The 71,365-nt window shown below is 40.6% G+C and overlaps 3 protein-coding genes, 1 long non-coding RNA gene and 1 other non-coding gene across 9 annotated transcripts; 1 reads left to right on the top strand and 4 right to left on the bottom strand.

Moving 5' to 3' along the window:
- Positions 1–13,504: 13,504 nt before the first annotated feature.
- On the bottom strand, positions 13,505–39,809 carry flvcr2b (FLVCR choline and putative heme transporter 2b). Of its 4 annotated transcripts, none has more exons than XM_085133161.1 (11): positions 38,300–39,809; positions 30,364–30,505; positions 25,289–25,429; positions 23,966–24,033; positions 23,475–23,578; positions 21,504–21,614; positions 19,923–20,028; positions 19,246–19,357; positions 18,005–18,060; positions 16,231–16,393; positions 13,505–14,077 (listed from the first exon to the last, which is right to left on the bottom strand). In XM_085133161.1, exons 1-10 carry the CDS (start codon positions 38,891–38,893, stop codon positions 16,316–16,318), a joined length of 1,512 nt encoding a protein of 503 aa, XP_084989287.1. In that variant the 5' UTR covers positions 38,894–39,809; the 3' UTR covers positions 13,505–14,077; positions 16,231–16,315. The 4 variants fall into 4 exon arrangements, with proteins under 4 accessions (XP_084989287.1, XP_084989284.1, XP_084989286.1 ...); XM_085133158.1 differs by lacking the exon at positions 38,300–39,809 and adding an exon at positions 31,264–32,492; XM_085133160.1 differs by lacking the exons at positions 16,231–16,393; positions 38,300–39,809 and adding an exon at positions 31,264–32,496.
- LOC146501567 (uncharacterized) lies at positions 32,519–36,525 on the top strand. The gene is made up of 4 exons (XR_014869393.1): positions 32,519–33,698; positions 33,916–35,384; positions 35,552–35,615; positions 36,013–36,525. It is a non-coding gene; the product is annotated as an uncharacterized LOC146501567 (long non-coding RNA).
- A 136-nt stretch (positions 39,810–39,945) lies between the features above and the next one.
- On the bottom strand, positions 39,946–45,149 carry batf (basic leucine zipper transcription factor, ATF-like). The gene is made up of 3 exons (XM_085133162.1): positions 44,919–45,149; positions 43,821–43,922; positions 39,946–40,870 (listed from the first exon to the last, which is right to left on the bottom strand). The coding sequence occupies exons 1-3, from the start codon at positions 44,979–44,981 to the stop codon at positions 40,664–40,666; spliced, it is 372 nt and encodes a 123-aa protein (XP_084989288.1). The 5' UTR covers positions 44,982–45,149; the 3' UTR covers positions 39,946–40,663.
- A 4,231-nt stretch (positions 45,150–49,380) lies between these two features.
- On the bottom strand, positions 49,381–49,679 carry LOC146501564 (signal recognition particle RNA). Its single transcript, XR_014869666.1, has one exon.
- A 3,288-nt stretch (positions 49,680–52,967) lies between these two features.
- On the bottom strand, positions 52,968–60,700 carry zc3h14 (zinc finger CCCH-type containing 14). 2 transcript variants are annotated; one of them, XM_085133513.1, is made up of 17 exons: positions 60,542–60,700; positions 60,163–60,205; positions 59,952–60,066; positions 59,765–59,805; positions 59,499–59,643; positions 58,728–59,031; positions 58,474–58,637; positions 58,131–58,231; positions 57,870–58,028; positions 57,443–57,511; positions 57,151–57,289; positions 55,075–55,277; positions 54,801–54,939; positions 54,555–54,697; positions 53,504–53,586; positions 53,293–53,399; positions 52,968–53,183 (listed from the first exon to the last, which is right to left on the bottom strand). In XM_085133513.1, exons 1-17 carry the CDS (start codon positions 60,575–60,577, stop codon positions 53,180–53,182), a joined length of 1,995 nt encoding a protein of 664 aa, XP_084989639.1. In that variant the 5' UTR covers positions 60,578–60,700; the 3' UTR covers positions 52,968–53,179. The 2 variants fall into 2 exon arrangements, with proteins under 2 accessions (XP_084989639.1, XP_084989640.1); XM_085133514.1 differs by having other exon boundaries at positions 53,504–53,583.
- Positions 60,701–71,365: the final 10,665 nt, after the last annotated feature.

Genomic DNA, 71,365 nt, shown 5'->3' with positions numbered 1-71,365 from the left:
TTTTTATAAACTAGCAACCTTGTCTTTATAATGGTTTTTCATTACAAAGACCTTAAAGTTGATCGGAGTCTCTGTCAGACTACCTTTCACTGGGACAGCTGGAATTGGAAGAGCCTATACCAAAAGGTCTCACAGGTTTCAAGCAAAATCCTAATTTCCTTGCAAATCTCTTCACCAATATTAGCTTTAAACTAGCAAGGCATTTTTTATTTATCTCGAGACTGATGGTGTCCAAAAGTGTAAAAAATAGTTACAGAGGGATTTAACTTCTTCTTGTGGCTGTTTCCTTCAACAGATCACCTGCTTCCTGTTCTGATTATCCAATGGGTATTCTGGGCATGTGCCCAGGAGCCCTTGTACAGTTGGTGGGCTATCCAATATGAGTGGAAATAATAATTATAATATAAAAACTGAACAACTTTTCTACTTTCAACTTAGTTCCTTTTTTGTTTTGTTTTGTTGTTGTTGTTTTTCTTTCTTTTTGTTTTAGTTTTTGGTGCACTTTGAAAAATCACCTCAGCTGTTGATTTGTTGATTGCAGGGTTGAAAGCTTGGCCACCACATGTCAAAGTCTCCCTGAGTAAGACATTCAGCATCTAATTCCTCACTGCATGGCTTACCACAGCTCGTGTGTGAAAGAGTGGCTCTGAGAGACCTTTGGCCTGCTAGAAAACCTATGTCGTGTAGCCCGTGCACATTATCTAAATGTTTTATCTACCATACTTCTTGCTTCTTGCTGATGAAGTAACCAAACTTCCCCTCGTGGACTAACAAAGTCTCACTTTTAGCTTGTTATTAAGTTTCGCTTGTAGCAAACTCAGCAACACAAGGGGGGGGGGGGGGGGGGGGGGGGGGGGGGGGCAGCCAACTGCATGCAATGCATTATCAGCTTGTATTGCCCCAAGAACAACATTTGTTGCATCACTTCACATTTTTGCATGATGACTGCTGTTTTGAAAGGAATACAAAAGGCTGAGACACAAGCAAAGACTATTTTCTGCGTGGGATGGGAATAAAAGCTTCACTGGCACTGAGGGAAAGTGTATGTCTATCCATAAAACCTGAGCTGCCAGGGGCCTGTTTGACCCTTTAAGCTCCTATGTTGTGTTTAGTGATAGATGAAGGCACACATGCATCCCCCACTTTCCAAAAATATGATGCAGCAAACCGAAATACACTTGGTCCCCTTGCATGCTAGCCAGACACAAGGTTGCTGGGAATATTTCTTTTGAGCAAATCTTTGAGTAAATCAGAAGCTTTAGAGGTGCTGGGTTCAGTAGTTGACTTAACTTTGCTGAAGCCAGCTCTTGCTGCTGCTGCTACATATTCACTAGGCTTTGTGGAAGTCTTTGAGTATGATTGATCATAATTCATAATTCACCCAGCTGGCTTTTTGTAGCAGTGATGTAACTTCCCTTTTCACGCTCAATGATCACATTTGCAGTTGACCTTTTCTTGCCAAGGAATTGTTTCCAGAGAAATGACTTTTTTTCTTCTTCAAACATATTAAAATTCAAACATGAGGGGTTTACATAATGTGCAGCCAGCAGGGCAATAAGGGAAACAGACAGACAGCTGATCCAGCAAATCAGGGATCTGCACGCTGATTCACACACCTGTTTCGTCCAGTAGTGAGCTGGACAAATGAGAAGCAGACAGAGGATCCAGGATTATATTTAGCCCGAGGGAGGCAGAGAATGACTGAACAGCAGGATTTTGACACGGAGTAAATCCAAGACTAGAAAGAGTGTGCACTGTGGAGCAGCAGAACAACAGGTGCCTTAAAGACATATGAATAAATCTGGATAAAATAATAAGAATAAATAATAAATTTGGAGCATATTCTCGCACTCTTACTACACTGTTCACAGACACATAGCTTAAAGACACATTTACGTCAGCTTTTAGCTACACGTTGCAGTTTCTCTGAGAATTGCATTTTTTTGACCTTTGGGGTGAATTTGCTGTGCTGTGTCCATTCATGTGAAGATCGGCAGCTGTCTTGAATGTTCTTACTCATTAAGGTCATTGCTGGTGTCTTTCCTGCTTGGCACTGGATTAACACACACCTGAACGCTCCAAACCAGCAAACTTCCAAAAGATCTGCTTGTATAGAGATGCAAGCACTTGCTGTTTCTTTCCTTATTCCCAATTCCTGTGGATACAGTAAGAGAGTACTTGGTTTTTCCCACAATTTTCCACATTTTGGCTTAATTTTTGTTGATAAATAATGACACAGTAAAATATCACATGTGTTGTTACTCATCTGAGGTTGCATTTACCCAATTTTAAGATCTAATTTTAAAGACCACATTCTTTTTTTATTATGTCCTGAGGATCTACTTTCTCTTTGCCATGAATGCATTTTCAAATCCAGCAGACTCAGAGTAACACTGCCAATTGATGCTCAGTGATATCTATGACAGTAAAACAGCAAAGCAAAGTGGCCTGAAAGATCCTAAAATGCTACCCTGAGCTTTTTCAGTTGTGTACTTATTGTACTGTGCAAGAGTGTAAAGGCTGGATTGGTGCCTGTATGCGATCAGCCAACAGCAGCTGTGTTTGTTTGGTGAATCACAAACAGGGTGTGTTGGGGATATAACTCTCTGTGCCTTAACTTTTGAACATCTTCACCCACGATGATGACTGTCAGTTTAATGACAATGAGTTTGCTTGGGATCTCACAATCTGTTTGATGGATTAAAGTTAACGTGGAGGTGATATAGTTCTATTTAATGGCAGGTGATATTTTCGTTAGATGTTCTCTTTGAACAATTGCCGATGGGCGGTGGTGGCCAGCAGTGCATTGGAACAGCGAAGCATGATGTAGTTGTATAAAAAGAGACCTACAATGTGTTTGGCTCTGTGTTTTCTCAGGCTAGTGTGGGAGTCAGAGGAAGAGAGCGAGAGCAAGATTTTTATGATTGCATTTTAAAGCAAAGGTCCTGGCAGGTGACCTCCCACTAAATTCACCAGTGTAGACCGGTTAAAACTGTTCTCCAAAGCTGAACTGTTAATTGAGGGTTTCATTCACTCATCAGAAACAAAAATGCCAAAGCACAATTGCTTATTTTTTGTTTATACCTATGAAAACATTCAGGTTTTTAAGGAACAGGGGAGATATAAGTGCATGCAGCAGATTAAATGTTAAATGCTTCAGCTCAATGGGTTGTGAGGCGAACGAGAGCTGTGAAGCAGGTCTTATAGATATAAAGACACTACGGAACCAAAGACTGTATGTAAAAAATGGGAGTGGGATTTGGCAAGTGGGGGAACCCTAAGTTTTGCTGCAGCAGTGTAGTGAGGAAAAATGACTCACTTAGAAATAAGTCGGATAATATTGTCTATTGTGAGCTCCAGTAGATTTGTTTTCCTTGTGGACAAGCTGTGGTCGGCTAACCTGTGCTGCTGCTGGTTCAGAGCCTTACCGCTCTTTGTGGATTTGGACAACTGCACACTACAATATATAAGCAGATGTTACATGAGCCATCATGACTTCATTCCAAACTGGTAACCAGTATAAGGCTAGCGTAAAGGTGGAATTTGGCACGTTTTACAAATTGAACTTCTTCTAGAAGCTTGTTTCCAGAAGCAGTATTGACACCTGATCTGGGCGTGTATTTGTGGAGTTATTTTGAAGCATTATAAAAAAACAAAAACAACCTTTAATTTCAATAGAGGGCAAAAAATAAAAACTGCATTCGGTACAAGCACTTTTTCACATCATGGAGGTAGTTAGTATATATTCCTATTGTGTATATTAATATGAATATTTATATAGAGATGTATATATTACTTAATGGTGTCTCCCTTATGTTTCTGCTGCTACTCAGGACCTTTCCTAATGGTGACTGAGTTTGCACCAGTGGAAAAATTCTTATTTCATTTTTTGTCAGAGATTTTAAAACAAGATAATATCAAGAGTACTTCATGTGCAGATCCAAATAGTAAACAGAGATTAGGACATTGCATTTTACCATATTTACATTCCATATCATAGCTTAAGATATTATCTTGTCTTCCTCTCCTGTCCTCTCTTTCTTATATCTGAGACTGAAGTTATTAGAGACTGAAAAATACAAAAAGTTTATCTGTGACTGCTTTGGTAGCAAGCAAATTAACATGATTGTCCATAGTGGAGACAGACCGTGCGGAGGTGTGTGTGGTGGACCCAGGTGCGAACACAAGTGAGGAGACGGGAGTGAACTTAAACAAAAAGCGAGTCTTTTATTGTGGCTGATGAACACAAATAAAACAAACGAGAACGAGAGCAGCACAAGAGCAATAACTAAACAGAAACCTAAACTGGGAACAAACTATGAAAGCTAACTATGACCGTGACTGTGGCGAGGAAAACAGACGACCTGACAATGACGCACTGAAAACAGAGGACTTAAGTACACAGGAGGTGATTAGGGGAAGAGGAAACACACGAGGGCAAACAGCTGACATACATGAACCTAATGACAGGACAGGGGAGAGTACAACTAAGCACATGAACACAGAACACAATACCTTTTACAAAATAAAACAGGAAACTAGACATGACACAAGGGGAACCTGATAAACCATGAACTAAGCTGCAAACTAGGCCTGACCGTATAACTAGATAACTGAAAAGAAACTGGAATACAGATGAAATAACAAAATAACATGAAACTCAGAAACACTGGGGCGCATGACCCAGGACCATGACAAGTTGTGCCTCACTTCTGCAGCTAACACATTTCAAAAACCGAAACTTTTCCTTTGAAGGTAAACATTCTCTGTTTTTGTTAGGTGTCGCTCTTTTCACAGTTTCACTACCGCTCACCAGCTACAGAAAGCAGTTGCAGAGTGTTTGCAGACAATTTGGCATCTTCTGAAGGACTTTTTTTTTTTTTTTTGGCACTGCAGCATTTATCTCTTTGCCAGTTTCACCCACCAATCCTCAACAATGATTCTGAGAATTAACACTTTCCCTAAATTTTTCTTAAATAAAAAAGTGACGAATTTTTACTTTCTTCTATTTTGTGAAGCTAGCTACATGCTGCAGTACTGCAAATGCTGCTTTACTGACTGCTGTGTGCATGAGTGCACGACAAGGATGAGATGGAAAAAAGGGACGTGTGCAGGCAGGACCAGGTGGAGATTTGACTATCACTGGAGCATCTGCTGGAATGACTGCCAGGCTGCAGCATATGACAAATTAACTCACTTGATATCATTTTGTGTTAAACTGCTTGTGTTGTATTAAACTGTCACTTAATTACACATTAACTAAAGATACCAGAACACCACGGTGGGTCACCCACTCTAACCCCCTGGGGATTCCACTTCCTCTTGAGCTTCATGGCCATCACTATCTTGTTGCTTTCTTGTACATGTCAGTGATTAAATCCAATGTGTTGCATACAACAGGCTGAAACAAGGACTGGACAATATGTCAAACTTTTCCAACAGTACATTCTCTCTAAAAATGTGATGTAATACAATCCACGTACCTTACAAATCAGAGCAAAGGTAAACTTGAATGAGTTTGTCACAGAATCTTCAACATTCACCTCGGACATATTCAGGCATTACTGGTGCAGTTCTGATAATTTCAGTTTTCATGCAGGCAAAGTGAAGTAATTATGGGTGTGTGGCACTGTTTGGTGAAGGGGAAGAAAACAGGCACCTGCTGGTCTTCATTAAAACTGAGGTCATTGCCGCTGGCTTATAGGAAGGAAAGCAAGCAAGCTTGTCCTTTCTGGGCAGAAAATGCAAGGTGGGTGATTCAAAGCAGATAGAACTTTGCCTGTAGGCAGGGTGTGTGAAAAAATATTTCCTTCAACAATCCTCACATTTGTCCTGATGGTTTTTCTGCTAAAAACACTAATAAATGGTGGTGTTATGAAGCAAGCACAGAAATCAGACGCAGTGCTTGACTGCTACCTTTGAAATGGCTTTAATGAGCTTTTATATATTATTTTTCCACACTTTTTCAGCTTTAAAATCGAACTACTTAGATGTGGAAAAAATTATAAAAACATAAATAAACCAAAGACTGTGTTTTTCTGATAACAGCTCCAAATTACCCGTGCAGAAGTTTCCATCGACAAGCAAGCCACAAGAGCTAAGACCTAAAGCCATTTGCCGGCCGTGTTATCAGTGTGTTTTATCGCTTTTATTGAGTTTTATGGCGTGAACTGTCCAGGATCTCTGCAGTGATGAGCACTTTGGCTCTGGAGCTCTGCACTATTGGATTTGCCCACAAGTAAACGGGAATAGTGACAGTGTCATTATGACAGAGCTTTTTGCCCATTTCCAGTATTGCACTACCTTGTGATTTACTGGATTCAAACCATAGACTGCATATTAAACGAAATGCCTTAAACCTGTATGGCTGGAAAGGAGGCTACTTGAATAGAAGTTTATGACTGAGTTTTCACTCAATTTATGACCTCGGAAAACACCTACCTAATGACGATATGGACTTATTTGCTTAATTGAATTTTTCTTCACTACAAACATTAATTTCATTTCATAAATCATGGTCCCATTTAGAATGAATAAAATGATAAGCAGGAGAGGATTTGTGGGTATGAGTGTGCACTATTTACAGTCAGATCTCACTCCCAGTGCAAAGACAGCAACAACCAGAATGTTTAGCTTGAGGCTTATCTGTTGAATTCAGACTTAACTAATAACTCTGTCTTTTGCAGTGCTGTTGTTTCTGGAAAGTATAATTACAGATGTCAGGAAAATAATATTATTTGCCACTTTAAAAAGTGCCTTATCAAGCTATATACCTTATCAACAAGCATGGAGTTGCAGAACACGTTACATTAAGTTATTTCAGCAGTTTATTTCCCTCTTTGGACCCCAAATTAAAACTACACATGGCAGAAAATGTCTTTTAAGAGAAAAGGTTGAGGGTCATATAGATGTAGACTGATTGTAACTTTTTTTTCCCTCCAGACTGAGGACAAATGCTGCATTGGGTGATTAAATCCAGGCCCTACGCTTAGACGCTTCTGGGGCGGATTTTCCGAGAGCAAGGGACTTGGCGCCGGGGATCCTGTGCATTTTCCACCCTGATCTCTGCTTGGCAGAGGCCTAAATAATAAAGCTCTTTTTACTGAGCTGCCCGGGGTTCCCTGTATACAAACACAAGTCCCCTGCCCCTCCGCCCCCCTTGTCTATGCTGTTTTAACATGACCTGCTGCCACAGGGGTTTACCTTACACCCCCAGTAAGCCCCTGTCCTGCAGTTGTCTGAAAGCCAACCCCCACTCTATCCCTGATTTTCTAACTCTCTCATACACACACACACACACACACACACACACACACACACACACACACACACACACACACACACACACACACACACACACAGACATGCTGGGGTCAAGCCATTTTGGTCTTGAGGTAATTTTACTTGGACCACGGTTCTCAATCCTGGACTTGATCAGAGGAAGCAGCAAACAACCTCACCATCTAAACCAAATCACACGGTTGAAAAAAGGTATGGAAACCCTCCAAAAGTGAAAAAGTGAAGGTACATTGCACCCATATACCTCTCTGCAGGTCAGTATTTCACATATGGTTTTGCACTTGACTGTTATTTTTAATTGCATCATGGAGTGCAGTCGAGTCCAGTACTATCACGGAAACGTAGCGAGCGGTGATGAAACGTCCATTCATGCGGCCATGCGTGGATGTGTGTTTATTTAACTACTGTGCAGGTTAATCTTGAGCCTCAAAGCCTGGTGCTGTGCGTTAGTGCCAATGCTCACAAACCTTGCACGCTCTAATCAGCCTGCCAGCTTTGAAACCTGAAGCGCCAGAGCAACCTCTTCTCAGAGTTATGACCCAGGCCCCTTAGAAGAAACGTTAAAGGTAAATCAAAGAGCGTTTGCTGCAAGCCTTTGCATGAATACCCCGCTTGTCACAAAATGTGTGCTTTACAGTAGAAAACGTTCCACGTGTCCAACAAGACTGTTTGTCAATGTGTCAGTGACAGGATTTGGTGGGACCGTCACCTCTACATGCCCACAAACATAAAGCGTTTAATGGCGACCAAGTCTGCGAACGACTGTGTAGGCGGAGGGGTGAGCTCTAAAAGCCAAAACAGTAGCTGAGTAGTGGAAGAAAATTAAGTGATTTTTCCATTTTTATATCCACTGAGCCATTTCTCCCATGTACGATAAAATTAAAACAACACATAAGCCTTGGGGAATACTGGAAGAAATTAGTCCCCAACTGCAGTAGCTAATCAACACAGCCACAACACACTGTGCAAACGCCCATTTTTTTTCTTTTTTGCATGACAGAAATTTTTAAGGCAAGTGTTTTTTGTGCTTTAGCAGACCACACAAAACTCACCATGATGTGATGTTATTGAAAAATTGCAAATAATTATAGAGTAGGGATGTTTAATAAGATTGTGTAAATGTTCTAGGTCTACTGGAAAAAATGACCGTGTTGATAAAGGCTGTATGCCTGAAATTTAAGTCGTCTTCATCTAAAATAATCATCTATACCAGTCTGAATACCTTAAGAGGCAACTTCTGAGCATAAACTACTTCACTAGATTTAGGTTCATTTATTGAAATGAATGGAAATATCGTACTTAAGGCAAAAACAGACTTTCGTATTTGATAGGACTGGCTTAATTCTTCTATGTGGCCTGAACTATCTTTGGCAGATTTCCTTGCCCTTTTTTTAAATAGACTTCAGGAATAGTTCTCCAGGCTTCTTGATGGGCATTTAAAGGTCTTCGTTGGATTTTGGCTGGGGTCTGGGGTCTGGGGAGGCCAATCCATGACTGATTGTGTTTCGCTTTGTCTTTTTCTGTTCAGGTGTGCTTTTACTGCATTGGCATCATTGTCACACTGAAAAATGAAGTTGTTGGCAATCAGACTCTTTCCACGTGGTACTGCATGTTTAATCAAAATCCAGTGATGCTTTTGTGTGTTCATAACTTCATCAGTTTTGACAAGATCTCTAAAATCACTAGCTGAAATGCAGCTCTAAACCACGACAGAGCCTCCACCGTGTCGCACTCATGGCTGGAGACCAGAAAGCCTATAGAACTATTGCTCAAGACCAAAAATTGTAAGAAAGTCTGAGTCACTCAAGACCTTTTGGATATTACTGTGAGCAACACTCATTAGCATTCAAACAGACAAAATCTCACTCGTGTTTTTAAACAACTAGAGGAGGCCACACACATACACTCTCACGTAGGGTAAAAAAAAAAAGACTGAACAAAGACAAACAAGACTGTTTTTTATCTTCTCTGTGGAGTGAAGAAGAAGAAAACAGTGGTACCAAGCGCTGCTTTGCTGGCGCCAGGCCAGTGTTAAATATCAGGACTCAGTTTACAGTTTGACTTCACAGCAGCACCTCCCTTCTCTGCAGTCCATCTGTGAGCGAGTTACATTTCTCCAGAATGTGCAGGGATGAAGTGCTCGCTGAGCAGCCTCTCCAAAACACGCAGAGTGGCCATCTGTGAATGACACAGTCTTTAGCACACTTGCTTGAATTTCACTTTCAGTACTGGTAATACTTTCATCTCCCAAGTTTCAAGATTCCTCGAGGTCTTTTTGTTGCCATTGTTTTGATATCCCTGTTGTCAGCTAGACCTTCTTGTGTTTTAGTGGCCTGTCTCTGTTTTTCTCATTTCTCTTTTTCTGACTTTTGTCTATCCTTCTTTTTTCCACCCGTGTGTCAGCGCTCGGCTCCACACCCTCTTTACTACTGTGTGTCAAATGTGGCCAGCAACATCAATCTCCGCTGCTGTTTGAAAAGGCAAGACAAATAGGAGGCACTGCGTCATGCCGCGATCGCCGCGGCCTCCTCTCTCCACATCTCTCTGTCCGATCCATGCTTTGTGAGTCTGATGATTATCTGCACTCTTACGCTAACTGGCCGTGTTACTGGCAAACTGGTGGCTTATTTCAAGTTTCTAACCGGCTGTGATCAGGCCTACAATCTAGTCCCTAAACCTCATTTGAAATAAACAACTGCTTACAGAATGCTTGCCTCCTGCTACCTCTCCGGCACAAACTAAATATAGTGTAGAATTTAAACTGTGTATTTTTGGTTTTGTGGGTGCAGGATGGATCATGGTGTGGATAGCGGATAATATCTGTGAGCTAGCACTCTCGGGGTAATGACGCACTTTACCATCATGCACTGCAAAACAAATCATTTTGCCACAGAGTGAGGTACACCATCACCCATCCTGTGGTAATGCTGGTAATACTGGCAGTTTTGTAGTTCCACAAGGCCATACTTCAGCATGTCTAGGAGTGGGCCATATGACGGTATGCACCATGAGGTGTGTTACAACAACGGCTCAAGGGGGAGAAAACAGGAAGGTGCCATTTATCTTGAGTTGGTTCTGTTTTAAATGAGTATTGCTGTTGGATGATATGATTTACTTCCTTGTTGAGACTTTGATAGCATGATCTAGCACTTGTGTGTGACGCCAGCGCTAACCTGGCCCTTGCTCTCTGTGTGTGTGTTTATGTGTGTGTGTGTTTTAAGTATAGGCCTAGCTAAAGTGGTAAGCTTAGTTTAGCATGAGTTCTATTGAAAATAGAAATGCCTGCTGGCATCTCTAAAAGCTATACGATTACAAGATATCTGTTGTTAGAAAAAAAGGAATGTTGATTGTGATTGTGACTTCTAAATTTGGTCGCTCGTTACCATGGTTGCCCCACGGCAAAGAAGGTCTTTGGGTTTGAAGCCAACGGCTGGCTGGGTCCTTTCTGTATGGAGTTATTGCAAATTCTCCGTATGCCTGCGTGGGTTCTCTCCGAGTACTTTGGCATCCCCTCACAGGTGTGTTTAGTTAATGTTTTTTTCTAAATTGGCCATAAGTTTGAATGGTTGTCTTTCTCTTTGTGTTAGCCCTGTCATAGATGGTGACCTGTCCAAGGTGCACCCTGTTCAGACCTTGTGACAGCTGGAATAGGCTCCAGCACTCTAGCCTCCAGTGGTCCTGAACTGGATAAGAGGCTGGATGGGTGCTGCACAAAAGTGTTGGTTAGTTGGGTTGTTTTGAGCAATTTCCCTTGAATGGCCTATCTACATTCTCATTCATCCAGGTCAAGGTATCTGAGACTCTCCACCATTTGTTTTTAGAATTGAAATAGCCTCGTGGATGAGAGGTGAAATGTCTTCACAAACTTAAAAAAGTCCAGTTGGTTTTTTTTTTCAGGCTTATTTTTAAATAACATTTAGAGAGATCCAGGAGAGCATTTACCACTATGCAATATACTGTTGTATAACAAAAATGCATTTACGCAAATACATATAAACTGCATCTATGCTGCTTGGTAGATGGGTGCCAATGGTGATCAGGGTGGTTTTAATCTCCCACTACAGACTCTTCAGTTATTTGTCTGTTGCACCTATTTACCAGTTAGAAAGGCCTGGAAATTCAGCCTTGTATAGATTCTTTCTGTGCCAGAGTGGAGATGTCTAACAACCGTCTCTGTGATACTGAGCCCCAGGAACCTAAAAAATGTTCACCTGGTTTATTTCAGCTCCGCAATGTCACACCTCTTATTTATAACCAAGTATAAAATTACATATCTTAGCTCACCCAATACAGTGTTGCGGTTTTCCAACTGTGACAGGCCCTGTTTTATGAACTGGCAAGAAGAAAAAATGTTTCTACCTCCATGCAACTTCAATCCACTGAGACACACACTTGTTGGTATTTAGAGCAGAAAACTGAAGCAACTAAAGAAGTGACAACAGACAAGTAGAAGCACAAGCAAGTGACCCAACCTTCCTCCTGCATGTACAGTAAGTTCTTCCAAGCAGCTCTGAAATGTCATCCTGGTACAAGGGGCCTTATTCAAACATCCATTTCTACACGTGGGTGGGCAGGAGTTTCCCTAGTGAGACAGAGGTCACACCCTGCCTGTCCTCATGCTTTTGTGACCTTTCTGCATGCGGTTCATGTATTCCACATTAATACAACTCCTAGTTGTGTGTATACTGTGTGGTACATGGCAAAAAATATGAGCCCCAGAAATTCTCTCAACAGCTTCTCTTCTTGACAAATTTGATAAAATCTTAAAAGCAGCCTTGCTGGGGAGTGAGTGACAGCAGAACTGATATACTACTGCTCAGTAGTATTTCCACATATTTATAAGCTGATGAACCTGTAGCACCACGAAAAACCCATGACTCAAAATCTAGAAACATATCTGCGCCAAAGGATCAGTCACAGGCTAACTAGAGAACAATGAGATCATCCAAGAACGGCTCTCTCAGTACTGGCCTTAAGTCAGGATGATCTCATAACAGAACTGCTCAGAGGCCAGTTATCTCTTCATGCCAATGAGAAGTTCACCATTGTCATCTTGCTTTATGCATAAGATAAATATTGTCAGGTTAATCTGCACCAGACACTTTTAAAGTTAATTACATTGCAATCAGTAAGCCCCCAAAATGTAAATTAATTCTCTTTTGCCCCCCCCCCCCCCCCCCCCCCCTTAGACAATCCTGTGCCTGTCTTTATGTAACACTGCTACCACCGTGTGGTCGAATGAGGTACACGAAGCCTTGCATGTATATTTGTAAAGTGGAATTTGGATAAACAATGGCAATCTAATGACTGTGATCCAGCTGAATCCTATATTCATCAGAGCAAACAGATGGGTATGATGTGCACACCGCTTCTCTGTTTCACTGAAGGACAGAAAAAACATCATGCTTTTGTATTTGGAATCATTTGTACCTGCCGCCTTTTATCATAGCAGCCTTTTACGTTTGAATTGCAACTTTCAAACAATGTCTCAGTTTAGATCAGATCGGGAAGAGTGCTGGGCTCTGCCATGTGCTGTTTGATTTATCCAAGATAAGTTAAAACCCACATATGACTTCATCTTCTCGTCAGCAACTTAGACTATAGTTCCTGGGGAACCATAGTCCCAGCATGTGCGTGTAGATTTGTGTACTGTAAGGCAGTAATGTGTTTATCTTTAAACACAACTCAGTACAGAGTTATCAGTTCACAGGATCCAGATAACAGAATGACACATTTCAATAGCAGATTCATTACTATGACGTACAACACTGTGGAAAAATCATGTAAATTAATCAGTTTTTACGTGGCAGTTAGTTTCACATGAATAGCACCAGCTCCTCTATCAACTTAGGCTATCTCAGCGTCTTATTCCTGTTATGTAATGCAAGACTGATGTCACAATGTGGAGATAAAGGCTACGACAAAAAGTCTTCTTGGGTCATTTAGACGAGTACTTTACTTCTGGCTCCGGCTGTATTTTGATGAGATCTTTTTGAAACTGCAGAACAAATTTGGGTCTAGTCAGATGCCTCCATTTAAAAATGATTTAAACACTAAAACTGTGTAACAGTAACAATACTGCATGTCTCTACTCTCAGGCCTGTGATGGGTGTGGTGCATTTGTGTTTGAGTTATGCTGTAACGGTGAGCACACTGTGTTTCTGCATGCAACAAGCATGAGGAAAAAACCAAATGAATCAAAATGTTTATGCAATGCTTTTATTTCATGTTAAAGTAAAACAAGATTGTTACAAAAATACTACAAAACCTTAATTCATCATATTTTTCCCGTTCTTCCCTCACAGTAGAAGCTATGGATTAGAGAACCTTTCTAAATCCCTGAATTCTAAATAAATAGTTCCCTAATTTCATAAAAAAAATATCTCCCTAAAATTTCTAGAAATCCTACACTGTGTTTACATATTGCATACAGTGAAAAAAAAGATTTTTCATTGTATACATAATCAGCAGTGCACAATACCAATAAAACTGTTGAGGCACAAAAGTTTCTTAGATTTGTCTCGCAGATTCATTCATAACATTTACATTTAAATATTACAAAAATATTTCTGATTAGTGACATTATTTTCATTCATGTAATTATACAGATCAAAGAGCTTTTCTTAGCCGTCACGTTGATCTAAAGGCTTCCTTTGCACTATAACAGGGATGAGATGACGGTCATTTTTCAGGCTTGTTAGTGTGTTTGTGTCTAAAGCTTGGCTTCGATGATAACAGAAGGTGCACTCAGGCTTCCATTGTGCCAGTCGGAAGTATCCTGGAAATCAAAAGAGATGGGTCAGATCAGTAGGTCTTTTTTTAATGCCTTCAACACAAAAAACACCGTTTGTCTCTGTAGACTTTAGTCTGTTTGGGCTAGCTTCCACCAAAAGAGTCTCCGGAGTCATGACAAACTTTAGCCTGACACATCTGTGTACATTCTCAGTCATCCAGGTCACGGTAGTGTCTTGAAGCTCAGCTAAACATAATGATAGCTTATGTGCATATTCATACACACTATGTAAAGAAACACCCTAAGCCAGATAAATTAGCCTATATATAGCTGAATTTGTTAAATGTGAAAGAAAAGGCTTGTGCTACGTGTCAGAGCATATCTAAGCACTGCAAAAATGTCAGTGAATATAAATAAATATAAATGTTTCACCTTTCTGTCCTTTGTTGTGTACAACAAAGGACAGAAAGGCAGAAAATGAGATGCTTCAAGTGTTAATTTTATTTTTGTTTACCCTTATATGTACTGTAGAAAAAAAATCTATGATTGGGCCAAGTGCAAAGGTTTTTATCACATTCCTTACTTGTAAAATGAACCTGCTTACAACCTTAATTAACAGATAAGATGGGTTCAAGAGCTGTAAACCATCTGACTCTTCAAAACCTTTATGACACTTGAGTCAAAGATGAAGCTGACTGAACACTATTAGCATAAATGAGAGCAAATTTCACCGGAAACCAACAGTAAAAAACCAGCTGTGGAGATCAAGAAATACTCTCAAAGATCAAGAAATAAAGGGAAAGAAAATCCTCATGGCACTGCACAAACAGCAGCAGAAAGTGTGCCTCAATCCAGTGTACATTTTACATGCAACTGAACTGCAAAAATCAATGTCTGAAAGTTTGCAGGGAACAGCCTGTTCTAACGTTTGAGTCTAAGGTTTATTTTTTAGCACCTGGCGGCTCTTTTTTACTTCTCATCCGTAAATAATCTGCTCTTTCACGTGATTCAGTTTATTTTGAAAAGTCTCAACAGGATCTTGAGCTTTATTGTGAAAGGTTTATGTGGAATATAAACAAGTGGACACGCGATGGTTTTACCGTTGCTGTTGCTAATGGCGCTTGTCCATCAGTAGTGTGGTTATATAAAATATAAGAGAAAGAGAGAATTTTAAGAAATTAATATAGCCACTACAGTGACCATCAAAACGATGAAAAAATATTGCCGCAAAGAGTTTATTTTGCGACACCACAAAACAAACTATAGCGTAAAATGAAACGATAGATGTTTTTATATCGTCATCCGATATATATCGTTATATGAACAGCCCTAACTGTGATCAGCTTAATGTTGGTTATTGCTAAAATGTCATTTTTAATTTCTTTTCACATAATCATTAACTAAAAAAAATTACATGTTCATGATTTTAAATAACTAAAGCAAAGATGGAGTGAAAAAGAGGATTAGAGTAAAGATCCAACTAGCAAGACTTTATTCCATTCATGTTGAGCGCCATACTTTTAACTAGATGAAATCTCTGGTGGTATTAGTAGGATATAGGTCAGCGCTGTAAGCAAGCAAAGGCAACAACAGGCAACAACAGGAAAATTAGCAGTACCGCGCTGATTTCATCTGAAAAATCACAAACACTATGCTGTGATTCAAATCCAATCAAAGCCATGCCGCGGGCAACAACTTCATACACCGGCCTCCTAAAACACAAGAACACTAAAGTGAATCATACAGCATGATGAGCTGTATGATCTTGTTCTTGATTTCCTACTGTGATAAGCCATCGGTTTTATTCCTATATGGATGTGCCATTCGCATTTATGAGGGAAGTTTAAGCCAGTCAGCTGTTCAAAAATAGGATAGTTAGAAGTAAATGTAATCCAATGTGAGGAAGTGTTTTGGAATCAACAGGTTCATGCAGGGGTTAATGATTACCCCCAGCTGACTTAATTGTCCTTAAGTGACTTTAGCTGATTTTAGTAGAACTGCTACTGAGAAAATCAGTAGCAGGGCTTCATGTGGAAGAATCAAAAATCACATGATTTTCATGATTGTGTAATTATAATTTTTTTTTGCACGATCCTCAGAAACACATAGAGACAGTAAAACAGGTGTAACAGTGAAAAGGGTGTACAGCAGGTGCTCTTGATCAGTGGCAGTGTGTGGTGATTGCTTTGTGCTCCTACCTTTGTGCACCTTTATGATGAACTAAGATTTGAGATTTTTTTTTTTTTTTTTTTTTTTTTTGTAGAAGCAGAAAAGTTTTATTGATCAGGCTTGAGAAGAAGTCTGCTGCTCGGAGATTAGCAATGTGGCTCCGTAGTCTTGTCCTGACTTGTGCCTCTCCGCCTAAAACAAATGCTTTTGATCACTTCTCATTCAGTGTTTATAGAGGAGTGGGGCTCCAGTCTGGAGTGAAGTTCACCAGAATCTGATCTGTCACACACATATATGTTTAGTGGTTGCTTGTACTAATCAGTTTCAAATAGTGAGGCCGGAATATGTACACAAAAAGCTCAGGCTTCACTGTGTTCTAAGTGCTCAGTTTCACAAAGCTTGGCTCTGTGTTCATATTAATAATAACATAGTCATCTTAAACAGACACCTGCTATTTAAATGCTCCATTTGTGAGGGGCAGCCAATCAGAAGAAGCCTTAGTAGAGTCCAAGTATAAAAATCTTGAGCTAAAAATTAGTTTAATTTGACTCCTTTTAAGATGGCTTGAGAGACTGAAACACATTTATATATATATGTGAGGAATTAAACTTATCAGCAACTTCACCACAGATCTTGGAGACCCACCCAGAAAGCGAAAGAAATGTATGGTGACAGAATGACTTAAGAACACAAGAAAATCGCAACCATAAAGTCATAACGGTTGACAAGTTCCATAAAAGTTTACATAAGAATATTTAAGTGTGCAGAGTGCCAACAGAGTCAGTGAATATTCAACAGCGTCTTTTAGCTAAACTGATGCAGACATGCAGGATCACAGAAGACAAAGGCAAAAAACAGTCCTCCTCTGTGGAGCCCGGGATGCACAGGCGACTTATCGCTCACGGCAGACAAACACTTAACACATGGATCATTTTCACAGTAGACATTTTGACACTCTATTAAAATATTTTATTTATGGCATCTGTTGCAGTACATGGTACTGCTTTTCAATAACAAGGGGGTTTTGCGGAGCTGAAAAGATCAGAAAGAGTTGCACTGTGTGTTTGTGGATCTAGAGAAAATACATGAGAGAATGCCAAGAGAGGAACAGTGGTGGTGCGTGAGGAAGTCAAGAGGTGGCGCAGGATATGTATGACGACAGCTAGACAGTGGCAGGATGTGCGGTAGGAGTGACAGATGGATTAAAGGAGGTGGTGGTATTACATCAATGATTGATTCTGAGCCCATTTGTGTTTGGAGTGGTGATGGAGAGGTTGACAGATTATTCAGGCAGGAGTCTCTGTGGATGATGATGTTGTGATTTGTAGTGAGAGTGGAGAGCGGGTCGAAAAGAATGTGGAGAAGCAGCAGTATGCTCTGGAGAAAAGAGGAATGAAAGTCAGTAGAAGCAAGACAGAATGAGTAGAAGCAGAGGGAGAGCTCAGGCGGAGCGGTTTGGAGGCAAGTTAGAGATGATGACATGGTTTGGACATGAGCAGAGGAGTGGACAAAAGATGTTGAAATGGAGCCAGGCAGGAGGAAAAGAGAAGACCACAGAGATGATTCATTAATCATAAGCAGAGGATGCAAGTGAAAGGGTGAGATGGATGCAGATGATCCCCTGTGGCGACATGTAAAGGGAGCAGCCAAAGGAAGACGAATAAAACGCTTTTCCTACACTGACATGTCAAAATGTCTTCCGTGAAAAGGCCTATTTGACTTCATAGTACCACAGCTTTTGTTTCATATCCCCAACAAACAAACAAACAAAGCGCTACACCCTTGGCTTGCTTCAAAACTTACGGCTGCTTTGGCCTGCAGGTTAGCATTTTGCCTCCTGAGATCAGACTTGATTAAAGCTGTAAAAAACGAAAGACAGAGAGAGGGTAAGTCTGCATTAGCTCATGGATCCTCCACTGCAAACACAGAGATGAACACAAGCAAAACAGGATCGCATTACTTCACACAAGTTAAACAGTTTATTGAAACGAAGTAATAACAGTGACTATCCAGTAGGTGGCTCCTATGCACAGACACGTTCAAGTCTTAATAGTGGCATTCAAGTTAAGACACCTTGTTAACTATTTTCAAAGAGTGTGTGGCTACCAGTGCAAATCTAAAAGCAACTAAGCCTCCTGAGAAACTCCGGTCAAAAGCAATTATTAAAAAAAACCCAGCGTGATTGTAATTTAATAATTAACTTCAATTTTCATGGAATGAGGAGAATATTTTACAAAAACGATCGCAGCCTTGCCTTCTAATGGTGCCTTCATGTACGTTCATGCAAAGGTTTATCACCAATCGGAGAGCAGGACGGATTGTTTTTGTTTGTTTGTTTTTTTACAAACATTTTGTTTTTCTTTTAAAACTTCATGACCACAACAACAAGTTTACTCATATGAACAAAAAGCAGTTAGTGAGTCAGTCTGTTGACCTTTAAGAAGTGTCATTAAAAGTTAAGGCATTTTTAAAAAGTTAAACATTGCTGCTAAACCCATTGATGGGTCATGAAAAATCTCCTAAGTTGTTATGAAATCACCTTTATTACCTGAAAACACACCCCTGCTGAGTGTGTGTCTGTAGAGCTATGCGCTGTCTTTACTAAATGGTTCCAGGGCTTAAGCAAATGTTCATCACTCCTCCCTCTGAACAGTTTAGTTGTATACAGCTTTGTTGTTCTCTAATTTCAAAGAAAATCTCTTCCTAGCGATGATGAAGAATGACGCAGAATGCCACCTCAAGCTGCAGACTTTGTTTTATCTAAGCTGCAGACAGCCTTCTTGTAAAGAGGTGACAAATTTGTCTGTTATGTGTAAAGTGCAATAAAAAAATAGCATTATGTTCTCAAGTATTCCTCCAAATTACACCATAACTAAGTCCTGCTTTCTAGGAACGTGGCATTCTTACACAGGAGTATTAGTAAACTCGTAACAGGATAAAGTCCCAGCAAAGACAATTCTTGTGCATTTCTGTATGTGTGACATTAAATCAGTACTCTATTATGACTCAAAACTGTGTATTTTTCACAGTCACAGAGGTCTTACCTGTCATTATTGTGCCTATCAGAAGAAAGACGCACAAGAAGATGTTTCCTGCCAGCGTGCCGTAATCGTCAATGATCTTCCCCTGGCAAATGGTGAATATAATTCCGAACACCTGTGTGTATGGGTGCAGAACATGGGGTAGTTAGGATTAAAGCTAGCGCTCGCACGCACCCGGGAAGGATGCAGACCAAACCCCGTCCTTGAACTCGGTTTTTATTTTCATGCATCTTGGATCTTCTGCAGCTGGCGAATATGTTTATGCACCAGATGAAGGAAGCTCAACTACACACTGAGTTTTTGCAAATATATCACGCACAGTTGCCGTGATGTTGAGAGAATCTGTCTTGCCTGCTTATGAATAGGCATTACAAATGCATAAACAAAACTACGAAATAAATATATAAAAAAGGAAGTCAAAATTGCCTCATAATGCCAAACCCCCCCACAAAAGCACGTTATTCCAAAGCAATGCCAGCTGTCAACAAAATCCCATTTTATTGTTTATATCCAAAATTCCCGTGAAAACCTGCATTTACAGTATAGTGAGTCAATTCCTCCAGAGCAACAGGGTGAATGACTCGCTTTTTCCATGGAGGGAACACAGCTTACATCCATCATTTTATTTTATTGGTTCTTTTCTTCTTTTTTGCTATCACACTGAAAACATTGATCTGTACCTGTGCTGAGCAGTTGAGGAGGCCAGAAGACGTTCCCTCTGACTCCGGGTATGTCAGTTCGACTGCAAATTCAAAGCCCAGTGGCAGGTAGCCCGTCATGAAGAACCTGGACACAAGGATCCACAATAGGCATAAAAAAGAATTTGTGAGTTTATTTAATTGCTGCTCCCTTTTTGCTACAGTTTTATGCGCATGTTTAAATGCGTAAACAGGACACTGGCTCCGTTCAATAAAATGCCCCTTATCATGTTAGCTGACAAGTGCATGGACACTTTGTACCTACAACATTTGATTGTTCTTCCAGGAAATCAACACTCATGTTGTCTCAAGTTAATAACACTGGAACAGCAGGTTTTTCAAAGCAGTCCAGTCACATCAAATTCTTTTTCTCATTCAACAGCAGGGTGTTGTTCTTCCACTAAAGTGACAGCAAGTGAAACTCAAATCAAAAGCCTCTGACATGGCTGAAATAGCTAAACACATCAGTCTGAGTCAGTAGACAGACACATTTCTTCTCTTCTGTCAATATGATACGGAGACTACAAAGCAGCAGACACGCTGACCTTTAATGTCAAACACATTTCTTTTTAAAAAAAAAAAGCTGTTTAAAAAAAACAAGGCTAAAGTTATATCTGCCATGGATCATGCAGATGCACTTCCAAAGGAAAGGAATTCCAATTTGGAAGATCACTGTGTGCTGCTGAGGGTGTAATCATTTCACAGCCACATAAAGGTTAAACTGGATGAACTATATTGTTTTTTAATTCCAAGAAGAGAGAGGCAACCCAGAGGAAACCTAGTAGATGATTTCCACCATAAACATTTAAATGGTTTGGTTTTCCCAGTTCATAGAGGTTATGTATTTTTATTTTTGTGATCTGAAATAATCCTACACCATTATTACTATATGACATACTCTCGCTGTCTCTATTTTTTTGTTTTGCTTTGTTTTGCTCTGCAGCATGGGCTTCCAGGAAAACATCACCGCGATGGGGTTTTCTTGATAAAACACATTTCAGTTACATTAAATGAATGCACATATATGCACATATTTATGTATTTACATAAGGACATTTTTCCTTTTCTCATGAGTTTAGGTGCAAATGCAGTCCTTTATCTAAACTCTGTAGGGTCTACATGTTTGTAGAAGATGAAACAACCAGGGCTGTAAATTATTATTGCAAATGTCAACAGAGGTACCGGGCCAAGGGAAATGACCAGCAGCAGAATTTAGGACATGACAGAAGATTTTTGCATGTTTCAACGGCTGAATCGAAAGTGTGCACACATACTTTTATACATACTTTTAAAATGTACAAATACAATAGCCCACTCACTTGCCTACTACAGATACATTCCATATTTTGTGATTTTTGGTGATTTTTTTACAGATCGACAGTATCTATCAAAAATTTTTTATTCATGAGGGGTGTTTGTTCTCTCTCTTTTCACAGAAATAAAGGTATTCTGAAGTAGAATCAAAGTAGTAAATGAGTAGAAATAAAGTCCTTTAATGACATTACTTGTGTAAAAAAACAACAACAAAAAACCAAAATGTTAGAAGAAACAATAAAAGAATACCCAAGTACTCCAGCGGTGATGAAAACCACCCAGAGGTGTCCCAGGCTGAGTGTAGCAGCATAAACGATCATCCCCACCAGAGACAAGAGGTAAACTGCAAGGGTCGTCTGCCTGGGGAAAAGAAGAGCATGAGTAATACATGTCACTGTCAGCACAGCAGCGATCATTATGACTGCACACACATATGTAACAGTAGGTAGCAGTTTTGCAAGTAAAAGAAACAAAACGTAAAGCTGCAGCAAGTATTTGCCAGAAGTTTAGAGAATTTTGGGTCTCTGGGGGTGGGGGGTGGATGGGGGCTAGAGTGTATCCCAGGTGTCATCTGGCGAGAGGCACCAGCCTATTACATAAGAGACAGGCAACCAGTGTACAATCACCAATTAACAAACATGCATGTCTTTGGATTGTGGGAGGAAACCTTTGCACGCAGAACATGCGAAGAAAAAAAAGACACCACACAGAGAGGCCCCAGTCAGCTGGAGGGTTCGAAACCAGCTCTCTCTCCTTCACTTTTTCCTCTGTGCTCCACCCACCAGACAAAACGAATGCTCCTACCTACCCCACACAGCTAACCACAAGTCATTTCTGGCTTTTAGCTTCATGTGGGCTGGCTAACTTGCTTTTCCAGGAGGGAAATCCCTCAGCTTATGTTTGTAGCACGAGGGTATACTTTTTCCCTGCATTTCATTTAATCTGTGTCTCCAAAATCTTTTATGTGTGGGCAAGACTGCTTCCTGTCCTGTTTCATGTATGCCACATTTATTAATTAAAAAATCTGACATAAATCAAACAAACAAAGAAAAACGGAGCAAAGTCTAACTGGGGAATGTCGAGGGATAACATTTTTAATGCCTGAGAAAAGAGGAGGTGCATTATAAATTCTTTTTTTTTTTTGTCCATTGACAGCAAAAGCTTGCTGCCTGCATGGGCGTCAATGTCAATATTTTGCCACTAGGTGTGCTGTGGAGTAATCTTTTCAATAGCAGGTACCCTTTTCTGTTTGCTTTACTGTTTGTCACACAAAATAAGGCCTTTGTAAATGTCTTGAGAGGAAGGAAGTGGATTCCACACCTCGTGTGAGCCCACATCTCACAGTTAAATACAATGGGCGACAAACACTGAAGGTAAACACCACCTCTGTTTGCTTCCCCTAAACACACCTCATCTTAAAGAAAGCTTATTTTATACATTCAAAGCTTCATAATAAATAAATACTAAAGCATGAAAAATGCAGTCCTGTAGAACTGGTAATAATATTCAAACTGACATAAATTTATGAATGAACACCATTCAATGTAATAGTATAATTACAATGTGGGGAATTAGACAATAAAGCTAAACATTATTGCTTTCTCCCTCATTTGCAATACAAAGCTGTTGTAGCTACAACAGAAGGGAGTCGACTGGGTGGACACTGCTGTCACCACACAGCCTGAGAGCACATGGGGCCGGAGGAAGAGTGCAGAGGTCGCTGCCGTAGCAGGATGCTGCACCTGGATAAACAGATATAGAGACGCAACACAAGATCTGCAGGACGCCAAGTTCAGAAGGGAGAAGACAATAAACAACCAGGTGCCGATTTAGCAAAGTGCGTTGAGCGGGCGACCACATTCCATACGACTGCGAGCGGTAAGCCCAGGTTCGAATCTGACGTTGCTTTGCCACATGTCTTCCCCCATTTCTCTCCCTCTGCTTTCCTGTCCTTTCTTCACCGTGTCTGTCAATAAAGGTGAAAATGGCCCAAAAAAACAGCACTCATTTGGCTGCTTACTGGTGGCACGGAAAAAGTGGTAAGCTTTTAGATTATCAGCCCATCGCTTTGTTTTTTTTTTTTTCTCAGTTTCGTTACAAATAACATTTGATTTTTATCTACTGCTCTGCGCGTCCTTTTGTCTTCTTTTTCCCAAAGCACAACACCCCCTGTGGAAGAACTGCTGCTAACGTACTTTCCCTTTTCGATGTTCGCCTTACTTGTACGTTTTCGTTCTGTCCAACCAAACGCCGCAGATGAGGGAGCCGACCATCCCCGCGATGACGATGGTGAGGCCAATCCTCCCGGCGTTCACTTCTTCTCCCTAAAAAAGCCGAGAACAATGAGCAGTATATCTACAAGCATTAACTAGAGATCCATACAAGGAGGTTGCACACACCTTTTTAGTACTACAAACAGAGAAGATCATTCCCTTTTCCTGTGGTTTAACTTATAAAATGATTTAAGAGAAATGGCACCCATGCCTTAAATATAGCATTGGTTTGAGCTTGTAAGTGAACAAACGTCCAAACTTGGTTTAGCTGTGATAAATCTGTTATTACAGTGTTGTTTATTGAACTTAAGTTACATTAGTTTAAAATATTAAACCTTATACTTGACTATTTAAGTCTAACTATTCATCTGTTGAACGGTCTCTAGAGTTACAGGCAACAGAAATGATTGGAGATGAGTGCAGAGGAAACGGACATACAGGGTAATGCACGATGATCATGCGGTTCAGCAGGGTCCCAACAGCATAAAAACAACCAACGTTCAGACCTGCAAAATTGAGAATAACATCAAATAAAATCTGAAATCAGAAAAAAACACAGGACAAAAATATCTTTCACCTTCCCACTTTTCAGGAATCATGAAACCTGACCAGAGTAGCTTCTAAAATGAGGATAAATGTGTTACTAAATGTGTCCCCACCTAAAAAATAAAACACTACAGCAGGCGTGGGGGAACTCCGGGCCTCCGGGCCGGTGTCCTGCAGCTTTTAGACGTGTCCTTGATCCAACACAGCTGATTTAAATGTCTAAATGACCTCATCAAGATGTCTTAGTTCATTCTCCAGAGGCCTGGTAATGAACTAATCATCTGATTAGGTGTGTTGACCCGGGGTGATATCTAAAACCTGCAGGACACTGGCCCTTGAGGCCTGGAGTTCCCCACCCCTGCACTACAGCTACAGCTCAGTTAAAGTGACAGGGACAGGTGTGATCATCAGAGAGTCAGAAACATATTAGTAGAAAGATTAGACACATGACAAGAAAACCCCAACAAAGAATGCACCTTGGGATAATATTTGGTTGTTTTGTTTTTTTGTATTATTTTTGTTACTAGTATAAAATAATGAAACATATCCCTCCCAGTTTATCCAATCTCAAGATTACTGAGTTACTGGTTAAACTGTGTGCCAAAATGCAACTACATTCAATTTCCAGCAACATAAAACCTAGATGATATTTTTTTTTCTTTATCTCTTCAAAAAGACACTTTATCATTCCTTTCTTTTGTTTGCTCAAGTAACCAAGAGCTCCCAAAAAGAAATTAATTCCTATCTCAGACTCCTTCCACTTCATCAAATCTTTGATCTTCGGGATCTTAGGGTCACATTGACCGAACGCACGTGTTAAACATTGTCAGGTTATAAATGAACTTTGGAGCTCTTAAGGTAAATCCAATTTATCTTCTCGAGGAATACTGTAATAGCTGATGACTGAGGACTACGTAATCTGCGATAAGATAAACACAATTGCACTATGAAGAGAATTTTCAGGTGTGATTCTACCCAATATCTGTGGTAGAATCACCACAGATACCATCATTTTCACTTGGGATGGCTTGTTCAACCATGCTTATTGGAATTTATACTACCTTAGTAAAAATCCGCCTTCTAAAAAAATGTAACGTATTTTCATGAATTTCTAATGTTGAATTATGCAACGTACGATTTAATGTCTTTTAGCCCGTTCTAAAAAGTTAATGACAACATAATTTAACAAAAATTTGGAGAACAGTAATGACAAACCATAGGTGACGACGAGGAGCATGAAGGGCTTGTTGCGCAGCAGGCTTCGGATGGAGGCTATGTAGGAGTACTGCTCTGGTGGAATGCTGCGAGCTGTCGCCTGGGCCTGAGTCGGTGGAATTTTAGGACGCTCCTGGAAAACTGACATGTGAAAAGATCGACAACAGTGTGAAACACAGTAAACAGCAGCAGTCTGCACACTTACAATGAAAACTGGAAAGCAATAAGAAGCAACTCTATTGGTGGATACGTCCACCTGTAATATTCAAAGGATCAATCAATGCTAAGTGCTAGAAATAAGTTCAGGGTTATATTTCCTCCCTAGGGCCACAGGCTTCTTCTTGGAAGGAGCCAGTGACACATTCAGGCAAGACTGGACAGGCTCTAACGCCTCTATGTAACCCACTATACTCTCATTTGCTCCAGTGAAAATCAGCTAATATCTGGTGTTGAAGACATCTTGGTGGAGCTACGTGCCCCCGGCCTTGTAGGGATAAACAGATGTCTGTTTTTGTATTTCTTGTAACTGAACCAGGGACACCTTTTTTCCTTCTGGCAAATCTCACATGAGGGTCTGTGTACAGTAAGCTGTTTTCACTAATCCTCCAAAAGTGTCCTACTCTTTTACACAGTTGATCTGCCAATGGTGGTGATGAGACTGAAATTATACCGTGATCTCAACTGCTGTATGCGTAGTCATCACTGCACATGGAAGAATGCAAATTTCTATTCAAATAACCTTTGGAGTTCTCAGACTGATCACAGGTAAAATTTCCTATATGGCTTAGATTTCATCGTCATGGTAATTCTCCTTTTTCAGTAAACAGTAAGTATTCATATGTCAAAGCAGACGGTCTCCAAGTTTAACTTATACGATTGTTTTAAGGAAAGGCAGAAGCTAAGCATCTTCTCTCACCTCACAGTTTATGCAAATTTCTCAATCCTGGGACTCTGTCTGCCCAGCTGACTCACAGCCCTTTTGCAGGACTACAGATGGTCCTGCCAGCAGGACAAACCTCACACATGGCATCTTGCATGTATGCATGAGGGTGAGCTAGTATATATGTGTCATTAAACTACTGCAGCCACCTGGTGTCAATTTTTACACTAGAGTAACCAGGAACAGCATAAGTCACATCCCTTGCTCGCTAAAATGTACGCAGATCCAAAAATCAGGGCCCTACAATAAAACATTTTCCTTTTTTATAGCTGTGCACAGTGTTGCCACTTCAGGCCTCTAAAAATATATATAACGGAAAAAAAAACTCCTCTGCCACCCTGGGATGAGTTATATGTGTTGAAAGTACATAGCAACCTTTGTGACTCAAAAATTGAGCCAGTACAGAAGTGCCAAATCACAAGCACTTCACAAGTTATAATGTTGTGAAACTGTGGGTAATGGGTAATTTGTAGCAGAAAAAAATGACCCCATTTGGGTGTAAAGTTGCCAAACTTTTGAAGCATTTTTATTAAATATTAACAGTTATTCAAAGTATGCAGTTTTTATGTTCTGGTGGCCACTGAAATTAGAATTATGGCACTTTCCACTTCAAATATTTTTATTGTGAAGCACAAATAACAATCACAAATTGTGCCATAGACTGACATTGGTTCCTTTTTACAGTTTTGGCATCAAGAAAAGGGGGAAAACAAAGCGAACAACAACAAAAAACAAAACAAAAACAAATCCAAACAACAACAGAAAAAAACAAAAACATTATGGCACTTTCCACATTCAAGTAGATAAGTCTGGATTTGAGCCAACATGTCTGCCAAGCTGTATGGCTTGTGTCTAGGACTTTGAACTAAAAGGCACTGCATGGAGCTTAGGTGAGTTTTTCCGGGAAGAATATTTGTTTTAAGTCTGTTTTTTTTGATAGCCAAAGGTAGGATCCCAATTATATACCAATCCCCGGGCTCTCTGTCCTGGTCGTTGTGTCCTTGGGCAAGACACTTTACCCTACCGCCTACTGGTGTTGGCCAGAGGGGCCGATGGCGCAATATGGCAGCCTCGCTTCTGTCAGTCTGCCCCAGGGCAGCTGTGGCTACAACCGTGGCTTGCCTCCACCAGTGTGTGAATGTGAGAGTGAATGAATAGTGGCATTGTAAAGCGCTTTGGGTGCCTTGAAAAGCACTATATAAATCCAATCCATTATTATTATTATTATTATTTCTAAGTACGTTTAAATTTCAAGGTACGCAAGTGGAAATTTTTGAGATATGTAACTTTGGGTTATTGAGTCAAATTTTCTAGATAGGTAGACAGTAAGTCGAAATTTGACTTATAGACAGCAAATTTGTTTTTTCATCAACACCTTATGAACCAAGCTTGCAAGCTAGCTAGTGCTAGCTAAAAAATATGCATGTCCTCTTATCCAAATATGGTCATATTCATCTTCAGAACCAAAAACAAAACTACAATGTCACAGTAATAATGCCAAAATAAAAAAGCTGCAAATATAAAGTTTTTCACAATAGCTTGCTTTAAAAAAAATGTAAATGCTAGCCCGCAAACGAGCTATTTTTTTTTAATATATATATATATAATCGATTTATTGTGTGTTATCATACACATATTACTTGACAGTTGTCTTCATATTGAAAATGATTTAACCACTGGTCATGAGGAATGTGCCCACATTGCTTGAGGGCTGTGTGCTATATTGAATGTGATACAACCACTGGTCACAAAGGATAAATTGCAAGTGGTTGGTGACTAGTTCCTTAAGGTTGCTGGTTCACGGTGGATGAAATCGATCACAAAGACAGTGCTGCAACAAATCCTCCTTGGGAGTGATTTGGGTGCCATTAGTTACATGGAAGATGTCAACTTGTCTGAAAACACACGCTAACTACTAGTTAAGCAGTAGCACTATTTTACAAAGTGCAACACAAACAAGAAATAGGAAATCTTTGCTTTATAAGCAGAAGTTGTGCCTCTGGGCTTTATGTTTTAAAAGGAGTAACTTGTCCTTTGAAGAGAAGCAGTCTCTCTTTCCAGTTTGTGTTGCACCTTTCACAGTTTTCTTTCCTTGGAGAGTAGCTGGAGAGTGTTTACAGACAAGTTGATGTGTTTCATGCAAACTGCGGCCCACTGAAGCATTTTTCTAGTGACCAAAGCAATTGCAAGGTTTTCTTCAGCCAGTCAGGAAATACATATTTCTCCCTAGCGATCAGAGTTTGTCAGGTGATTGGAGGCCAGTTCCTAGGCCTGTGTGACTAGTGTCTAATTCACTTGACCCTACACTGTTGCACATGTCACGTAGTTTGCGGTCATGTGACTGGAAAACTTAATAAGCTACTCTAATAATGGTTGGATATTTTGAGAATACAGATGAGATGAGTCTGTATGTAGCTGAAGCAAGAAAACAACCAAACACAAGTACCTGTAAGAAATGTTAAAAAAAAATAAAACTGCAATTACTGACCTCAACTGAGCCAGTTCAAGCACATTAAACACAAAAAATCCCTCTGAAACGTCAGATGACATTATTTGGGCAAATAATAATGTATAAATTAACAAAAGTGCTGGTAGGGGAATTTACTCAACTTGCAGCCATCTTGCAGCTACACATTCACCCAGTGATTAACCTAAACTATCTACCTCCAGCCTCGTATTTACCATAAACAGAGGCATTGTAAGTCCTCCTACCTTACTCTAGGAATCATATACAACTGTTTAGTGGGTCACAGGCAAATTTGACACAGCGAGAGTCAATTATGAAGCGTACTTATGAACGCAAACACCATGTGACTGACCGAACAGTCACATAAGCACTGAATAAGCTGAGGTTTGCATTTCACAGTGCTTCATTAACAACAACAGACTACAGTCAAAGCACTAACACTGACTGTATAGTCAGTCTAAATGCTGTGCATGGTACTACTAGGAAATTCCTTCACAAGCATCCTTTTGTGTTTAGGAATGCAGAATGCTTATGAGGAACGCCAGCCTCCGTCGTTGCCCTCCGCCCCTCCCTACCCCGCTGCAGGAAAACAGCATATTCATAGGACATGCTCCTTATAGCAAGTCAGTGTTTTTAAAAGTAAAACATATTTATTGCATTTTGATTAAACACTCGTACTGTTATTTTATCTTATCCATAAATGGCACAGCACATGATTCTGGGTTTCACAACAAATGCCACATTTGAAGGGAAATCATATATAAAGACACAGCAAAGCATTTTTTCCTCATCAATCACATGCTGTTTGTCATGTCACTTCCTTCTGCCACAAAGTGCTGAGTTCTCTTTTTCTTATGTCCATAGCTCAAATGACTTACGATGGATTTCAGGACACTTCTGATGACCTCACTTGTGCTACAATAATATCTTTTTTTATGAAAGTCCCCTTTTAACTAAGGTTTTGTGTTGTACGTGCATCCATGTCAGCACTTTTTTTGGTCCACTGAATGGTGCTTCTTGTCAAGAGTGTAAGTTTGGTGTAAATTAAAACCTTCATGAGGTCAGCCTACTCAATAAGAAATTCCCACGGGCCTGAAGTAGAAAAAACCTCATACAATACATGTCAAAATGCCCGAGCCTTTTATAGCAGACAGGAGCGAAAGCACCACCGAATGTCACTCTTTAACCATTCACAAAAAATTCCTCGGTTACACGGTACAGTAACATCAGTTTCATGCAATTTTATGTAAATTCGAAAACCTGACGGGAAAAAAACGCTTCTGTGCTTCATGATGTCTAGCCATGCGGAAAGTTTCATTTTATATGCAGAGGCGTTGAGGACACAGTTTTTGCTACAGTGGAGGTTGTGTAGAGTTTCTTTCGTGCTGCACAAAGCAGCTAGAAATCGCGTTTGAAATAATAATGAACCACAGGCTTCAACTCTTTTCTATGAAAATGCATTGTATCAAAAACCCTGACCCCCATCGGAAGATGAATATTAAGGGTTTCAGTGCAACCAACATAATATACCCAATAATTTGGTTTTGCTGTGAAGACACCAAGAGATTACACATATAACCCAAGCCGTCTGTGTAGCTAGAAACCACCGGAACTAAATAAGAAAGTACCATCTTTGTGATTTTAGTTATTTTTTCGTGATTACCTTACCAAAGACAACAAGGACGAAGAGTAAAGTAGCCACTCCTGCCGTTATGTAGAACATGATTCGGATGTGGTGAGCCAGCTCATTCATGTCGTCCACATTAGGCACCAGGATAGGAGGCACAAGGAACCCGATTGCAATACCCAGCTGTAGGACGATGGAAGAATTTAACAGAATTAGAAGAAAACAAGTGCCACAAACAGTTTTCACTAAATTAAAACACTGAAAATCTTAGCTTTTTTAGCCCATTATTTCCATGTCTTGTACATGCCTTGTAACTTTACACAGTGCATATTAAAAAGTTTTAATACTTGTTATTTTCCTTGATATGATTCTATTTAGAACAGGCTCCTCTATTCCAGGGAGGTGTTGCTTTTTTGCTGAGTTTGCAAAACGTCACATATGGTATACCCCACTGACCTCAGACCTCCTGCTCAGATGTTTTCTATTTGTGTCTGTAGAGGACTTCTTGGGTTTTCTTTTTGTGTGATTTAGGAAAATAAGATAAGGCCTCGCTGTTTCTTTTTAGACCGAAGGTGAAAGAGTTTCAGTCGCCTTCTCGAGAAGCAAAAGTAGACTGAAGTAATTGTACACAGAGCTGGATGACATCACTTATGACCTTGATATCAAAGCTCCAATAAATCTGAAGAAGACATTTGAGCCTAGAATTTTATTTAACTAGTTACGTTATAACTTAGTTTAAAATCAGATTTAAAGCACACAACTTGAAGATTAGGACGACCTTTAAAAGTTAATTGGTGCAGCGATTAGCAGTCGTGTGTGACCCTGACATCCAGTCTGCCCTGCATAATTTGCAGGCAACTGTCGGACAGCTCTGACCTCACTATACAGACCCTCCTGTGGCAAAAAAAGAGATGCTGAATACTGACAGAGTTCACACAAACCTGGTTTCCCAGAACTCCTATGGAGCAAGCGGTGGAAACTTCTTTCTCTCCAAACCACACAGAGGCAAGGTATGAAGGAATACCGAGGACAAACACTGTGGCTACTGAGCACACAAACTGGCCAAAAAAGGTCACTGGGAAAGTATCTGGACTGGCACTACCGATTTTTATCCAAGCGCCAATGCAGTTAAAGGCTGACCCGACGAGGACAACATCCCGGATGCCCCTGTTGTCCAAGAACCAGAGCATGGGCAGAATAAGTGGAATGTAAGTGAGCAGGTAAATCATGGCCAACCAGTCAATAGCCAGAGCATCAATGTTGTAGAAACGCATGAATATGTTGCTAATAATGCCATACTGTAGCCACATGAAGGCATTGCTTGCTGAGACAAAACTGAAGAGAAACAGCATGAACCAGCGACGGTGATACAGCTTGGTCTCAACCTTTGGGGCCAAATCCGACTGGTCACCCAAAGTCTTCATGTGTAAGCAGGACCCTGTGGAGACCGCTCTGCCTAAAGGCTCTGGACTCCATTGCAGTGACGAACAGCCTGGAGCAAGATTCTTTGCAGCCTTGGAACACGGCCATTCTTCACCGCTGAGCTCCGAATTTGCACGGTCCCCTTTCAAAGTATTGTTTTGCGGCATTTCAACTGTCCTGAAACGGGCCCCCCGAAATGCTCGAGACCAGAGGTCTCAAGATTCAAGAGCTTGTGTCCTAACAGCTTGCTGTCCTCTGTTCAAACTGCCTGCAGTAGAGAGATGCCAGAGAGCGAGAGCAGCTGGAATTAGTGTTGCCTTACTGGTGTCCCAGGTCCCTTCGCATGTGATGACACTGCGCTCCTTTATCCTTTATTACACCCAGTCCTGTCATGTGATGTTAATATAGGCTGTTAATATCTTCCATTAACTAACTATAACTGAGAAAAACATGTTCCTCTGTTGAACTTTAACCATTTTTCTTGTTAAAGTTCACCCATTTCAGTTTTTTGGTTAATATTTCAGTCTTAGTTATTGTTCACTCTGAAGTATCTGTTTTCTGTTGGGGAAAATACTAAGAATTCTCCAATTTTTCAGGGGTTTTTTTTTGTATGCAAGCTGTTTAAAATTTATACTGCAGAACAGACTTGGAGAAACAAACTGCTTATCCAGCATTGCAGGCACTAAATGCACTGTTAAATGTAATATTGTGTTTAATGAAAAATATTAAATAGACAAAATTCTTTGGGAGGTGCAGCCGTTAGGGGTGGGGTGTGGGGGGGGGGGGGGGGTATTTTCAATCCATAGCCATAACTACCTAACTAAGTAATTATATATATATATCATGTTTAACCTGAGTAGCAAAATACCGCAGGGGGTTGAAAACAATAAGCCAGGAGTTAGCTGTGCTCGCGGACTCTATCCAGCCTTGACCTCCCGGTCAGCTATTGCACTGGTGGATAACAGAGCTCTCCGAAAACGTGGAAGCACTTTTGCAAATATGTGATATTTTGATAAATTAAGTAGATATTTGAGCATTACACAGCTACATTCTCGCCTGAACATATCTTAAAAGGTTATTTTGTGACCCAGAAAGGGTAGTCTGGGGAAAAGGAGGATCGCATTTGTCCGAGCCTATGAGTACTTGTAAGCGCAGCGATGGTGGAAGAGCGCGGCTAAAAACGTATTACTTTTTCTGGGTCACAAAATAAACTTTTATGATATTTTCAGGCGACAATGTAGCTGTGTAAAGTTCAAATATCTGCTCAATTTATCAAGACATCACATCAGGGGCGATTTTAGCCCATTTTGGGGGGTGCTTCAGCACCCCCAAAATGAATCAAAGCACCCCCAAAGATTTCTTACTTTTTTGACAATATTTGCTGTTTGTGTGAAACACTACTAAAAATATAAAAAGCATACAGTACTTGGTTGAGACATAACATTTTAACAACAAAAGTATAGATAACCCCTCCCTCCCATAATGGTTTGTTCCAGCTCGCCTCTTCCGTACTCTGTTGCTAGCGGCGTTGCTAGCGGCGTTGCTGCTACATTTAACCTCCAGTTACTCTTTATATAGTTAGGTAGGAGTCAGACCATGAAAACATTACACCCAGGTAACCTGCAGTGTTGAAAACGTGTTTAACACGTGTTTAACACGTTGCTACCCTACAATCCGTCCTGCTCTGTAGTAAAATCAGCAACATTTGACCGTCCTGTTGCTCCCATTGAAATGTATACAGCCTATTTAAAATCTAAAACTTAAAATTGTCCGTAGCCTACTGTTGTTACCACTGTCCTGTTTGAAATGGATACTAACTAGCTAACTGACTGGATGCCCATTAACCTTATAACTCCTGTTGTGTGTGTGTGTGTGTGTGTGTTTGTGTACAGAGAGACAGCCAGGTTCATAATGGATATAAGGAAGTTTTTTCAAAAAAAGGAACCACATTCAGGTAAAAGTGTAAAATCAAAAGATCCGTCAATCAAGAATAATGTTGGATGAGTGTTTCAATATTTATCTTTTATTAGATGTTCATGTGGTTTGGTTATTTTCCTTTTGGTTGAAAGTACACTGAGAGGACTTTTTGTTAGTGATCTTAATAGATTTTTTGTCATATTAATGTAATTTTTCATCTAATTGAATACAATCTATTTGTGTATGATTGTCAGTCCAAAGAGGGAGAGAGGAAAGAGGGGAACTTGAGGAGAAAGGGCAAGGTCAGGAAGAACCAAGTAAGAAAACAGACAGGGAACAGTGACAGGCACAACAGAAACTGTTAAACTGACAAAGAGAAAAAAAACTGATTTTACTCTAACAATCTGGAAGTTGTGTCCTCCCTATATTAAAGCTGCTATACAGGATCTGCTAAACAAACTTGGTTGAAACATTTTGACCCTCTTTAACAACATTCCAACATAACATTATCATTGATTGGGGAGATTAAAATTAATGATAGATTTTTATGTGGTTCAGCCACAACTCTACTGAAACCTCAGCCAGTAATAGGTAGGCCAACTTTTGGACCGTCCAGTTGTCTGTATGACTGCCGCAGTACGTACATCACATTTGCACACTATCAGTGCCAAACAGCCCTGGTGGAGTGAGGAGCTGTAAAGAGAAGCAGATGCTCTGTTTCTAAAAATGTTTTAAGCTTGTTTCAAAGATTCTGTACAGCAGCTTTAAATGTTTTCCAAAAGCACACATACACTTATCAGTGTTTCTCAAACTTTTTACAGTGTGTACCACCTGATAAAAATGTCAAGCTCTCCTAAGTACCACTATGAAAGCATGAAACTGGAAGTGTTTTTTTATGTATGTGATCTATATTATACATACACATTAAAAGTGAATCTCTGTCCAAAAAATGCACTCAGTTTACCTTTCACTCACTATGAGCATCATTCATAATTTTCCCCCAGTAATTAAGGAACTATATGTATTTTTTTTATTCCAATCCATTCTTCTTTAGCAGCATTTAAATAACCTTTATCAGATTTGATGGTTTTGTTACAGACTTTTGAAAAAAGGGTTTTGCTTTTCTTTCACAAATGTGCGGATTAAATTGTGTTAAAATGCACAAAACAGTGATGTCATGTTTTGTGATGAGGACCCAGGCACAGAGAGACTTGATGAATTTAAGAATCTTATGATTTAATAAAGAAATTTGCAGACTTGCACAGAGATGGTAAAATTATGATGACTGATAACGGAGACGAAGACAACAGACGACGAGGACAGGGAGGATGCAGGGACTGACAGAGACAGGGAAGAAGTCTCATTGTGACGAGTAAAGTGTATGTTGGCTGGCTGGGCAGCTCTCTGGGTGCTCAGCACCCCCAAAGCTCTGATCCTAGAATCGCCCCTGCATCACATATTTGCAAAAATGCTCCAACGTTTTCAGAGACGTCCATTTTTGTTTTTGTGGCAGCTTTTGAACATCTATGGCATCTATTAATGTCAAATCTAGACTTTATTTAACAACATAAGCAAACTCTATGTTACAATAATTGCACAGCCATTAAGGATCAAATCAGTTTCTGAAAAATGCTCTGCTTTTTTTCCCTCTGCTTGCTTCTTACTGTCTTTGAGGCTCGGGACCAGCACTCCTGCTGTTGGACAGAAAGACATCAACTCAGTGGTAAGTATTTTGGTTTTCCAATATATTAGCAATTGTCAGTGACATTTATATTAATCAGGCTGAACTTTAATCATACTTTAGATCAGCCTGTTTTACTTATTGTTTTATTTGTGCTTTGGTTTGGGGAAGTTGTTTCTTTACTTTCTTTTCCTGTCTTCTGTTATTAGACTTGAGATATGACTGCACTATGCTGTTGCTGGTGACTCCAGTTAATTCTACAAGACATGCTGTGTAAGTAAACAAACAACAACAGTTTGTCTGCATTTCTTGAAAGATCACATCCCCCAAACTTAGTTTAGAGGGTCTACACTGTAAATAGTGAAGTCTGCAAGTTTTCTAACAACAAAATTTGTTTTGTGCCCAAATCATTTTGCACATCATTAGAATGAAAGTTATTGGCCATGTTTGCATAGCCCTTTTTAAAATGATGCTTTCATGACATTATTGTGTGTTGGGTGGTGGTCACGGCTATCCAGACTGACAAGTGGGACATTGAATGTCACCTCTCTGGTGGGGAGGGGGCCTGAGATTGTGTAAATTGGAGTCTGTTTTATACCAAATGCAGAAAAAAATGTTTTAAGAAAGCAATTAAGTTCATGTTCCAAAAAAAAAGATTGTTTGCTTGCAGGACAACAGGAGAGATGAGTCCTCCGTCACAGATGGTGTGGTCAGTGAAGATGGTCGCCTGCAGGTTCAAGCTCATTGCATCTCCAACCCACATCCACTGCCACTGTACTTAAGGGAAGTTAAAGACTTTCTTCTGCACCTACATTTGGATCACCTCGATCCATGACAGTCATTCAGGCAGTAATGCCTGGACTGGAAACAAGCCATCCTTAAAACATTACAACATTCCAGCTCATGTGTTGGAATGCAAAACAAATGTGTTGTTTAAATTAGAGACTGCACTTGTGACAGAACAACAAATATTTTATTTTGATTATATAAGTAAGTGCAAAACAAACTTGTGGTAGGTCTAAACTTATTTTCAGAATAATTACATCTGAGACTCTGTTTCATTGTGAGATTATATCAGTGATGGCAATATAATTGTTTGTTGTTCAGCAGAACAGTGTCCAGTATGTTGGCTGTTATACTTTGTTGTGTTTGAAAATAAAAGTTGGGCTGATTTTAACATCATAACAAAAAGTGTTGTTAATTATTTTTAATCACATTCAGGTTACCACAAATAGTTTTTTCATTTAGTTGAACTTGAAATGTTTGTCAGTAGGTAAACAATTAGTATTGTACAGTCGAAATATCAAGTTATTCTTAATACTGCAGACTTGCAATGATGGCTGTTGTCCTAACAGTCATCTTAAGTAAGCTTTACTTAGTTTTTTTGAGGCAACGAGTTTCCTTAATTTTTTTGAGTTCTGGGAACTAACAAGGTCGTACTGTGTACTCAAAATGAGTAAGTTGCCCTAACCTGGTCATCTTACGTAAACTTGATCCAATTTTCTTGAGTTCTGGGAACAAATGAGCTTGTACAGAGTACTCAAAATAAATAAGTTATCCTAATTTAGTCATTTTTAGCTAAGCTTTACTCAATTTTTTTGAGGCAACGAGTTTCCTCAATTTTTTTGAGTTCTGGGAACTAATTCGATTTTACAGTGTGTGTAACCTTATGTAACAAACCATTTAGAGTGTGACACCTTATGATTATACTACTGTGATAGGATGAAAAGCACTAATATCCAGGCAGTTCAGAATGAATCCAATTAAAAGTATTGGAGGGTTGGACAGTGGTCTAATCAGGTTTTTCAGCATCTGTTATGTTTGTTTTTTTATAAAAGAGACAAAAAAAGTAAATTGAGTTTATTTGGGAGGTGTTTGCAGATTCCCAGATTGTGAACAACAGTTTGTTCTTAGTTATTAAGACTGTATCCAACTGTTTCCCAGTAAGAAATGATGACATTTCAGTGATATTTGCTTGGAGTTGATGTTAAGGTGACTCAAGCGTTGCTTGTTCAAAAACCTTTAGTGTTAAGTCTGATACTTTGGTATTTCATGATACCAGGCACACTGCTGATCTTTGCACTCCTTTGTGCTGATTTGATAGCTCACGTGATTTTCAACTGCCCTGTTGCTCCTAATTTATAGCGGTACATCGGCAGCTCATGAACTCTTTTATAAGGGGGTATATTTTTTGTAAAAAAGCAAAACAATATTAAAACAAAATGGAAAAAAATATATAGTTGGTTAACTCTTGCTTACATGAAGTGTTCAACATTTAATATTTCATGTGTACATTCACATTCAAAACAGTCTCCTCGTGAATGCTTCTACACCTCTGAATTTGTTTTCTACACTAATGCATTTTTAGCTCATCTTTAGTCCAATGCAGTGCTATCTATCTATGCATGCGTTCATGCCGCTGAGTACAGTACTTTCTGACCAGACTTTTGCCCTAGGTTTATCTATTACATAATGCACTGCTGTCTGAGGGTAATAGCAGATTCAACAGGCTTGTAATTCATGTCTCCTCTAAGTCATGCCATTAGACACATAAAGGCAGAATATATATATAGTTGTCTTTTGGGATGGGGATTACTATTTCTATTACTCTCCTGAATGTGGAAGAGTCTGGGAAACTTTTTGTCTCTCATTAAAAAGTTACATATAAATTAGGACACATAGTTTTTGTTGTTGTAGCTCTTTGTTTTGTCTTGCATGTCAGTCCACGCTGTGTGCATTGTTGCTGTCCCACATCCCCAGCATCCAGTACTGTTGCTTGGTGATGCACTATGGTCACTTAAACGTGCGTAATTACGCAAACGTGCTTGGAGATATGGCAGGGTCCAAGTTATTAGCATTATTAGCCTACACATAGGGTCCATACATTCTCAAGTAGGTTAAACGTTAATTTGACCTACTTTCCAACTATAGAACGGCCTTTGCATCGAACACCCTACCTGATTCCCGAAGACTCCGATGGAGCATGCAGTGGACACTTCCCCTGAACCAAACCACACCGACGCGATTCTAGATGGCATCCCGAGGATGAAGACCTGCGCGAAAGAGCAGCAAAACTGTCCCAGGAATGTCACGTAGAACAGGTTGGGTCTGACGCTGGCCACTTTGATCCACGTCCCCGCGCAGTTGAGCGCCGTGGCGACGAGGGCGATGACCCGGAGCCCTTTTTTGTCCAGCAGCCAGGTTACCGGGAAGATGAAGGGAATGTATGTGAGCATGTAGATCATAGACATCCAGTCTATGGTGAAAGCATCGACGCTATAGAACTTGGTGAAAATGTTGCTGATAATGCTGTACTGTATCCATTGGTAAGAGTTGCTCAGCGAATATAAGCTGAACAGTAAGACGATCACCCATCGTCGGTGGTAAAGGCGGGTAGCTTGAAGTCCTTCTCTGCCGTTCCCTTCACTTGAGAGGTCGCTGGGCTTCGCAGCGTCGCCCCCCTCCAGCTTGACATGGTTGTCAGAGTCCGCCTTCCACACACTATGATCCTCGTTTGGTTTAGTGTCTTCCAGCGCTTGCGTCTCACTCATGTTCCTCTAGGTCTCCTCAGTAATACTCATCGGGAATAAACTTGGCACTCAGCTGCTGTGGTTTTGTTAACCCACACTCAACAAAAGTGAAAGAACCTGAATTCGCCCTTTTTTCATTGAGGAACATTCAGCGCTTTAGGAAAGTCTAACGTACACGACAGTCAGACCTAACACGATATGTATTCAGCAGCAGAAGCTCCCTCTCCACTCTGTTTTACATAAAAATATATGCTTAGAAAGAGAAAAAGTTTTAAAAAGAGGCGAGCTTCCAATGTTTTTGCGGCTGTCTCCAAAATCTATCGGTTCATTTCCTCCCGGCTGAGCACTGAAGATATTTTTGGTACCCGAACTTTCACCCAGATCCTGAGAAAGTTAACAAACTTTGAGCTGCAGATGATTTAGTGCCAGATTAATAGTTATCTGAAGTTTAGTTTCCCGATCGGTGCCACGTGTCGGAGAGCCGGCTACTATAACCCTCCACCCGGACTTAAAAGACCGCGTTGGGATCCTGGAACGAACTCGGCAAGCTCATGCACAAGGGCGGAGTTATTAGATAAAACTCTTCTCTGTCTTCGTGGTATCTGAACACGCTGTAACATCGAGATTATAGACACTAACGCGCGTAATTGCGCGTCATTTGTTCTCTGGTGTCTTAGTAGTGTGTGAACTATAAAACATGCTGGTAATTTTTCACTTTTATTGCAGTTGTTTCCTACTCTAAAAGCATAGCAGTTAACATCATTTATTTTGGGCAGGCAGTTATGAAATAACTGGCTGAGAGGTGACACGAGAGGCTCAGCTGTGCTCCAGGACACACACTCACACACACACACACACTCACAAAGTTTTTAAAAAGTAAAGTTATACAGGGAAGGTTTCAAAATACTATGTTCTCCTTAATATAAGCTACTTTAATCGTGCATCTCATTCTGGTAAACAGTGCCATCTAGGGACCTCCAGGATGCTGTCACAAGCTCCTGTGACACCACAGCACCACTGGTGGTGTCACACACTCTGCTGTCTTAAAGAAAAAGAGGTCACAGTGATCATCCTAAAATGCATTACATTTAATAAATAGATCAGCTGGCTCTTCTCACATATCAGCTTTATCAACAGAAGTCAAGACCTTGTGAACGCCAGGTTCCAATTCTTCATCATCAACAACTGCTTTTTTTTGGTACGCAGTCTGAAAAAGCTCTCTTTTCTTAGGATCTTGACTTTACATTCTCTTTGTCCACAATCAAATCTGTCAAAAGGTCCTGAGAATTAGCAATCAACAGTAACACACTAAAACAGTGAACAACACAAAAAAACAAAACAAAAAAAACAAAACAAGGTGGGTGAGATGATAAAGGTGGCTCTCCTTCACACTAAAAGTATGCAATTTACAAAAATATCGCCTGAGTCACTTCAACATTTATATACTAGGTTGGTTCTTCACTCTGTGTAAACATGGACTGGCTGATAATTCTACTCAATGAGCCATTTAAGTTCACAGATAGATTACTGATAATAAATCAGAAAAGCAGAGAGACGAGCAGAAGCGAAATAAATAATTACAGTTTGGCTGCCGTGTGTGGCAGACACGTTGGTCTGTCATGTTACTCTGTGATCAGGTTTTTAACACTGATTGAAATATCTCCAGTCAGTCTCTCTCCATTGAGGTCAGTCGTCTGTTTCGCAGTACATCTTCAGTAGTCAGTTGGGAGGGGGAGGGGGTTAGCGCTGGTAGTGTGGTACAGCGATTTGCTGGCGGTGATGCAGTGCCAGTCAAAAGTTTGGATACACCCCAAACTTTTGGCTGGTGCTGTAGCTGCTGTGATGAGGAGGATAGAGGAGGTCCGGGGTCTGAGGAGCCAGGCCGGTGCACAGAGGTTCGTGGCTGCTCAGCACAGACGACAGATACTTGGCCTCCTCTGTCAGCTGCTTCACCTCCTTCCTCAGGGCGGCATTCTCCTTCTCCAGGTTCTCACTCTCCTGGAAACACGAAGGGAGGGGATGTTAGAGCAGAGCAGCTTTATTTACTATAAAAGTGTGTGCTTTTTGTGTGAGGTTAAGTTGGACAGCATCAAGGTGATGGTCTTTACTACTTGTTCATGAAAAAGCCACAACCACATATCCTGCTTCCGCGCTGGTGTTTTTGCATGTTTTAGTGCACGGTATATTTTAACCCAAACATTTCAAAAGGATAATGTAGGCCATGTTTAATAGTCCATGTATGAATGTGCTGGATGGTTTGTCTACCACTCGATGTAGAACAGAAGAGCGCAACAGCTTTGCAGAATCATTGTCCACAGTGGATGGCCTGACTTTTAATCTAAGCCACAATTACATTGTCATTAAACTGACATACTTTCATACATGCTCAGTTTAGGGAAATTGAATAAGCTTATTGATTCCCTTAGGCCAAGGGTGTCAAACCCAAGGCCCAAGGGCCAGAATCGGCCCAGCAAAGACTGCAATCCGGCCCACTGGACAGCTTTGGAAAATGTTAAGGAGGGCATACATTTTTAAACTTTTAATCCTTTTTTTATAGGTTTTACAGCTTTTTCTGCTCACAAAGACCTCCCCACTGCGACTCAAACTACACCAAAGTAGTTAAATAATAAATAAATGGTAGAAAAGTTCCTGTTTGTCACTGTTTATTATAGAAATTACAGTTCTTAAAAAAAGGTTTTTGAAAATCCAGTCACAAACACAAATATAAATATTGGATAGTCTGGGCAGTGAGCCCAGAACTATTTCTGTAACTTTACACATTTAACACATTGTGTGCTGTTCAAATTACACTTCTTTATCTATATTTAAGATATCTCAGGGATTAAATACGTAGTAAAATGTCTTTCCACTAACAGAGAGGGTTAAGATCACGGTGATGCCTTACGCCATCATCAGGTCAAAGTTGGAATTTGTTTAATTCTTTTCTTTATGATCAACTTTTATGTTAAGAAATGATGCCTGGATTAAATATGGTGAGTAGTTGAATCATTAAACTATTTCAACCTTTCAGCACAAAGACTGCGAGCACAGTGAAGCAACGAGTCCACAGTTCAAGTAGGAAATTTTTTTATAAAAAAAAATGGTAAAACTGTGGCATCCCTGCCTGTTTCAGTGATCATTTGTAATGGGCCAGTCAGTAAAAGTGTAAAAGTAAAAGCATGTTATTGCCACTTGAGATAAAGTTGTCTCTGTTTCAGTACTGAAATGAATAGCTTTGGTTACTTAGGAGTTAGTAAAACATGAAATATCTACAACATCTATATTGCTTTGTTCTAAAAGTAGAAATACTGGGGGCAACACTGCAAAAAGAAGAAGGAAAATAGACAAAAATACACATTACCCTGTTACATTGCCCTGCAACTATTGATTGAAACTGTGTGCAACTTGCACCACAGTGTGAAAAGGTACATTTCTGACATTTTTGGGTGCCACATTTTCCAAAACAAGTGGAAAGAAGGTGTCTTTCTAACCGATGATCAGTTTTTAGCAAGTAGAGCAAAAGGTACGTCACTGCTTGATACTTTTTTCTCTCTTTCTTTTCATTCGTTCTTTTTTTTTTCACCTTCGTGTGGGAATTGTAGGAGAGAAATCTTCCACTTGGTTAATTAAAAGGTCATCTCACCATGGCCAAAAGATCACAAAGCTGAGCTGTGAGTCCTTACTGTCACAGAACCCTTGGGCAAACCCCTGTACTTGCGTCACTTAGCCAAATACGGCCCACTGCTATCAGTGTTTTACAAGAAGTGACTGCCTTTTTCTCCCCTCCTGCCCACGACATGTAGCACTCGAGCTCATTTACAAAGAAGAAAAAAATACTACTGAAGAAACAGGAAATAAGCCACAGTGTCAAAGAGAGGGAAAATTCACCTTCCTGTTTATCTAGCGAGACGATGAAAGTAAAACCACAGGCTATATTCTGTGTGACTGACGGCTTTAAAGAGATTGATAATGTGTACCATACTTCACAGGAAGGATTCTCACATATTCAAATCAGCTACACTGGATCTACTACAGCCTACGGTGTGGCTTTTTTTGAAGGTCAAAAATCTCTTCTGCTCGTCTGATAAAGTTCACTGAAACAGCTGCTCTTGACACATTACTGTGAAAGAGCTCAGTGCCGCACGCATCTTCTTTTCTTGAACGAGGAAGTCACATGGCGAGTGGTTACGTGATCAGTGTTTTGAAATATAGGTTGATGTAAGAAATGACACCTTGTTGAGCTGGTGGAAGTGTTCAATGGGTCACTGGTTGCTTTTAACATAACAGAGCATCCAGCTGCGCATCCAGCAGAAATGTGCTGACTACCCACTCTAACGTTAAAAAGAAAAAAGAGCTATAAAAGATCAAACAAATAAAGCGGTGAACAAAAGGAGTCGAGCGTGAACGCACTCCTGTCGTCATACACTGTGCTGCAGTCTCTGATGCTCCTTTCTGCTGTGAAAAGGGAGTGATTGCCCACACGTGCTAATTTATTCCTTAAGCTTCTGAAAACACACCGAACAGCGTCCAAGTGTGCAGCCCAACAGAAGCCATGACACATCGCCACATGGTCAGGTAGCATTTTGTAAATATAGTACAAATCCATTCCCAGAGGCTTCAAAGAGCTGCATGGACACTTAGAAAGCGCTGCAGTCTGTTGCCGTACTCAAAATTTCTTTCCATTTGTGCTATGGAGTTACACTGGAGGTTGAACAGTTGGCAGGGCATTGCATAGCAAAAAAAACACCCCTGATGCTTTCATCATTATTCACAGAGATAGGCTGAATTAGCAGCTCTGACATACAAGGAGTGTTAAGTTTTTCCAGTCAATCTGCAGTTATTGATTTGAAACCAGGCATGGCAGACTTGTTTTCAGCATGTCCTGCTGAGACATCTGTTCGCGTTGTGTTGCTTTGAGGGTGTCAAGTGTGGTGGAAGGTGTCCTTACCAAGTGAAGGCTGTCAGCTTTTTGAGTTTGCCTCAACCTGCTCTTCTGGGCAGCGATTCGATTCTTCTCGCGGCGCATCACCTTCTTTGGGTCGTCTGAGCTCTGAAACAAAACAGCAGGCCCTCAGTTAGTGTGTTTGTGCAAATGACACAGAGGCCACCGGACGTCTCCTGAGCCTGAAAGAGTGAATCTGCGAGAAGCTCGGTGAATAGTTTGTGCTGGACGCTCTAGCAGGGGTGTGAAAATGATAGTTCAGGGAAGACTTGCCTAACATCACACCTAATGTGCAAGGGCAGGGCCGGGGAGTGGCTGAGTCATCGGTTAGATATAACGCACACCCTGTTTCATGTCCTGAACACTCGATTTTCTTGGTATCATAATAACTAATCAATTTCAAAATGCTGAGTCGGTTGGACATCAAAGAGATAAGAAATGTAGTATCTAACCTCGTCTGAACGTCTGTTAGCACCTCTCTGAAAATCCCCCAGACAACCAGCGTTGCTCACAGAAATAACTGAATTTAGATGATCAAAGTTATTTCCATGCCTTGTAGCGTTAATACGTCGCTTGAGCGCTCTATTTCCAGAACAGGTTTGAGCAATAGTGAACACTAGAGACTGACACATGTGAAACCAGCCAGCACCGAGGGTAATGGGCAGCTTCTCCCATGCACAGAAATGCACAGTACATACTGTATTTAACACGGTGTCTGTTCCCAACAGCTCACAGCTCTCATTCGCAGTTTGAGGACTTGCAAAAACAATGGAGTCCCACTACTTGGGCAAAGTGGTGCTGAGTTTTTTTCTTCTTTTTTTTTGCAATTCACAAAAGCCTACACTTGCAGCGAGTCATGCCTCCAGCCCATGTGTGCATGTGAGACACTCTGAGAAACTGTGAAAAGAGCCAGCAGAGACAGGATGGGTGTCTCTAGTGGTGGCCGTGGTTGCTGCCCACAAAAATATGCATGAAAGAATGTAGCCAATCAAAGGTGCGTGTTTAAAACATACCCACACGAGTACATCCAGAGATGTTAAACTAAAATCGCTCCGACAAAACTGGGCACATCCTTGTAAAAGTAAACGAACCATGCACACTTACCTGTCTGCTTCCAGGTGATGGGGACTTGTAACTTGTGTCATTGCTGTCAGAGCCCTGCGCCATAGCCGACTGTAGCGACTGAAACTTTGTGTCTTTGTCCACTTCTGCTTTGTGTTTTTGAGTGTGTGTGATCTGGTGAAGTGTGTGTCTGTCTGTGTGTGTGTGGAAGAGAGAGAGGCAGAACGAGAGAGTGAGAGCCTTTGTAGCCGTACGAGCGCTAAGAAGAACTTGGCTTACCACGAGCACTGAGTCGCTTTCTTCCCTCTTTTCTTTTCTTCTCTGTCCCTCCTCCCTCGCTCTCTCTTTCTCTCTCTCTTTCTCTCTCTCTCTCTCTCTCTCTCTCTCTCTGATACTAGCTGTCTACCTAATTAGCCGTACTGATGTAGTTTCTGGTAAGTTGCACTAGACTGGAAGTCACATGTCTGTTGGAAAGTTAAGGCGAGCAAGGCAATTGTGTAAAGTCCAAAAAAAATAACACAACCAGAGCTTAACTCACTCCTTTAATACATTATCAGTGGATGCTCACAGCCTCACAAATGAATTACCCAGTTTGACAGAACTAAAAACGTGTTTGTTTGGAAGCAGCACAATTGTCAGGTTATCACAAAAATAACACATTAATCTTTACACAAGTGTGATTATGTCTGCGTAGTGGGGATGTGTGTGTATGTGTGTGTGTGTGGGGGGGGGGGGGTAACATGTGTGTTAAGCTGGCATTATGGGCTTCCTCTTTTTTTCTTTCTTTTTTCTTCTCATTTCTTTTTGTTTAGCTGTCACAGATATGAAGTTTCGACTTAGTCCTCAAGAGACTGCATCCCAAAACTCCACATGGATGACTGGGCTGTGAGTATTTACACATGCTTCATGGTAATTTCCAGAACTGTGCAACGCTTGCTGGCTTGCGGCTCACCAGCTGCGAAATAGGTAAGGTGATGTCAAGTGTACTGGCAATGAGAAATGCCCAAGGGGCTCCCCAATGCCCCACTCAGAATTCTCTCACAGCCTTTTACTCTAAACGAAGATGTTTATGTGCAAAGAGTGGGGGATCTTCGAGAAAATGTACAATTTGAGGAGGGGGAACATACTGGAAGTAATGTTTTTTTACTCACACTATTACTGTAATAGAGAAAAAAAATCACACACGCTTTTGTTTAAGCGTCCAACGCAATCCATTTAAAACTGAGCTTTTGGCTCATTTAAGGCATGCGGTGCCCTTTACTCGTTAGTCCTTTTCTTGTTTGCCCCCATCACGAGACAGCATTTGGTCGTGCAAGAACAAGATTTTCTTGTGAGAAGAAGGAGAAAAAAAAGGAGGAAAAAAAAGAGAATCAGGACTAAAACAGCTTTGCTTGGCAGAACAGTCCTCCCACACAAAAACATGTTCCACCATCACAGGAATTCTGAAGAGCTTGGGCAAGGGCAGACATTTCTAATACTTGGCATTTAACGCTGTCCAAAAGAGTTGAGGCTGCAAAAGAGAGAGAGAGAGAGAAAGAGAGAGAGGGAGAGAGAGGGAGAAAGGAGGAAAGCTGCTTTGTCAAATTAGGCTTAAACCAGGGCAAACACATATTAGTTTAAAGATCTTTTTTCACAGCTTGGACGCAGTACAGCCCGTACCCTCAATGACCCATTGTTGCTGGGAGTGTAGGGATGCTCAGAACCACCCCCAAATCCCGCCGTATCAATTTTTAAACGTTGAGCAAATGATTTAAAGAATGTGTAACAGCTTTTGAAATATCTTTATAACTGTTGTTTGTATGTCTTGCACTAATTCTGCTGCTCGGTGAGGCCCCTCACAGAAGTAGTAGAAGGCTTGATGGCGCTTGTATTAAACTCAAGCTTTGCACTTGATCACATAACATCCAGTGTGAGTAAGAGTTCGTAAAAAAGAAAAAGAAAGAAAGAAAAGCGACAGCTCGTAAGGACAGTTTTGATGAATCTTAATCACTGCTCTAAACAATACTCCCTCCTCTTCATCGGGACTCCCTTACTTGGAAAAACCCCAGACAGGCCATTTATTTCAAATGCAAACTGCGATACCCTCATTTGTGGTCTACCTTCCTTGGAAATGACCGTGGGAGGTTTCTAATAAGCACGAAATACATGTAAGGGATAATTAGGCAAACGACAAACGTGACAAATAACGGTTAAATATTTAATTCAGAATAAAGGCCGATTATGAGTCATTTCAGTGGATGTGTCAAGTCCAGTTTGAGAGAAATATTGCTCTTATTTTCTTGTTCTTTGGCCCACTCTTTCTGAGTTTTACTGTTATGCAGGCGTGAATTGTATCAGCCACTCGTTGTTTACTTACTTAGTAACTTTTTCGACATTTGAAAAGTAAAGGGCTAAAAACAAGTGGGTTTTGTACTGGATTTCTGTTATGTTACAAGAATTTGAGTTTCAAACATATTCCACCTGTTTGCCATGTCTTTGTTTCGAAAAGACTGAACTCTGTAATATTGTATTTTTTTGAAGGGGTGGGAGGGTGGGGCAGTTGTTTTAGGTCATTCAAGACATGAGTCAGTCTTATAAATCAAGAACTGCCTAAAAGTCGGTGCCCAAATATTGTAATTTTCCATCTGTCATAACTACTGTGCAATACAAATGAAATCATAAAATGAGGCGATCACTTCCTCCTGCTGGGAACTGACACCAAGGACTGTCAGTCGCTGTTATTTTAAATGAAAGACGTGTGGACAACAATACTGTCAGATAAGGTAGGTATTAAAAAAAGAAGAAAAAAATAGCAATTTGTTCTTCTATTTCCATCACTGTCACTCATCGTTATTTTTAATTAACTTAATTTGTTGAACAGTCCTTTAACTGGAATCGTCTCACATGGATTTGTTGCAGTACTGATATTTGCGGCTAACCTCCAGGTGGAGGTGGTGTAGGACAGGCAGAGCAGCTTGTTTGTGAGATAAAAGAAAGGCTGATGAAACTCATGAATGATGGAAAATGATGTGTAATGATGGCTTTTGTCGTGTGAGTGGTTTAAAAAGACCGGGTTTTGCTATCTTGCTCAGGCTGGCGCTGCTTGTGTGATGTCATCGGCACCCCGCAGAGAAGAAAAAAACAAAAGGGTAAAACAGTCGCAACATCCAGGTCATTAATTTGTTTGTGTGCTGATCTCATTGAGAGTCCATGTTTTATTCAAAGTCAACAAATACAACTGAAAACGAAATATTTAAAATGAAGCTCAAAGGCCACACTGCGCCCGCTGGGCTTTTGATGTGTTAAAGGTTTAAAGTGTCCCTCTCCTAACAAATGAGCACAACTGGAAGTTGACATGTCAAACAAGCTGTTTACCTGGGAAGATTTCTGGTCAGGTAAAAGTCAGGGAACTTACTTGCCTGCGTGTATGTGTGTGTGTGTCATGCCAAGGTATGTGGGTTGTGCCCATGAAGATTATGCCAAATCTTCTCTGTCAGTGGTGTTTAAATGTTATTTATAAGTAACTGTTATTTAGTGGAGTTGAAATGTTCAATGTTCAATGAGTGGGTTAAACCCTAAAGGGTCACTTAAGTCACTGCAGTTCACCAGACAGTGAGGGTTTTTTGTTCTGAAGAAAAAAATGTTTGTGCGCTGACAGAAACAGAATAAAACACAATGAAGGAAATGATTACTTAATTAATAATGACCCCAGAGCACTGATGAGACTCAGCACTAATGTTATCTGGTAGTTTATGAGGGAAGTCACCAAGACCAGCTAAGAACAACTGTAAGGTGTCATCTAAGAACTTTTCAAGTGACCCTGAATCATCCATTAGTTATGCTGCTGTAGGCTCATACTACTGCAGGACTTAAAGTTTTGTCTTCTCTCTGATTTAGTCTGTCTCTCTATGCTTTCTTTGCTCTTTCCCCTCACCCTCCAGCTGGTCACAACAGATGGCTGTGGCTCCCTGACCCTGGTTCTGCTGGAGGTTTCTTCCTGTTCAAAGAAAGTTTTTCCTTCCCACTGTCGCCAAGTCCTTGCTAAAAGGTCCTTTAAAAAAATATTTGGCTTTTTCTCCACAATAAGGTGGGATCTTCACCTTACAGTAGCAAGTGCTTTGATGCGACTGTTTGATTGTGATTTGGTAACTCAGGCATCTGAGATCTTTCTTAGGTTTTACACCTGATTTCAAGACAGTCTTTTAAACTTGTGATTAAAGGCTGCAAATCGCAGAATTGTGTACAAGTAATTTCATTTCTAGCGGACCCATTTTATGTTTCCTAAATTGAACAGGTGTTCCAAACAAAAAGTTGTGAGAATAAATTTTCTACTTTGAGTTTGTCTCCACCTGTGGGCCAGCAGGAGTATTTAGGGTGGAGGCTGTAGTTGCCGCTGTGCTGCAGGTGGAGGTGGTATAGGACGAGCAGAGCAGCAGGTTTGTGAATGTTTTTGACGTAAATGAAAAAGACAAAGAAGGTCTGATAAGGCTGCTGTGTGATGTAGAGACAGGTATAATGATGTGTATAAAGATTGGGTCTCGCTGTATTGCTCAGGCTGAACTGCAGCGTCTATTCACAGGCGCGATCCCACTACTGAGCGACACGGGGGCTTTGACCTGCTCCGTCTCCGACCTGGGCCGGTGCACCCCTCTTTAGACGACCTAGTGGTCCCGGGCTGCCCCAGGATCACCATATCGATGCCGAACTTAGTGCGGACACCCGATCGGCATAGTCCGCTGCAGCTCAGAGCTCCTGAGCTCAAACGATCCTCCAACCTCAGCCTCCCGGTAGCTTGGATTACAGGCACGCGCCACCGCACCCGACGAGAAATACGCGCGCTCACAGAGCTTTTAACTGTGAGTCATGTGACGTCATCACGAAGCCGCTACAGAGCCGGTGTTGTACCAAAACGTGATCGTCTGCCATAAAGTGATTTCCGGTGTTTGTCTCTTTCATCTCACTCTCTCTCTCTCTCTCTCTCTCTCTCTCTCTATATATATATATATATATATACACATATACATCTCTCTCTATATATATAGAGAGATATATATGTGTGTATATATATATATATATATATATATATATATATATATACATATATATACATATATATCTCTCTCTATATATAGAGAGAGATGTATATGTGGAATGTCTTTGTTTATATTGTCACTATATTGTATTCAACAGTATTTATAAAGGGATTGCACATAAAATGAAGAAATCCCTGTTCTGCAAGTTCCTTTATGACTGTTACTGAACCTACATTATACTCAATCCAGTCCTTCTTTGGTCACTTTAAATATCTTTATAGAACTATAATGCAATTTCAGCTGCCCGTTAATGTCAACGACACATTCTAGCTGATAAATAAAGGAAACAAAGCCACAAAAGCCAAAAACTGATTCCAGGTTACACCTTCTGCAAGGAATGTTGTCTTAGGCTCAATATGACGGCATATCATTTCTTATTGATATGTTTGATGTATGTTTCACAGATTATAATTCAACAAGCCATTCACATGAGTGCCACATCCCTGATCCAGAATCCTGATCAAAAAACATTGATGTTTATACGTTTCAGAGTCACAAAACTTATGTCTCGTTATTACTGGTTAGTCAGCTTGTTTTCCACAATCAGAAATCAACCAGTACAGTACATCTATACAGACGTTTTGAATTTGAGACATTGCCAAATTTAGTTTAAACCTTAAGAAACACCCAAAGCACAATTACTAACAGGGTAATCTCTATAAACAGATATCTGCACATGAATGTGCACAACTAAGATTGCTCAGTGGCACCTGTAATGCAAGTTTTGGAAAGAACTCTAGAAACACACTTAACTTTAGAAATAAACCAATTGGACAGGATATCTTCCACCATCCTGCTATAACACAGGCCAAAAGACACACAATCATATGTCTATAGTCACCAGGTGAATGAGAGCAGGTTTGGGACTATTTCTGTATTTAAATGATTGGTAATAAGCAGTGTTGGGTAAGTTACTTTAAATTAGTAACTTAGTTAATTACTAGTTACTTCTATCAAAAGTAACTCAGTTACTTCAAGTTACTCGTTACTTTCAAAGTAACTAGTTACTAGGGAAAGTAACTTTGGTTTTACTCAGAATTCTCTTGTTAATGTGTTGCTTCCATAACTTTGCCAGTCTTCTAGCTTGCTTACTTGCCACAAGTGCACTGTGCCACCTACCAATAGAAAGGAAAATATAATGTGCATATTTCCACGAGAGAAATCCCAAGCCTGGACCGTCATTGACTGCTGCCATGATTCTAGCCTACGTCACAGCGTCATGTGCGCTTTTTACATCCAACACAAAAACTGCAGTCGTGGTGCTTTGATTGTACTCAGGACTCTGAAATTCTGCCTTCTGAATAGGAAGATGTAGGTAACACCAAACTGCAGATGAGCTGCATACAGGGCTGGACTGGGACAAAAAATTGGCCCGGGCATTTTGACTAGAGACCGGCCCGCCATTATAGGAAAAATCATAAAGCCTTTGAATGAAAACAAACGCTGTTGTGACAGTGATGTTCACTGTCTTGATGGTATATATGTATCAATCTATCAATCGTTTGTTGTAAGATTCAGATAATTATTTTTTAAAAGCTAGACATTTTAAATGAGAATAAGAAAGAAAAGTATTTCTTTGTGCCCACCTCTCCCCGTTAATGCCCTACCTGGCCCCCTGGCAAAACTTTGCTAGATCCGCACCTGCACAGTTACCAGCTGTCAGCTACCTAAAAAAAAGGATCCTGGTGTTATTTGTCTCTCAGAAACAGTTCATAACTTCCCTTCAACTCATTCATGTCACCTAAAAGGTAAACCTGTTTCAACATCACCTGTTCAGCTCTGATGATTCAGTAAGGACATCTTCTGGTTTCATCTTCATGTTTCCCTCTCACCAGATAACCAAACCGATATCATGACCAGCAGCTTTTTTGCAGCTGTGGCTCCAGCAAACATCAGCTGATACTAGAAATTGATATTAAATAAATTCTAACAACAGCTGATCAAGCTTAAACGTGCTGCTGTTGTTTAACGCGACATCGGCTGGTTTCCCTTTTCTGGCGCAAAGTGGGCGATAAACAAACAAGAGAGCCGATCAGCTGATCATTGATCAGTTTTCATGATTGAAGTAGAAACGGGAGAGGGAGGGGAGAGAATGAGAGAAGAAGAGGCAGCTGTGCAGCAAAGACACAGAATAACTCCAGCTTTGTGTCTTTTTCATTGTAGCTGAATTACGGGACAAACTGTTCCTTTTCACCTCAATAAGAAACGCGTAATATTTTCTCTGAAGACCAGACGGGACGGTTGGCAACTCTAATAACTTATGAACAAAATAAAGTTCAACATCATTAACATCATAGCACCCACCCAGCTGTATAGAAACACCGTCATGCTAGCTAGTACGCAGTACGGAAAAAGTCAGAATAACGAAAATAAACTCCACCTAGACTTGGTTTATATCTGACCCAGATAGACTGCAGGTCATAACCTGAAGTTCAGTTCACACTTGGACCGGCGGCAGCCTCGGGTCTCTTTTCCTGCTGCCTCCACCACTTGCTAATGTTACTGAATCTGTGGAAGCTCCGCGATAGCCACCACACGAAGTAACGAGTAACGAGCCTATCTAAATCCCAGTAACGACTAACGCGTTCCTGATTTTGGCATAATAACTAGTTACCGTGCTCGTTACCACAATAATAACGTAGTTACTGTAACGCGTTACTTAATAACGCGTTAGTCCCAACACTGGTAAAAAGTGGCTTTCACACTTTAGAAGGATGCAGGTGTTATTGCACACAGCTGCAGTGCTGAGGGCGTCTTTAGCTCACTGACTGCATGTATAGATTTCAGTCTGGTTGGATCCGTGTGTATTTAATAAAAACCACTGCAGACTGTAGCACCGAGTCACTCCAGCAGAATTTTGATAAGCAAAAAAAGGTCAAACATGTTCGCGTTTTATGCTTTTTCAGTGTATGTTACTGCACGATACGTATGACTTGCCTTACCTTCAGTTAAACCGATCAAGGTCGGTGTCCCACCAGAGTACACGAATAGCATGAGCAAAATGATGATGTGAAACAGATTTTTATATAACTGTATTTATTATTTTGACAGCATGACCCACAAAAAACTTGACTCCTCAACTTAAAAAACTATTTCCTTTAAAATCACTCCAAACAATACATTAAAACAAACTGAAACTTTCGGTAAATGAAATATTGACAGCCCACAGACACAAGGACTTTCCACAGCTTCAAACGCCGACCGTCGGGCTTCTGCCGTACTCTCTGTACTTTAGCTGCGAGGGGAGAAAGACCGTATTTATTAGGTGCATCATCAAATTAAACACATAATGCTGAATTAAATATTAAATTATGGTCTTTATCTGAGTTGCATTATCTGTTCACCTGCTCTGTGCTTTTGTCCACTTCAGGGCGTGCCTTGGAGGCACGGTTGTGGTCGGGTGGTAGAAGGTACACCCGGCTCGTTTACACATCGCAGCAAAGCGACACGGCTGTAGTTAAGAAGGAGAGAAAAGAAAAAAAAATCAGATTCGCTGAGAATCTGAAAGCGATCAGTCTGCGTTGTACAAAAACAGCTCTTGTGCAGCGTTTTTACCTTGGGATGATAAAATGGACAGTCCATCTTCTTGCACTCTGGGAAGAAGCGACAGATGCTGGTAGGCTGGGTCTGCTGCACTGCTGCAAACATAAGGGTCAAGGATAAGATATCAGATGATTATGATAGTTTAGAAACATGGAAGTGCTATGGACACGTAAAAACAGTGTCACATTAAATGTCTTTGAGGGAAAACAATAATGACTTCTTTGTTGTAACACTGACATCATTAAAAACAATTTTTTGGGGAGGAAATCAACAATAATTCATTCGACTACTGACGTGGGCCACTGTTCCGTTTTTGTGAGACAGTTTTAAATTCACACGGGAATGCAACTTCAGCAGATGCCAAGTCAGCTCGACACCAAGGACAACAGAAGTGAATGTACTGTCACCCAGTTCTCAGGGCCGTCCTCCCACAGGGAGGAGCATTTAGACTCTCTGCCCTCTTTCTAAGCCCAACACACGCTTTCACCTTTAGTCTAAAAGGGAACAGCAAGGTCCTGTCTTATCTTCGCTAATCAGATTTTTTTTTTTAAAAAGCACTGGGGGTTTCCACAGACGCAAGCACTAGATGCCTGATAGAGAGTCGGGTCAATGCATTTGACAAAGATCTACTCTGCGTCATTATTTCAGACCATACCAACATACTGACCTGATGAATAGATAATCTATATCACAGGTGTAGATTAGCCCGGCAAAGACTTCAGATCTGTATCATTTAGGTTGGGTCTACTTTATTCAGAATAATGCAACAAAACTGGCTGAAGATTCAAGTAAAAGGTAATAGTATGAACGCATTCTTCCCCTGCTAACTTTAAACAGATTAGCTTCACTTTCTATCTGCACACCACCAGTTTTTTGTGTTTTGTTTTTCATCAATTAACCATATGTGAACTTGCTTGAGGTAATTTAGGGAAACTTTTAGTGGATCCACAATAGCTGAAAATGTTTAAACTACTAATCACTCTCACAGAATTTAGCCAGAATCCCATCAGTGAACAGGAGGCTAGAAGAAAACCCAGCATAGGTCAAGCTGGCGAGAGAGTACCTGGTCTGGGTGGAGGAGGTGCAGCCGTGCTCCTGCGGCTCACATGAGTGAAGGGACAGTCTGGCTTTGTACACCTGGCGTCGTATTTACAATTTGGATGCACAAAAAGGCATTTATCCCCAAATTTGCAGTTTGGAAAAGTCCTTAAGGAAAAAAGAAAAACGCATGTAATCAGGACTTATGACTGAAAGTGAAAAAGAATTACCCTAAACAGTCATTCTTATTGTATTTAACATAGCTACTTACTTGCACTGTGTTGTTGGGTGATGATACAGACACTCATCCCCACTTTTGCACACCGGCCAGAACTTGCATCGCTCCATGACCTTTTGTTTTTTCAAAGGGACCGCATTCTCCTCTGCCATGTCAATGTCCATCATCTCATCTGTCAACAGATAAAAGGGCAGGACTAAGAGGCTAAAACTTGGCTTTAACATGCAAAACAAAAATAAAATAGCTGATTATCATATCACTTTAATAACTCCGCTGAGAGCACACACACACACACACACACACACACCTTCTGATGTGACGCCTCCCTGTAACCTCTGAAGGACGCTGACTTTGGGCTCTCTGTGGGCATGGCTCGCTGCGTCAGGTACGTTCGCAGGTGGTCTCACATCTTCCAGGTCAGTTTCACAGTCTGCAAGGTTACCAAGCGGGCTCGGTACCCCATCTAATGTCACTATGAACTTCGGGCTGGCAGAGTCGCCTCTCTCCTTGCTAGGGTAAGTCAGAAAAGCAGAACAGATGAAATGACAATCCAGTAATAGCACAAATGTCTCGTTATTTATACAAAGACACAGGCCTGTACTATGAAACAGGATATGGTCTTATCTTCATGGTTAACTCTGGGTTTTCTGTACTACAAAGGTGGTTCACTTCTTTTTGAGGTACATCCTCGTAACATCGTCAACAGGTACAATGGCACCACCTACTGGCCAATCAATAGCATCACCATTAAATAACACTGTAATAAGTGATCCTTAAATAGTAAACTTATTTGCACTTCCTGCTCACCTTGCATCGCACTTACATAAGCCTACATTTGAATTCTGTTTTCATTTATCATTCATTACTCTCAGACCATTAAACACCACCGAGACTGCAGGTGAAAGAACAGAAAATATAACTGCCCTTTAAACATTAATTCAATGAGATACTTGATTATAATCCACCAAATTCTCCTGCATCTTAATGATTTTTTGAATTTTTGCTGCTTTTCTTTCCTGCTTCACACATCTATACAGTATGGATAGTACCACACTTCTAAGTGCTTTTCCTCTCATGTGCACACACACACACACGCTGCTGCTTTGTCTGCAATGTATGTTTCAGATCTTCATATTTTTGTAACGTTATAGATTTATCATAATTTATAAAATCAGTCGCTCTGCTGCCAGGACACAACGATTGATCAGATGTCAACAGCACCCGTTTTATGAGAGCTCATTGCGTTGACAACCAACTTTGTGCCACTACTAGGGCTGCCACGATTAGTCGACTAGTCACAATTACGTCGACTATCAAAGTCGTCGACGACTGATTTAATAGTTGACGCGTCGTTTGAAGCTTTGTAAGATCACAAAAGACGCAGGAAAAAGTAGAATTTAAGAGTGTAATAACGGACTGAAACAGAAGATGGCAGCACTGCATGTACAAGGATGCCAGCTGCCGTTAAACCCCGAAGAAGAAGAAGTAGCTCTGTCCCAGAATTCATAGCGCAGCCCAGCTCAGTTTCCAACAATGGCGGCAGCTAGTTAGTTTTAATATTACTCTTATTATTCTTTCTGGGTCACAAAATAAACGTTTAACATATTTTTAGGCGAGAATGTAGCTGTGTAAACCTCAAATATCTGCTCAGTTTATCAAGACACCACATATTTTCAAAAGCGCTCCGACGTTTTCAGAGACGTCTGTTACCCACTAGCTCGATAGCTAGCAGGGGGCAAGGCTCACTAGAGCCGTGAGAACACCGGACACCCGGCAAATCGTTTTCAAACCCACCGCCGTCTTTCGCTACTCAGGTTAAACATATATAAGTCACTTAGATAACTTAAAAATGTTATTGTTTGGCTTTTTTTAGTATTTTATTTGTTCCTGAGTAAATCGGTTTGGCTGAGATTAAAGTTATAGTTTTTACACAGCTGAATAAACGTCAAGCAGACAACTGATTATCAGAAGTGTGAGATGCTCGAGAATATACTCCGGTGTCCTGTTATATTTTAGATAGCAAGAAGTTTATTAAACTTCACCGAAACAATCTGCAAATTTCATTAAAATTTAATAAACTATCATCTTGTCTTTATTTTTAGTTAGCACATACCTTAAACACTTAAAGCTGTAAGCTAATGATAGTTATATAAGAGCAGATGCATGCTGGTGCAATAAGCTGTATGCTGTACATCCAATGGATGCATGATGTGATTAGTCGACTAATCGCAAAAATAATCGGTGACTAGTCGACTATCAAAATAATCGTTTGTGGCAGCCTTAGCCACTACTCAGCCTGATCCCTGATGTTACAATAAATCACTCCACATAATGGAAAGACACCTTGTGTATGCCACCTCAGTAAAAATACAAACATACAAACCTGGTCTGGACGGTGCGTGGTACAGCAGACAGGACTTGCTGCTGATTTCCAACTGGAGATTCTCCCACTTGTGGTCGACTCATTATGAAAGAACGCGTATCAAATGTCTTCACTTCACCGCCTGCAGTGACCTCCACCCCTAGAGGCATGACAGATTGAAAAAATATGTAAATAGAATTTTGGGAGCTATCAAGTGTTTTTGGGAAGACTCATTACTTCTCAATAGTTTTGAAACTTTCTAAAGTTGCATGGAATATCATTCGGAAATCGCTTGTCTAAAACTAAGACCCACCATATTCATTTGGCTCTCCTCTACCGCTGCTCTCCAACTGAAGCCGCGATGCTAACGATCTAGTTGGAGCTGGAATAAAATGAATGAATTAAATAAATAAATAAAACAAACAAAACAGCACTTTGAGAACTTCAAAGTTTTTTAAAATTGTTACTTGCCTGCCGAAGTCAACACACATCTAATTATACAACTATTTCATTACTATGCTGTTCAGTTATGATGATCCATAGTTCTGCTATACAGTAATCATCCAAATAAAAACCATCCGGGCTTGTGACATACACAAAATATATATATAGACATAAATAATTATGGTCATCTGCTCCTTCAGCTACAAAACATCACTCATAGGTTGCAAACAGACATATACTTGTGAGCTAATGAGACTATGTGATCATCTGTGCGCATGAAACTCTATTATATATACCAGATGTTCTGGAGGGAGGTAGATCTGTGGCGGTGTAGGTCTGCACCCTGGGCGCCAGGCTGTGGAGGTGCTCCTGGACTAGCTGGATGGCTGCACTCATCTCCTCACTGCTGGCGAGACGAGTACGAGGCGCCACAGGAACAGTCTGTTTCTGTGGTACTGCGGGGAAAGGTCAACGTAAGAGAATGACACAAGCAACAATGGAAAATCAGCTTAACTTACAGGATGTTTGTGGTTAAATGTACGACAGTGGGAACGCACTTGTTGGGTAGGTAGTCGTTTTGGTGATTGAGTCCTGTGCCTCAGAGATGGCTTTCAGTATCAGATTTCTGTTGGCTTGCTTGGCTGGTGGGAGAGTAGGTCTGAAACAATACAAACCTCGAAACTGTTAGAGCTCAGCAAAGCGCAAAATTGATCATCTGTGACTCACTTCTTAAGCTTTACTGCAAGAAAACACACATGTGGTTTGGGTACACACGACCTACAAAAGTCCCATAAATAAAAGCATCCACGAGGCAGATAAACATTACCTTACTTAACCGTTTTCTTTCCACAGTATAAACCCAACCCTGAGGTTAATATGACATCAAGTGTTCATACTGACTTCCGTTCTGGTTTGGAGGGGAGGGACACTCTACTGGAGAGGCCTCTGCCGCTGTAGCTGCTTTCGTCCTCGTCCACATCGTCGCTGTCCTCGTCTGCATCTCGGTTCACTCTTACGACAGAACTCACTACCGGTGCCTTCCGCTTCCTCGAAAACTCTTCTTGCTGAACGGTGAAAGCAAGGCATTATTACTATATCCAACTACCTAATACACCGTCATCAAAAAGTGAGCAGAATAAGCACTCTGATAATACCTTGTTGGATCCAGTTCTAGAGGTTCTGCTGGTTCTGCTGCCCTGCTGCCTAGCATGAAAGGACGCTTCCGCAGAGCTTACTGATGTGAACTGGCCCTGACCGGGTCTATAGATATCAGCGTTGTGTCTGTTAGCTGCGCCGTGTGTACGACTGTGGTTGGTGCTGATTTCTAAAGGCTCGTCAGCGATGAGGTCGTCATCCATCTCTGGTTTGATGTCAAGAACTGCCTCCGATGGGAGCGGCTCCACCAGGGGCCTAACACTGGAGGAGAGCCGTGAGGAACCCTTTTCCAAGGTCCCCCTCCTGATAACAAACAAACAAAATACAAGGAAAATGTAACCACACACAAACACACTTCTTGGTCTGCTCTGACCAAAGACTTTCTTTGTTGATGAGTACTTCTTTGTTCAAGTAAATAGTCATTTTTAACATCATAATACTTTCTGGGGGAAATCCGGACATGCTTTTGTGTTTTGTGTGAATTATCACTGACTTACATCATAAAAAACTATAACAAAAACCTTAAAAAGTACAAATAATACAAACACACAGAAGAACTGAGCCACCATTTATGAGACCTTCCAAAGAGGAAATGGATATTACTACAGTTAAACTTGGAAAAATAGTGGTTGGAGACCTCAGCATGAGCAAAATTATCCCAAACAATGAGCAATCAATTCACAATTTGCTTTAAGTTACTACATAGATTTTCCTGCTGAAGCATAATTTGGAAATTAGGGGGCAACCTGAGAAACTACTGCGTCAGGTACCTGCTCTCATGTGCAGAGCTGGATACACGGGCTTCTGTCCTATCTCCTCTTAATTCCTCCGCTCGGCCGTTTTCACCTACAGACGATCGGCTCTTCCCGCTCACAGTAGCGCTGTCTGACTGCAGCTGCTTGAGGGATGCGGGCTCTGAGAAAAACAGAAACATGAGCAATGCTAAACTCCTGAGCCTCACATGTTCATAAAAAAAGACAGACTTCCCATTGCTGGTTAAAAAGTGCAGAGATGTATTCAACGCAGCCAGGCTTACCTGCTGCAACAGATCTTAATTTCTCCAGAACACCATGCAGCCTAAAAATGAAGAAACAAAAACAAAATTAAGGCAAAAAGGTACAACTTTCTTTCATATTTTACATATTCAGAGCGCTTTGAATACTCCAGGAGAGTAGAAAAGCGCTACATAAGAACCAGTCCACAAATAAACAATATAATCGCACCAGCTTGTGAATTTCATCGTGTTGTTTCCGAGGAAGAGCGAGAGGTCGTCGGCCATCTGTTGGGAGGTTTTTTTGTTTGCCACCATCACCATAATATAATCTGGGAGTTCTTCATCTGTGAAGAAAAAGAAACACGCACATCGTGTATGGTAAGACTACACAACCAGGTAACTGCTGGCTCAGAGGTAATCACTGAATATCATTCACGTACCAATATATGCACCAAGCTCCTGAAGCTTTCCTTTGATGGCAGCCTGGAAGAGATTAAAAGTACAACCGGAAGATGTTATTTCAACAAATTCTAGGTAGCGTAGCTAGCTGCGCTGTTATAATTCACCAACAACCCAAGGATTAACTTAACGTAGCACTGAGTTTATGCTGTGGAAACTGTTCAAATCAAAAAGAAATGATTGAGTCTATGACGATGCCTGCCGGAGTGAGGTACCAATCCCTCGGCCTTGAAAATAAAAACAATAAGTTAGGCTAGGCTGACACATTTAAGCTAGCGAGTCAGTGTTAGCTTGTAGCTCCTTTGTTACGCAAACATTAATCACGCAGACCACTCAGCTTCAACCCGCACTGTTACTCACCCTTATTTTCTTACTAATTTCTGTACCGATTTCCATTATTGTTGTTTGAATCAAGCGAATTAGTTGTAAAAGAGGCAACTGTTTTTCCAGCTGCACCGCTAAAGACCAGGGACAAACGTGACGTGGAACCACGTGACAAATCAAATCAAGGCAACCGAATAGGGACAAAAAGCATACATCTGTCTATCGTATGTGATGCCTTTATGTCTTTGTTCAGCATTTAGAGTAATCACTTTAAGTTGATGCTGGAAAAAGTAAACTTGTTAGTAAAATGTTCCAACTAAAGGAAAGCGCTGGGTGACTGAAGCTGGGGTGAACCATGCCTCAATCCCAACAACTCTCAGAGGACCTGGATGGTCATCAGCAATGTTCCCTCTAATTTTTCATGTGTCTGAGCGAACACACAAACTCGCTGAGCGGTCCCTTGGACCACTGTGAGCAACAGCAGACGTGTGCACTGTGGTCACGCCAGCATCGAATCTATCCAAGTCACAAGTCAAATTACAGCATTTATATTTATGTTAGACTACTTTTAATTAACTGCTTTAGCCCACTTACAATGAAAATTAAAAAAAAAATTTGTTCATGACCTGTGTAGAATATTAACACTATTGGAAGTAAAAAAATAACTTGAACTCCAATTTTGAAAACACAACTTTCTTTTTTTTTTCTTTTTTCTTTTCTTTTCTTTTTTTTTTTTTTAAAAAAAATAAAGCTCTGACTTGTATTATGAGTATGAGTCTGTGGTCTGGGAGAGAATCCTGTAAATCTCTGTCTGCAAAATACAGTAAATAATAACCAGTGTTGGGTAACTAATTATATAGTTACTTCTTCAAAAAAGTAACTGAGCTTTGCAAACAACAAAGTTTTTTGCAGCTGTTTGCCTAAAAATGCAGCCAAGGCGGTTTTTTAAATAAACATTTCAAACTATTTACAGAACAATCAGGTGTTCTGCATCAAATTTGATGCCACACAAATTATTTGTGCCACTCCAAAAAATAATTTCTGTCCACTATGAGATAAAGGAGAACAACAGCCTGATACCTGCAGGCCTGACAACAGGAGATGTATCACTCCTGTAACACTTGTAACATTCAGCAGTCGCATCATTGTTCTGACACACACAACAAAACTACTGACTACACTACACTACACACTAACTACACATGATTTGCGCTAAACGTAGAAAATCTCTCAGTCACTCCTAAAAATCCACCCCTTCCTAAACAACTAAATGCCATGTTGCCATATCATTTTTTGGATTGGTCGACATGGTACATTTTTCGACCAATAGGAAAGGGTGGGGGTTTTGGTTTTTGCTCACAGGCGGAGAGCGTTTTCCTTATAAAACGCCGTTTTTACCGTTTCTTCCTGCTGTAAATATAAACAACGATAGTATTCAGGAAAAAACAAACAAACATTGCATATATTTTTATCATAACTCTGGTTTTACGTGGCCTATCAACACAATTTAAAAACTGGTATAAAGTCCACACTTTTTCCGTCAATTGTTCCGTCTGTCCTGCTCACATCTCCAATGGTTGTACACGTTGTCATTAACGTGGCTTCACTCCACATCAGCCACGCCGCTTTGCTAGCTAAAACACTGGTGTCAGCACATAAGGACGCTGTCATAGACTGTCAACGACGTTGATTAGCTGCATATATACGAATGTGAATCGCATTATTGGCTGGACTATGGAATAAGGTGGCATCGTTCTAATCCCATACGGGAGCAGCCAGTCACTTACTGACTAACACTGCAAAACAGAATTGTTAAAATTTTAATTTCAATTCAGGTTAGATTAGGGTTGCCAACCGTCCCTTAAAAAACGGAATCGTCCCGTATTTAGAAACAAAAGTACACGTCCCGTATTGAGCTGAAAAGGGACGCACTTTGTCCCGTAATACAGTGAGAATCAAAAGTAGTCTATAAGTTTTAATGTAATTAACACTTTGTTTGAAAACATAATTCCCAGCCCCGCTCCTGCTTTGTGACCAATGAGCTGACAGCACACTTATGACAATTCGAGTATGACAATTCAGATTACCGCTCATCTCATTGGTTGAGGAAAGGTCGCTTGCAGAGAAAATACCGGAAGACAACAGATGACCACAACAAAAAGCATGGCCAACAGGGAAACAAACGCCGACACTGCGGTCTCAGACGACAGTACACCTGAAGCTGGGCAAACACTGTGCGATTTTCAAACTGCACGATTGGCTCGCATGGGTTATAAGTTCGTAGGTCACGATGCAGGGTCTCACACTATACCGCCCGATGCTCTGATGCGACCTGAGTGCTCACACTGTGCCTCCATAAAATGAAGGTTATAACAGAAAATCTGTCGCTCGCTCTCCCTCTCTGTCTTTCACTCACACAGACACACACCACCATCAACTTTGCTAAATTGCTAATGAAAAACACTGATCAGGCAGCTGTGATTGAGCAGCAATGTAAATCCGACTATTTTCACGGTTGTTGTGGTCGTGATAATTTGGTGATGCCACTTCGAAAAGGCTCGGATGAGCTTTCCAAAGTTCTACAAGTTGTGCCTCCATCGCTTGTGTCCAGATCACACGCCGCACAGCCGTGCTGCTCCGTCTTTTTCACCGACGTTTACGTGTTTGCGTGTGAGCAGTGTGAGCGGCTGCGGTGACACCCTCACGAGCGATTGATGATCGGGAGCTGGTCGTGAGGTGTTAATCGCTTCTCGTTACCCCACGTATACTACACGATGCACGATGAAGGCCAAAATCGGGCCGATCACCAAATTGGTCGCACGACTCAAAAATCGGCTCAAAATGGGCCAAAAATCGCACAGTGTAAGCCCAGCATTAGACCAGCAATGATTGTTCCTCTCAGAGAAAGAAAAAAAGGCTACAAAAGTACAGGAAAGAATGGGAAAAGGAAAACACCTGGCTGGAAAAGTGCACGATAACACCAATAAAGCGCACTGCACTGTGTGCCGGCGCACTTTTTCCATAGGCATGCTTCTAATGGTGGGCACATGAAGAACATGAGGGGCGTGAAAGCTCGGGGAACCCTTAACCAATTTTTGTCCACCAGGCCATGGCAGAAGCAGATATGGTATGTAAACACTGGTTTGTTTGTTTTTAAACCCTCTGGTTAAGGTTAAAATGGGCATGTGCAGTGAATATCAGCGCTATGTGGCCAGAAGTGTGATAATATAATTTATTTTGTGTAATAAACAACTGCAAGGATAGATGATTACAACAAATAGATGAGTAATACATAAAAGTAATACATAGATGAATAATGATGATGAGTTATGATGCGTAATCATGGGAACAAGTGGGTTTACAAACGGGAGCAAAAGCTGAAAAAATGCCTCTGCTGAAGCCAATTGCACTAAATGCACTAAATGTGCACTGTTACAAGAATATTTTTCTTTCTATTGTTTTCTATTAATTTATATAATTTTAGGTTAAGCAGGACAGAGTTCTTTTAAAGAAAGATTTACTTTTATTCTCAAAAGTTAAGTATGACAGGCTTCTGTTTAAGAAAGAGACCTGTTTTATTGTGTTAATGTTGTCATTTTGAGCTAAAAAATAAATGGCTAAATGATTTTAGTTTCCCATGTGTTGATATCACAAATAATATGCATCTACTTAAATCAAATTCAAGTCAAATGGTTAAAAAAATAATTTCACACACAAAAAAAGAGCTAAAAAATTCACCACACTGGGAAGGGTGAAGACAACTGGGTCGCCCGGCCCTGGCCACCAGGTGTCCCTTATTTATTTCTCAGGGAGTTGGCAACCCTAGGTTAGATTCTTTTGTGCGCAACGCAGATTTTCTGTGAGCAGAGACCGTGCCAACAGTGCGCAATTGCGCACGCGCGCAGCTTAGAGGGAACATTGGTCATCAGTCCACTCTAAGACGGAAAAAGATGTTAGTACTCTCCCAGGGAGTGCGTGTTCTGCAAAGGTTAGTTTATTCAGTTTTTACACGTTATGGTACCCAGATACACAGACAGTATAGCCAGTATGCATAAGGTCCTTACTCTATGTACACAGGAATGACCAGATACAATGCTTACAGTACAGTGCAAAAGTAGAGGCAATATTTCGTCTTTATTTGTTGTTTGAAAATTGGGAAATAGGTGCAATGGTTCACTGAAATTGGCCAACTTGCAAGGAAATATAGTAAGGCAATCTAAAAACTTAGTTTAGTTTATATACTTCTAATGAGCTCAAAGGTCAATATTTCTTATGAACAGTGTGTGTGTTTTTCCATCCAGGTACAGTAGCGGTTTTAGATACGGGCGACACGGGCAGTTGCCCGGGGCGGCATCGTGGTGGGGGGCGGCATTATGGGCATCGGTAAAAAAAAAAATGCTTGTACTCATGCTGCCCCGACATCATGCGAGCCCATATTGGGCATAGGCACCGATCGATTTTCTATCGCCCATGGGAGTAAGGGCGCCCTCCGTTTGCGAGGTGCGCCTGCTGCTTGTGGCACAGGGAGGAGAGGGCGGGGCGGCGGGGGATTCTCTGGCTGGCTGGAGCAGCATCTAATAACCAACTCGCAAAATAAAACTAAATAAAAACAAACTAACAAACACGAAAACACCAGACATCATGATACAGACTTATAATTTGCACCGATGTTTTTTCGAAATTCTGTATGCAAGTGAGCGCGAGAGCCCTCGGTGCGCCTGCTTGCTGCTGAAGTCAAAGTAAACTTTATTGTCATCTCCGCTACATACATACATACATACAGTCCAGTATATAGTGAGACGAGACGACGAGGCTCCAGTTACAGCAGTGCAAGAAAACAAACAATAAATATTTAAGAGTAAAAAAAATAAATATACACTTTAGGACTCGGGGTAAAGGGATCAATAACAATTTAAAATGTATATTTTATATTTTGTTTATTTAAAGTCTCACACACAACCCGTTTTTAAAGTTTAAAAAAAGAGAAAAGAAGAGGAGTGTAGCGACTTCCACAGTCGCTAGAGGCCGGGGATGGAGCCTGCCTATTTGCCTGACGCGCTGTCAACTTTACGCAGTAATGCGAGAGGTGGAATTGCTTGCTTGTTTATTAAAGTGCTTGAAAAGTTTACAGAGCAATGTGATCGGCTCGCGATTCAAACTCTTAAAACATCACAGGCTCTAATGCAACAAGGGGAAACTCGTTGTGCTGCGGTCAACAAAAACTACGGCTACCCAGCCCTCCTCTCTGTCAAAATCAAACCAGTGAATGACAGACTGACAACAAACTCTTAATGTCGCCGCTAGCACCCACGTGACTCCTGTTACACATTACCATAGCAACCAAACAAATAAAAACCCAGTGATCCTTAAAATTCAATACATTTAATTATGGCTCCTACAAGGAGGAACGAGCAAAAGACACAGGTAAGCAGATGTGTCATTGGATAATGGCAGGTCATGTATCCTAAAACATTAAGAATCAGAATACTTTCTTAATCCCTAAGGAAATTATTTGGGTTACAGTTCCTCCAAGAAGAAATGGTACAAATAGTAACAGTAACAGACTAAATCCAAACAATATATACAATAATATAATATTAATTAGTCAGTGTCAATTGTTGATTTGTCCTGTTCTCATTGTATGACGAAGTATGATGTCTGTTTAGTAGCCGTTTGCATACTATGCATACTCTCTCCCTCTTCATATATCTGTGTGTATGTGTGTGTGTGTGTGTGTGGGGGGGGGCGCCAGAGGGGGTGTTCGCCCAGGGCGCCTAACAGGCTAGGACCGCCACTGTCCAGGTATATATATGCAGTGTGTTTGGGATCACAGTCTTGCTGAAAAATGAAGCCTTTCTCAACCATACAACAACATGTTGCAATGCCAACTTTACAGGTTGTATTGCATTGCTTGCTACTTTGCTCATTCATAATTCCTATTTAAGTCTGACAAAATCCCAAACACCACTCGCTGAAATGCAGCCTGAAACCATGACAGAGCCTCCATCATGTTTTACACATAGCTGCAGACACTCCCTGTTGTATTTCTCGCCTGACCTCCTCCGTACATACTAATGGTGATTTGAACCAAAAATGTCACATCTGGATTCATCAGACCTGATTCACTGATTTTCAGTCCAGTTCTTGTATAATTTGGCATACCTGAGCCTTTCCTCTCTGTTTCCTTATAAATGGCTTCTTGGCAGACAAATTTCCACCAAGAAGCTTCTGACAAGGCTTCAGTGAACAGTAGATAAATATAGATCAACTGAAGGGTTTGGGTTGCATCTAATAGGTCATATGTCAGCTCTGTGCTGGATTTATTCCCATTTCTTTTGGGTTTGCTGTAGATGTATTTTAGGAGTGCCACTTCTTCTTTTGTCCACTTGTCAAGTTTACTCAGAGCTTTTAAGGACACGCAGCACACCATACGCCAAGCTTTAAGCTAACAGCTTTTCGTCAATCATGCACAAAAATACAGGTATAAAAAATTAGATTTTATGCCTGTTAGACTTATTTAGGGCGTTTTTCATAGATTCGATAAAGAAATTGGAACAAATCATGTGTTTTTTAAATAAGCTACTAGTAGCAAAGTGCCTAATGGTACAATTTAAAATTGCTTCTTGCTAGTTTGTAGTTCTTTCCTTGAATTGGTGCCTTTTTTTATGATCAAAATGTTCAAATGTCACTTTTATTGACAAAGAAACAACAATAAAAACACTCCTCTAAAAGTACTCATGTACAAGGACTGGACTGAAAATAAACTGAAGTCCTCTTGCTAAGAAAAAGTTAGCAAGATCACCTTAAAAATAATAACTGTAAACTGAGGAGTGGGTCAAATCTTTGTCATATTACTTCAGTGGTTCCTAAGGTGGGGGGCACGCCCCAAGCTATTGCAGTGGGGGCGCGGTATGAATTAAAAAAAAAAAAGAAAGAATGCTTGGACACTGTGCGCATAATGGCCAAGTTTTTGACGGGGCTCCCACACAAACGCAAAGCAGAAGATGAAGCATAGCGAAATATGCTTCCAAACCAACTTCCTTCCAAGCCAAAGAGTAGAAAAAGTGATGAATGAATGATGAATGATATCTCTCCTTTAGCTTCACTTGCACAACGGTGGTGCCAAGGTAGGTATCCCCAACAGGATTTCCCCTGAGTCGGGAGCACGCGCTGGGCTGTCCAAATCATGGACAAACAGTAACCCACAGCTACAGTAAAAAAAACAACAGCAACTACACGTAAAATAATTACAGCATAAAGATGGATTGTTTTTCTGTTATGTAAGAGAGGTAGGATTTCATGTTATTGCAACCTGTAATCTATTGCAGTTTACTTTTATTTGTTTAATTGTTTTCAAAAATGTTTAAGGTGTGACATAAACTGCAATGGAGTTTGAAAAGAAAATATGGATGGGGGATTTTCTTGTTAAACAAAGGGGGGGCTAGCAAAAAAAGTTTAGGAACCACTGCTTTATATAATCTTTACACTATAACAATCAGGCATTACTTATTTGCTTTTATAATGCAATAAAATGTAATTATATTAGAATCTGTGGTTGGTCTGGCTAGATCAGATAAAGAAGCCATACATTTTGTTGTGTGCTGAAGGGAAGGCAAACACTTAAGACAAAAAACCCTCCCCCAACAACAACAATAACAAAAAACTCTGTATCCACAAGATGGTGCAAGAGACCATTACAAACAAACACCCCACTGAGAAGGGAAAATCTACCAGTTTGACACACTGAATACTGAACTAAGCAAATACCTACAGTTGTGGTCAGAAGCTTATGAACAGTCATCATGGGCATGAATGTCATGTAAACTTTGGTCTTTTAATGATTTCTTTGAAGTGTTCTTTTTCCAGGGTGGATGAGTTTAAAAAGCAAGAACTAGGTGTACAATTATTTAGAATTTTCTCTAATCCACAAGTGTCAAAAAATATACATACAGCCTCACATTTTTCCATGCACTTTTGGCAGCCATCAACAAGCTTCTCGCATAATTTTGGCTGGATATTTGACCACTCCTCTTGGAAGAACTGGTAGAGTTTGCAACCGTAGTGTTACCCTGTTTTATCCATTCCAAACTCAGTTTTGATGTGTGTTTGCAAACATTGTCCTGTTTCAGTACCACTGGCAGCCAAACAGACCCAGAGCGTGATGCAACCACCATGCTGTGTTTTTAGGTTTGAAAGCCTCCCGTTTACGCCTCCAACAATGCCTCAATCTTTGTCTGGTATTACCATAAAACTTTTCTCTAGAAGACATTCGCCTTGTCCATGTGGGCAGTTACAAATTTCAGTCAAGCTTCTCGACTTTAGAGCAGGGACTTCTTTCTCAGTTGGCAGCTTCTTAGTTCATAATAATGTAAAACTGACTTCCCCATAGACAGTGACGCTGCTGTTCCAGCAGTTTCCAGTTGACAGCACTCTCTAGTCTTGGTGGTTCCGGAGTTATTCCTGAACATCTTTACCAATTTCCTCTCATCTGAGGGTGACAGTTTGGGTCTTCTTCCAGACCTTGGCAAATCGATGACATATCCGAATAACTTGCACTTACATACAACTGTTTGAGCTCGTGATCTTGGAGTCTGCAGTTGTTTGTGTAAATCTACAGTTCTCTTCATTAGATCGTCACTAAGTTAATAGACCTTGGTCATGTCACGTTAACAGAACCTTCAACACCACTTATTAAAATATTTAAGTCAGTGTATTTATATAAATAAATTCAAACTTGTACACCTAATTCTTGTTTTTTAAAGTCATTAAAGATGCTGTACAATCATTCCACACTGGAAAAAGGGCAGTTCATAGAAATTATTAGAAATCATTCTGATATTCAAAGATGAATGAATGCAAACATCTGACCACAACTGTATAGGGTTACGATCCTTTTTTATCAGTCTTGTTTCCGTCTCCCGGCTGCACTTAATCTTGGACAATGTGTGGTGTTTTTCATGCAGCGGGTGCAGGTGAAGCAAAACAAAGAAAGAAAAGAAGAAAGATTACCAACCCCCGCATTGTTAAAAGCACCTCTTTGCATGTTCAGAAAGAGTAAAAATGTAATTTAGTTTCAAAATAAATATCGCAAATGCGCTGTTTACTGCATTTCTCATTAAATTTCTAACGTTCTTAGCTGTATGTTTTCCCTCGGAGATTGCTTCCTGTTTTGCAGCCCCTCAATGCCAACCAACAATGACGGGAAGGATCTCGCTTGCAGTCTAGACGAGCGTCTAACACACTCTCAGCCGCGGCTGTCTGTTTCTTTTCTGCGCGCTCTGTTTACGCAGTCGGGCTTAATCAAGCTGATGCACACGTGTTTAATATTGTTGCTTTTGTCCTACGGTTTCTTCTGTAAAAAATATGCCTGTGGTGATTTGCATTTATATGCTAATCAAGCAAGTTGCTGTGATACTCACCAGTCACTTCACTAGTTTGTCGCACACATCACAACAGAGTGTAGATTCCATTCATCTTCAAGGGCAAACAGAGGTAGATGAGTTTGAGGGTGTGAGGGCAGCCTTTTCTATCCATTTTCAATGGGAATGAAAGGGAACCTTGAATGGGCTCAGGAGAAACCCTGGAGTACGTCTGCAACAAATTCAACTCAATGCAAAAAAAAAAGAGGTGCTCTATTTCACTGTTGTTCCTTTCACTGTTGCTTAATTAGATCAAGGGAGAGGCAGGACCTCCGCAGTGACCCCTGCAACAACAGCCGCGCAATAACATCCATCAGCAGAGCCATAACAGTTCTTGTCTTGCACCACCACACATAACCTGTCTGCTGCGTGTTGTGTGTTTCACACTCTTGTGTTAATGTCCTTGTCTGTCTGTGCTGCATGCATAAAAAAGTAGTATACTTTTATGTAATGTGGCTTGGCAAAAGTTTTGAATGATTATCAGTTGAAGCAATAACAATTAGCAGATCTGTTGCACACATATCAAGAGCAGCAGAAAGACTGAGAGAAACAAACTGCAGTGAATTCCCTCATCTCTTATCTTGTTTGTCTTTTCACTACCTATAGCATGATTACTACATACAGGTTTTTTTTTGGTTTTTGTTTTTTTAGAAATGTATGTTAATCTTTTGTACTTCTGCTTAAATTAAGTTTGTGATATTATTAAAATTTCCAGGGTATAACCTATATACATCTGCATGAAACATTTGCTAACGAATCAGTTGTACCACACAAGATAAGAGTGTGAAAAGCATTTCTGAGAAAATTCTATGTTAATTCCAACTGCAGCTGCTTCGAGTCACTACGCAGTATGCCCGTGACCACAAATCTGCTATTCTGTGGCTGTCATTGGCCTCCCTCTCACACCTACACAGAGGTAATTGTACTTCCCTTTTCTCTGAAATGTTATCATAAACCAAGACAATTCAGATATGAATCAGCTGATAAACTTCCGCTAATTCTTAAACCGCAAGTGCGGTGATGACGATAGCACTGCCGCCAAGACCTCTTAGCTCTTCCGGACAGTAAAGTGCTGTCAGCGACTCTGGAAAGATGAGTCAAGAGCTTGAATTGAGACTGAAAAAGGAGTAAAAGTAAAGCCAAAGGTGGAAGGTTACAGCAAAAAAGGGGAAGTAATTCATTGCACCTGCTCTGACAATGTCCAGAAACCCTACACTACCTTTCCTCGAGACGAGATGACACATGTGTGAATGAGCCTGTGGCATCTGGGTGTCAGTGCACAACTGCACTGCACGTGCACACACACACATGGGTAGATGAAGAGATATATTCTCAGACAGATACAGACAGAGTTAATGTCACATGAGTTCTAGTGAAATTAGTGGCTAGCTGCAAGGACAGAAAAACAAAAAAAAACAAACTGCAGTTTAAGCTTGTTTTG

This window comes from Neolamprologus multifasciatus, chromosome 15 (assembly GCF_963576455.1).
Source record: "Neolamprologus multifasciatus chromosome 15, fNeoMul1.2, whole genome shotgun sequence".
Taxonomy (NCBI): Eukaryota; Metazoa; Chordata; class Actinopteri; order Cichliformes; family Cichlidae; genus Neolamprologus; species Neolamprologus multifasciatus.
This window is presented reverse-complemented; position numbering and strand designations above follow the sequence as displayed.

Bases quoted from the DNA above. Each gene is read 5' to 3' on its own strand.
- flvcr2b (XM_085133159.1), bottom strand. From the start codon at position 31,911: ATGCCGCAAAACAATACTTTGAAAGGGGACCGTGCAAATTCGGAGCTC. The intron at 23,579-23,965 runs GTATGTCCGTTT...CGGCTTTTTTAG, and splicing joins TGATCATCGTGCATTACCCT to GGAGAAGAAGTGAACGCCGG. The intron at 21,615-23,474 runs GTAAGGCGAACA...TCTTTTCCCCAG, and splicing joins GACAGAACGAAAACGTACAA to GCAGACGACCCTTGCAGTTT.
- batf (XM_085133162.1), bottom strand. From the start codon at position 44,981: ATGGCGCAGGGCTCTGACAGCAATGACACAAGTTACAAGTCCCCATCA. The intron at 43,923-44,918 runs GTAAGTGTGCAT...GTTTTGTTTCAG, and splicing joins CATCACCTGGAAGCAGACAG to AGCTCAGACGACCCAAAGAA. The intron at 40,871-43,820 runs GTAAGGACACCT...TCGTGTTTCCAG, and splicing joins AAGCTGACAGCCTTCACTTG to GAGAGTGAGAACCTGGAGAA.
- zc3h14 (XM_085133513.1), bottom strand. From the start codon at position 60,577: ATGGAAATCGGTACAGAAATTAGTAAGAAAATAAGG. The intron at 54,698-54,800 runs GTAAGTAGCTAT...TTTTTCCTTAAG, and splicing joins CACCCAACAACACAGTGCAA to GACTTTTCCAAACTGCAAAT. The intron at 53,400-53,503 runs GTAAAAACGCTG...TCTTAACTACAG, and splicing joins GTCCATTTTATCATCCCAAG to CCGTGTCGCTTTGCTGCGAT.